At 43.4% G+C, this 72,089-nt stretch overlaps 1 protein-coding gene across 4 annotated transcripts; it reads left to right on the forward strand.

Moving 5' to 3' along the window:
• The first annotated feature begins 428 nt into the window (after positions 1–428).
• LOC148649640 (KH domain-containing, RNA-binding, signal transduction-associated protein 1-like) lies at positions 429–20,225 on the forward strand. Of its 4 annotated transcripts, none has more exons than XR_015925889.1 (11): positions 429–859; positions 6,011–6,135; positions 10,015–10,131; positions 10,595–10,741; positions 11,812–11,954; positions 12,569–12,776; positions 13,146–13,210; positions 13,753–13,811; positions 14,421–14,604; positions 16,798–16,869; positions 18,023–20,225. XR_015925889.1 is itself a non-coding variant. In XM_088602587.1 (9 exons), the coding sequence occupies exons 1-9, from the start codon at positions 766–768 to the stop codon at positions 14,516–14,518; spliced, it is 1,056 nt and encodes a 351-aa protein (XP_088458713.1). In that variant the 5' UTR covers positions 429–765; the 3' UTR covers positions 14,519–15,723. The 4 variants fall into 4 exon arrangements, 2 of the variants coding, with proteins under 2 accessions (XP_088458713.1, XP_088458715.1); XR_015925890.1 differs by having other exon boundaries at positions 16,802–16,869; XM_088602587.1 differs by lacking the exons at positions 16,798–16,869; positions 18,023–20,225 and having other exon boundaries at positions 14,421–15,723.
• The last annotated feature ends 51,864 nt before the right edge of the window (positions 20,226–72,089 follow it).

Below are 72,089 nucleotides of genomic sequence, written 5' to 3' on the forward strand. Positions count from 1 at the left end.
TTTTAGACATTTCTGTGGTTAAATAGGAGATCCTAGAAATATCCCTCAGAGTTAAAAAAAGAAAAAAAAATCTGCAGGTTTGTTTAGCAACATTTTATCGACGAAGTTGTTAACCTGTAATGCCTTCGTATTCCCCTTTGTTACTATCAGAGCAAAAACGACAGAAGCACACCACCCAGATTTCGAACAAAGTACTTTAATATCGTTAAAAATAAAAAAAAATCTACACATGTCGCGTTACCTCGGTTTTACGTAAATATAGAGAGAGGGGCACGGCGTGATCTCCAACCAACAGCGAAGGGGGGGAAAAAAAACCCCAACCACAACATTTTTATCGACGCCAAATTCATTTAAGAACAGCGGGCCGGCTGCGCCTTTAAAAATTACAGCGGTCGGAGGTTGTTTTTTTTTCAAAGGGGGAGGGAGAGCCCGACCATTTTGAATGAATTTAGTGAGCTCACTTCCTCTCGGCTTGCTATTTTCCCCCTCAGTCGCAGGATTTTTTTTTTGTGTGTTCTCAATCGCTTTCCATTCGTAGGGAGCTAAGAAGGAGAGAAAGAGAGGGAGGGAGCCATTACGAGGTTGCTAACCGACACGACCGGGAGGCTCGGCACACACTTGGGCCCGATCTCAGCCAGACCTGCAGAAGATTACGAGGCCGCTAGGAGCTTTTCCCCCCCGCTGCTGCAAACGCATTTTTTAATCCTATTTTTATTCCTCCTCCTCCCCAAGACTGTAAACGCAGCAGACACAATAGTAAACAAAATGGAGAACGAAAGCAAATATCTCCCCGAGTTGCTGGCGGAGAAGGACAGTCTGGATTCCTCCTTCACTCACGCCATGAAACTGGTGTCCACAGGTAAATCGAGCCGCTCTGAAAACTTTTCGTTGTTGTTGTTGGTTTTTTTGTGTGTTAAGGAATAAACGAGGCGCCGAGCTGCCAAAAGCCGACGAGAAGGGGGGCTTTTCTTCTTCTCCTGCTGCTGCTTGTGACGGTATCGCAGTGAAAATGAAAAGCGTAAATGTTTCTGAAGTTGGCGGGGGGAAGAGCGCACGTCGTGGGGAAGAGTGTCTGTGAGACAAAGGGTTTCGCTCACCCCCCTCGCACACGGCCGGGTACTTGTTGGGTTTTTAATAAAAAAAAAAACCGACACAACGTTTTTTTTTTATGGTGTTTAACATAGTCGGGCGGTGTTGGTGTTCTTTGATTTTCGTTTTTAAATTTTAACTTAAAGCCGGTAACCCGATCGGGTCGGCATTCGTCTCGGGTGTCTGCCGGCGGCGTGGTGACGACGAGCCCCGGGCCGGCCGGCCGGCCGAGCAGCTCCCCGGTGAAGCCGCCGTCGTAAAATGTAAAAAAAAAAAAAGTCGTTTTTGACTCGTTTCTCGGGGGGGGAGGGGGTGAAAGGAGAGGAGAGCGTGTTTTCCCACGGCGTGGCTTTGTGGAGTGTGAACAGGGCACTGTCGGGGAGGGAGGGGGGCATCAAGTTGCAGGAAAGGATGGCGCCCTGCCTGTGCTCCTCGGGTATTGAAAGTGTGCGTCTCGGTGCCGACGGTACCTGCATCTCGGTCCCTTTTGTTTTCCGATCTTGATGCGGTTTTATTTTTCTTCTTCTTCTTCTTGTGTGTGTGCGTTTCTCTCTCGCCACGCCTGTCCGCCGGTTAAATTGCAATTCACGAAAAGTTGGGATGCTGCTTTTGTATTTATGGGAAGTTTTAGCTGGGGGGGATGAATGTGCGTTTCTGCAGGGGGGGGACAACCGCCCCCCCCACCCCCGAGTACTTATTTTTCATCAGCAGAAGAAAGATATTTTAGAAGCGACCTCGGGTTTTTTTTTTTATTAGTTGAGCTGCAAATCGGGACGTAGGTTTTTAAACTGTAGCGCAGCTTTAAGCACGATCTGCATATGATGAGCGAATTGATAAATGGCGAAGCTCCCTTTTCTTTAAAAAGAAAAAGTTACAGAATGGGGAAAAACAGATTTTTCCATTGCCGGACCGCCTTGATTGCAGAAGCGTTAATTGTTCCCTTTGTGGGGAGATGAAATCAAGCTTTAGCTGTAGTGCCGTTTACACGATTGAGCGTTTTTGCATGTACGGAACCGGCGCATTTCAGTCGCTGGGCTCTGGGTTTACCTCAAATGCTTTTTTTTTTTGGTCGACGGGTTTTAAGGAGTTTATCAACCCCGTGCCGAGACATTAAACCTCGCACGGTAAATATTTCTCATGACACGTTTGGAAACTTCAGAAAGAAATGTTATCAGCCTCGGGATTTAGGGTCCAACGATATGTTCTTTTACAGCCTAATTCCAGGTTGCATCTTTCCTAACGGGGAAGATGGTTCCCCGATGCCTTATTTCTGGATATTTGTTTGTGTGTGTGTGTGTAACCGCAGCACCCTCAGTGTTTCAAATAAATGACTTTAAAACGACCGAGCCTCACTTGGCCTCGGTGGGGAGAAACCACACAAGTCAGTCTCTCGGAGGAAGAGGCGCTTTAGATAACGCGGTGCTTCCAAAAAAAAAAAGCTCTTTTCAGGTCCCTCTGTCGGGGTGCGAGGCTCTCTGCAGGGGAAACTTCATTCCTTGGCACGTTTCGAGTTTAGTCTTCTGCCAACATCTCAGCTCGGGACTATTCGCTTGCCCGCTGTTATATTTTGGACCCCGCCACCGTCAAGTCCTCTGTTAGTTTTTTTTTAAAGTGGATGGCGAGACCCCCGGTGGGCATGGATGTCTTCAGGGGGGTTGTGACAGTCCAGAGGGTTGAAAAAGACTGAAAGAGTTTTTTTTTTCGCTCCAAGCTGGGGGTGGAGGAAAACCGTTAACGTGGCAAAATTGTATTTTGGAACAGGACGCGATCAGACGTTGCTCTTGTTGGGAAGGAAGTTGAGAATAGCCCAGTCCATCGCCAGACGGGAGATGTTAAGCGAGTTGGGGGGGGGGGGGGGTCTCTCACGCCCGCTTGCCCGCTCCTTGAAACCAGCATTGAGCCTCTCGTCAAATGCCCATCCACAGTTTTTGCTCATTTAAAAAAAAGAAACGAAACTTTCAGGGTCTGAAACCGTGCGAAGACGTGGAATACTATTTTCTGGTTCCCTGGCAGTGGAAACTTGAATGTTTTCCAGCTTTTTAAACGGTGTGCCTGTTTCATATTAAGACGAACATAGTTTCTGCAATAAAAGTGTCACAAGTGGTTGTAAATGCTCCGTGTCCCCGTGCTTGCCTGTGAGCTCCTGCAGTTGCTGGTTTGTGTTGAGCACTGTGAAATTTTTACACCCCCCTTTCAATTCTCACTTCGTCCGCCACTGCTGGTGGCTTGAAATAAGATTATTGAAATGTCTGTTTGCATCAGCGTGTTAATTGGACCAGCGGCACGATGGCTTAAACGTTTCAGTCTTGTTCTGTTGGCGATGCCGCGGCTGACATAGTCTTGCATCTAGCTTGGCTTCAGCCTGCGCTGTCTGGAAATAATCACTCCAGAACATTGCATTACACCTGTTTTTTTTTTTTAGCCAGCTGTTCATGGAGAGAAACCTGCGGTATATTTTCATGGCATTTCTTCTAATTGGCATGAACGTATTTCTGAATGTAGACACTTCTAGCGTTCCTCTATTAAAGGCGGGGACGTGTGACCTGCAGCTTCTGGTTTACTGTCTGCAGTGGTTCTCTCCGGAGATCTGGATTTTTAATTATAGCATCCGAAAAGAAGAAGAGGCTGCGTGTTTCTTCACACCAGCTGGCTGCACGGCTCTGTAAGGTCTTGCTGATGGGGAACAGAACCCAGAGCCTGCCTGCCTGCCTTTCCGAGTCTCCTGCCCCTATCGGTCTCGACCAGTTCCCCATAGGAGACCTGCAGCCATCTCTTCCTGCCGGCTGCAATATGGCAGACTGCCCTCCTGACTCCCGCACTCCTCTGTGAGAAGGTGTCTTGTAAGAGCGAGGGGGTTGGGGAGGCACGTCTGTCACCCTCCCAGCTTCATTTCTTGAGGTGCTGGTGTTTTTTTCTGGGTCACCTTCAGTCAACAGCTGCTCCAGACTTGGGGTTGAGGGTTCTGAGTGGTGATGGCGTGCCTCACAGGGGCGGCTGATCTCTTCTCTCCCGGCCCTGGAGAAGTTAGAGGGATGCCCAGAGCCGGCAGGAGTGCACTTCCTGCGGTCTGTGAGGATTGAAGAGCATGGTGACTTGTTCCTGGAGGGGCTGGTGGTGTGTCCCTTGTAGCTTTCCTGTTTTCTTACTGAGCTCAGGTGCTGGTTGTGGCTTTTTTACAATGAAGGAAGCTAATTAGTCGTAGACTGAGATGCGCAGTTGCACTGTGGGATTTGTGTATGTGATGTTGCCTCCAGTGGGATAACATTCAGATTAGGCTGGCGGTTGATTTCTACCTATTGATATTCATTCAGTAATGAAAATGGCCTTGGATCTGGCAGGGTGGTGGATCGTACTGTAGAAAGCCTTCGGTTTACCGGACAAAGAGGTGCTAGTTCAGCCTTTGCAATATCTCTGACTCCAGCAGGAGTTTTGGTCCTTTCGCGATGTGGGAAAGTTCGGTCAGCGGCTGTGATGAACAGCAGTGTGCAGGACCGGATGGGCAAAGTATGTGGAATTTGTTGATATTCATGACGACAGCTGTTTGTTTGGAATGCTTGCCGCTGATGGGTGGGCAGTTCTGGTACTGTATTACTGTAAAGTGAGCAGTAGAACGGTATTGGTGGCAAATTCTAGAAGCTCGTGTTATTAATTGGATTGCCGGCTTGTGGTTGTGACCGAGCCTAATGAAAGGTTTTGTGTTGTCCGGGGCCTGTGAGCACAGACCTGTGTGCCTTCCAGTATCGTGTGTCGGGTGGCTGGGCTGCCTGGGTGTTGCAGAGCTGGATGCTGTTTAACTAGAATGTTTGCAAAATGCATCAAGCATTTTTGATGGGTGCTATTTAAAGGTGCTTCAACAGGAGTCTTGTGCTTCCAATTAAACCTGAAAATCTGTGATAAGAGATTCTAATGCAGCAACATTGCAAATTCCCGCAGTGTGTTTGAAAGGTTTTCACATTTTCTTTGGTGTGAGATGTTTATATCGCTGTAAATGTATTAAAGGGGAGACTCTTCTATTTCACTTGAGCTGGTTTTGAAAGGGGAAGATTCTGCAGTGACAATGCTCTAGCTTGCTCTAAATCAACTAGATTTATAAGTGTAAAAGAGTCCATACATCCTTGTTATAAACAAAGCATTTGTTGCCAAAATTAAATTTTAATCCAGGTCTATAACTCCTGGACTCTGCATTGGAATGCAGGCAAAGTTCATCATTCCTCAAACCAAATCAGAAGCTACAGACGTCACATTTAAACTGGATTTGCGTTGTCCAAAAAAGAGACATTCTGTTAATTTTGCGTAGTGTAACTCCTAATTGTATCAACCCAACTCTTGATTGTGTTTTGTTTAGAGATCAATGCAACATATTAAGTGGTGGAGTGCACAGTCTGTTCATACGCTTTAGATATAAAGACATTGAATAGTGTCCTACAGAAGAGGGAAGGTGACTTGGTCTTAGTCCTTCATTGCATACAGCCCTTTGAATTAATCTTGAAGACGAAATTCCCCTTTGTTCCCCTGCTGCCAGCCTCTTTCCTCAGTATGATGTATGGTTGCCTGAGTTGTTTGAGCTCAACGCCAGATGCAGTTAAGGTTGGCATTTGCTATCCAGTGAAGTGACTTATAGCTACTGTTGACAGTTCATGCAGGCATGTAGTGTGCCCCGGTTAGTCTGCTCTAGTTCTACAGTTTTGTTGCAATATCATCTATGCCTGGAAAATGTTTCATAGTGTCTCACAGAAGGAAGCTTGAAAGCTAAGCTGAAGCACAAGCTTGGAACTGTGGAGCGTCGCATCGGCACGGAAAAAAGCTTAGCATCATAGGAGCTTCTGGATCTTTGCTGTATCGGTTGTAAAAAGTTTGCGGGAACTTCCTAAGTCTTTGTCATCGTTTTTTAACGGTCATCGTTATTTTTCCCTGCTTTCAGAAATTGAAAGGATTCAGAAAGGCGAACCGAAGAAAGAAGACGAAGACGCTTATCTGGACCTGTTCTCGCACAAGAACGTCAAACTGAAGGAAAGAGTCCTCATCCCAGTCAAACAGTATCCAAAGGTCAGTGTACGTAGCTCATAGCGTTGTCTGACGAGGAGCCCATGCTATGGATGTGCATTGAAAACTGGCTTAGAATAAAGGAGGTCCAGCGTGGAATACTGGTTAAGAAAGGACAAAACCATTAACCTTTTAGATTTGTGATTTCTTGATAGGTTCAAGGACTGTTCTATTCAGTCCTCAGCCACCCCATATATTTTTTTTAATGACGAAAGACCAATTTTTTGGCTCTATGATAAGGCATAATTCAAGCTTTTCACTTCAGTTTTCAAGTTGGACAACTCATTCATTTTTTCCCCAACAATCCTGCTCCTGGTGGTCTCACTTGTTTTCCTTATTGAAACACGTCAGACCTTTTCAGCTCCTGTTTTACAACGTATGACTGTTCTGGAGCTATTAACTCTCTCCTGGCTTTGTTCTCTTTTAATTTCGTGGAGCTTATTCCAGGCACACACACAGTTGGCATTCAGCATCTTCCTGCTTTTGATTGAGGACCCCTCCCACGCTACCTTGCACTCTTTGCAGGAGACATAAAATAGCAATCTCGGGCGTCTACTGAAGTGCCTGATTAACTAGATTGTTCTTTGTTGCCTTTGCCTCAGATCTATATTTAAATCATGAAGAATTGCTCCAGTGAAATGCCCAGGGTTAGACTGGTACGGATGGAAGAAAGATTAGGGGTGTACACTGAAATCTGTAGGTCCTTGCAGCTTTCCTCCTCCAATATTGCCTCCCTTGGAGTGCAGTTTAATCACGCAATCGATCGACACAGTTGACAGTGGACGTCATCCTGAAACGTATAGCATGGACCCTTGGAACGCCAGGGGTGCTGGAATTTGTGGAAGTGCAAGACCTGTCTGTATTAAATCCCAGCAGCTTATAGCCCTTTATTTCTTTGCCTGCGTCTTGCAGTCATGGTGATTAACTGCTGTCTAAAAATCAAATTGCAGTGGATGTGGCTGGGTGTTGATGGATTCGCTGTGGAGGGGGATGGGGTTTACCTACCTTAGCCTAATTTTTCTGCTGACAAATTAGTGTTAACGCTCCAGGACTCCCGACAGTTAAATTCTGTTTAAGCGTTGGCTCAGATGGATTTTAAATTAAAACGAACTACATATTTTGAAGCAATAATAAATTATTCAGCTCACTTGAATTAGTTTAGAGCTTCCTGTTTGCTGCTGGTAACCCACAAACTAGCTGAGGATGTTTTCTGCCTTTGAGGAGCCAGACAAGTTGCGATTAAAGGGCGCGGGATTCTGTTTAATGCGATCTGTAAACGCTCTAAATGTTTAAGCGTTGTGTGAATTTTAAAAACAGTGTATGTAAAGGATGTTTTATATTCTCTGCAAACTGATTTGATTCTATGTTCAGGGTCATGTTAAGTTAATGACTTGGACTGTCGATTATTGTTTGTAGAAGAAAGCTGGGGGTATTTTGTAAAAACATCCAAAATAAAGCGTGCATCACTTGTGCTTTGCATCTGGAATCTAAAATGATTGTTTTATATAGGCTTCGTTACCTGCATGTTGGCAGCATAGCTATGCTGGTGTCTTAAATAAATCAGGTGTGGATCAGCAATGCATTGTGCGGTATGCAAGCACAATTTCCTCTGTGTACAGATTACTGTAGGTCCCTTTCTCCTCTGGGTTTGTCACCAGGAGATTCTTTAGCTTTCTGTGAATCATCAAACAAGTGGTGGTGTGAAGTTATCGCATTATATGTAGGGGTGAGGAAGAGAGCATGAATTGTAAACCACTGTACACGAGCCGGGTAATGCACATTAACCACAGCCCTGGTTCAGTTAAATAGCTTTCGTCTCTGAAGAGCAGCGTGTTTGAGAACATACTGTAGGTCTGAAACAAGAGGAAGCCACCTGGCCCATCGCCCTCGTATTGTGCTAGTGCCTCGCTGTCCCAAGGGTTTCAGCCTTCTGGCTCTTAAAAGGAGCTTGGGTGTCGGTTCAACACCATGGGTGGGCTGCTTGTTCCTGACTCCCACAGCCCTTTGCGTAAAGAAATGCCGCCCCCCCCCCCCCATTTTCTTTTATCCTTTGGTTCTGGACCACATCTGAAACATTAACCAAGGGACAGTGGTGTGGCGCTGTGGTTCAGGATGTGTGCCAGCTGAAACACTGCTCGCGTACCCTTTGAGCGAAGTCCTTGTCCCGAATTGTTCCTGGGGGAGTACTAAATGATTCCTGGGTAAATGATTGGAAGTTTCAAATGCTTCGGATAAATGCATCAGCCAAATATAAATATGCGAATGGGTTTTCAGTACTTTTGAGGCTTTGAATACTTCGACAAAAATCTTGCAGTGTTTTGTTCAAGACTAAAGTTTTTTAGCCTGATAATTTTTTTAAGCCCAGGAATGTGCCCGATTGTTGTGGACTAATTCCACAGTAGCGATATGCTTTCTTGCACTGTGGTGATCAAACCCTATTCTCACTAGTAACTGGTTCATTGTCCAATTTTGGCATAATATGCCTAGCATTGTTTTTTTTATTGCTTTCACATATTATCTAGAAGCTGAGTTAACACACTTTAATCTTTTTCATAATTTCAAGTTCAGGGTTTAGTGTCTCATATTCATGCTATATATGTATGTATAATATCTCCCAGGAGTCTGCCCAGTCTCGAAATGTCATCTCCTTTTTTTGGCCTCATTTATGAGCTTGACTTGTTTCCGAATGAGACCAAGATCTGGCTCATTGATAGGAAGGATGGTAGAGTAGTCCTAATGGAGATCACAGTTCTTCTCCACCATTGACTTCACCCAGCTTTGAGCATTCATCCCTTCTGTCTGTCCTCTGTCTTGTCTGTACACAAGCATCACTTTGTACTGGGAATATACCATATCTTCTGCATCATCTGTACGCATTACTGCTTTCGGATGAACAACTTGACTTGACTTTTTAAAATCTCTGCTAACTATCTTCTAGAATGCTATTGCCATACAGATGATCCTATAGTGAGAAATATGTATTATTCCCAGAACGTTACAATGAAAACCTGTTGGTGTATAATTTGCTTGGTTCTTTCTTGTGAAGTGATTTTACTTGAAAGGTTTTCCCATCAGTGGATGCAAGCCCTTTCTTGAGTGACTGTTGGAGGAGTCTTGATGATAACCTGGGACAGCAGATTCTCAGGCCTTTGAGTTTTTACAAGTGCTTCCACGCCCTGTAACACTTCTGCCTCTTGTAACCCAATATTGTTTAACATCGAATGCTCTTATCGCAGCCCGAGGCGTGTTGTGGATTTCGTCTTTGGAAATGCCACAGTGAAATATTCGTTTAATACAACAGCCATTTCCCCATCATCTAAAGAGTCCTTGTTATCCCCAAGACACTTCATCTTTTATTGTTCTTCTGCTCTTACAATGTTGAGGGGAAAAAAAAGATGTGAATCTCCATTGCCATATTCAATTTTAGCCTTTCTAATCCTTTTTACCTGTGCTTTCCAATTGATAAATCCCTTTTAACTAGTTATTTTATAAAGTGCTTATTAAGTGTACACCCTTGTATTATGTTCCACATTCAAATATGGTGCACTGTTACTGTGCTTCTTCATGACTCTCCTTGAATAGTGGCATCACTAAAACGCCAGCCTGCCTGCTTGACTGTGTTAAGCCTTATCCTTTTGTTCTGTAAGTTGCCCGTCATGATTTAATATTTCCTGAGGTACAAGAGCCCTTTTCTAATTGCTGACTAGAAAGTTGTAGGGGCTGCACGTTTTCATACAACAAAGCCGCTACGTCTTCTCTCCCCCATCACTTTCTTAGCCATCTTTTCTGTTTTGCGAAGGGAGCACTTTAAATCATCTTCAATGGAATTGTCAGGACTGCTTTCACGCCATCTTACATGGGTTTTGTCCTTCTGTTTCTCAGTTTAACTTTGTCGGGAAGATTCTGGGACCCCAAGGAAACACGATCAAACGGCTACAGGAAGAGACGGGAGCGAAGATCTCTGTCCTGGGAAAAGGCTCCATGAGGGATAAAGTGAAGGTATGGATGTGCAGCTCTGGTCGCCTCGCAGGAACGCCAGGCAGGCCTTTTCAAGAAATGCAGATCTGCGTTTGCAAGCATATGTTCAGGCTGGACACGCTGCTTGCCAGCAGGCTTATAAATATGCAGGAGCTTTTTTTAAATTGCACAAAAGAAATGAGGCTCCTTTTGGTTTCTTATGGATTCTGGTGCTGTCTGTGTGCTTTACAGGTTTAACATTATTCCTTTCCCTGCAGCAGTCGACCATCTTGTGCAGGATATCAGTCCGTTGATAAAGCTCCATGTTAAAAAAAAAAAAAAGCGGACTTCGCAATAGAGGGTTAAGGATATTCCGTTTGCAAATTGATTCTTCCCGCTTCGCCCGCAAACCGTTTGGAGGCCGGCGGTTTGTGGCGTGTCGGCTCTGTTCGGGGGCCTCTTCAGAGGCGTGGGGGTCTGAAGGCTGTGGGTTTCGGTGTTGCAGGAGGAGGAGCTGCGGAAGGGAGGGGAGCCCAAGTACGCCCACCTGTCCATGGAGCTGCACGTCTTCATCGAAGTGTTCGCCCCCGTGCCCGAGGCCTACCTCCGCATGGCGCACGCCATGGAGGAAGTCAAGAAGTTCCTCATTCCTGTGAGTGTTGCCTTTTGCTCCCCGGGTTTGTGGCGCTCTCCGGCCGGCCCCGTTGCTGAGCCGCGCCGGCTCGGGGAAGGGGGTCCGGTCAGGGTGGCCCCGCGGGGTCTTCCGATTCAGAGAGGCGGTGGGGGGAGGGTTGGTGTGATGGGGGGAGCTGCCGAGTGGAGAGCGTTGTAATGCCTTCATTATCCCATTGAGATTTCCGCTGTAAAATCGCTCTCCTCTCTATTCCTCATTTCTGCATTTGGGTGTCTTATGAGCCGTATTATTAAATTAAAGCAGGGTTTCTGGAAAGGAAAAAAGTTAACCATCTGTAATGGGCTGCCGATCTGATTTTTACAGTTTTTTTTTACTAGGGATTAGTCATGTCAATATCCAATCTCATCTTGAGCTTTTGGTCAGAACCTTCTTTTTTTTTTGCCTTCCCTGTCATTTGTAACTGAGCACAGGCTTGGTACCGAGTGGGACAAACCGTGCCATGTAAGTGCATCGCGATTAATGGCTGGACAGACATCAAAGTTTTTTTTTTTTAATATCCTCACTCCATTCAAGAGAGAACAAGTAAATCCTTCATCTTTTAAGTGTTCGTGTTGCTTAAGAAAACGCAGCATTTTATGTCTGAAGTGCATCGTAAAGTGCACTGCATGGAGATCAATTTTCTCCAGCTGCTCGAATATTCCATTACATTTATCTGAGCACCTCCACAGGGGAATATTAAAAGATGCACATAGCGGGGAGTGAGCTCTGTAGCCGCGGAGCCGAGAGGAGTGTTTCAGAGGAGGCAGATGGTTTATTCCTGTTAGAGCTCAGGTTAGGGGAAATTGAGTTTGATCTTCAAGGAACGGTTTTTGCAGTGTGATCACTGCCGATTTGAGGAAAACATTGCGAGGAGGTTTTGTACTTGGGGGGAGGGGGTGTAGGCTGCAGTATTTTTGACTATTCAAAACATCACGTAAGTGCTACGTAGTGGCAGGCTCTTAAAGATACCAGACTGTTAACTTTTGTATGTGCCTTGGAGCTGTGCTTAGCTCGTGCATGACCAGTACCAGTTCCTTTTTGTTTCCAAGCAGGACATGATGGATGACATTTGTCAGGAGCAGTTCATGGAGATGTCCTACCTGAATGGAGGACAGGAGCCGGGGGTCCGGGGCAGAGGAGGCCCCCCTGTCAGGGGGCGTGGCGCGCCCCCCCCTCCCACTCCAGCCGCCAGGTAACTGTGACTGTGGTGCCGTGAGGATCTTTGGTAATGGGGCTACTTTGATCTGGATGTGCTCCGCTTCTCTGCTTTCCTGGGATCCTTGATCCAGAGAAACTTGCACAATCTGTGATAAAATAACGTAAATAGAAAAGAATTATGCAGAGCCAGTCCAAACAAACATACAACCGACAAGGAAAGCAGGTAGATTTGTGCAGTGTCTGTCCAGACCAAAGTGAAAATGCCCTTTGACTTTGTGGGGCAGCGCAAGGCAGATTGTGAAGGAATACTGCAATGTTTTGTTTTTTTGTCGGGACGGAACCGGAAAACTATCCCATTTTTCATCTTGAATCTTTTGCTCAAAGCAGTGTGCGCCTCTGTACCCTTTTGTACAGCAGGGCCCTGTGCTAGTGCGTTCTGCGCGAGGTGTCTCGTCAGGGGCACAACTGCTCTGCCTGGGCCCCGATTCGAACCCTTAGCCTTCCAAGCCCCCCCGCGCTGCTCCCGTGTCGTTCTTTTAAGAAAAATGTTGACAGCCCAACACAAGAGGGCGTTCCGGCCGGTCGCCTTGAGCTGCACCTTGACTGAGCCCTTCTGCTTTCGGGAAACTAACGGCCTGCGTTTCCTAGGGGTCGGGGGATCCCACCGCGCGGAGCGGCGCCCCGCGGGGGCCCGGCGAGAGGAGCCACTGTGAGGGGCGCGCCAGCAGGGCGAGGGGTGCCCCCGGCGCAGCCTGTCCGAGGGGGCGCCCCTGCTGCCCGCAGCAGGCCGCCTGCCCCGGGCGTGCAGAGAATGCCCCTGCCCCACCCACCTGCCCCGGAGCCCTATGAAGAATACGTGAGTGAACGGTTACCCTTTCTCAGTGTTTCACCCTGACCGGGGTGTTGGAGTCGCATTATAGGCCTGGTTAACTAGCTCTGTAACTTGTTAGTCTTTTTTGCCTCAGGAGAGAGCACATCTAGTTTTGTCTATATTGTAATAGGGCTTGCAGATGAGGTACAAGAATTTATTACAAGTTAATTTTCCTGCATCCTGTCTTCTCTCCCAATGGGGGTAGTTGATCCAGCAGTGTTGGTTTTTAAATGCAAATTTTTTATGAAACTTGAGTCAATGGCTATGATATCTTGGATTCTAAATAATTTTGAAGTCATAGATCATGGTTGAGTAGAGGGACTTACTGTTTTTAATTTTTTCTCCTCTTCTCAGGCCTATGAAGACAGCTACGCTGAGCCCACTTATGAAGCTTATGATTATTACAGTCAACCCCAGGCGTAAGTTTGACATTCTCTGGTTGCGGGTTTAGCTGGTGATGTTTCCTTTGCTGGAGGGTTTCTCAAATGCTTACTTAAAAAATATTATACATTTGAGTGCTTTTGAAGGAACCCAAAGCACAGATAGAAGTGAGACTAGAAAAGCACAAGAGATTGTTGTAAATTAAACATGAAATACCAGGTCTGTAGCTTATTGTGCAGTTGATAGTTCTACAAAGCCTGAAGTTTTCAAAGTGCTAGCAATGCTAGATACTGCTTTCAAAGGTACTTGTGTGGAGTTCTGGACAGGCGATTCAGTTTGTCCATGGTGTTTTGATGTTGAAGAGCAAACTGTGAAGCTGGTGTTGGTGCAGTAACATCTAAGCTCAGTCGCCATGTTCAGCCAGCATTTCAGTTTGACTCTTTCCTGCCTTGTGTTCATGATGTGTGGACATTGTTTAAACTGAAACCCTTTAGTGTTGCATTAAGCTTGCATAGGGCAGCAGTGCAGTTCCTGAGAGGCCAGTGCTCTTGAGTAACATCTGTCTGTTTCGGGTTTGCAGAGACACAGAATACTACGATTATGGCCACGGGGAGGCCCAGGACACATACGAGCCTTACGGTAAGGCCATAGTCTTCTTGTCTGTAACAATGGGGAATGTTCTCCCTCATTTCAAACGCAGCGGGTCCATTCAGCTGTCTCGTTTTGTCACTGAAGTGTAACCGAAGATCCTTTCTGATCAGCCAGTCCCTGAGGTCAGTCTCTCAGCCGGACACTGCAGTGGTCAGTCAATATTAAGCTCCAGAAGTGATGTGTGGCTTCCCTCTTTCACGAATGGTGCACATCTTCACAGACGGAGAATTTCTACTCCAGCCCTGTTGAAGCTGGCTGAAGCTGAGCGAGTTAAATACCGATTGCTGAACAAGACCTTTTGAAGCTTTCCCTGTTTGTATCATATGGTGCCTTTTTTTTAAATGTTTTTGGGGTCTCTTCCCCAAGGCACTGTCAGGGATTATTGGGGAATGTCTGAGTAAACCGCTGGCAGGAAGACCAGGACAGACATTCTGAATCTTGGCGTTGCCCTTTTTTGTCTTACCTCTGCCAGGAGAGGCTGAAAAGGCTCTTGTAGTCATGGGACTTGGTCAGACTGCTAACAGTCCCGCGAACCCCGGATGGGTTTTGAGACCTTGGTGGTAATGGCTCATTAATTTTTTTTCCGTCTCTTTCCAGGTCAGGATGACTGGAATGGAACAAGAGCGGCGCCCAAGCTGCCTTCCGCAAGAACTGTTAAAGGGCCCTACAGGGATCACCCCTATGGGAGATACTGAAGGGGCCAGATCAAGTTTGAATAAGCACATTGCTCACTGACATCTGTCTCCTGTGGCCTCTGTCGCTTTAAAGAACCAGACAAAAAGTAATTGTCCGTTCGTTTTCTACTCTGTGGACTTTGTTTGAAAACCTGCTTCTGTACGCATTGAGACATCTGAACCGATCCTAGCCGAGTTAGGCAACACAGCTAAACTTTGTTTACAAGCTTTTTGATTTTTTTTTTCTTCTTCTTCTTCTTCTTCCCCTTGCTTATTCGCATTGACAGTTCTGTTAACTTTTTTTAATGTTTGGTTATAAAATAAGATTTTATCCAGTTTCAAAATGTGTGGGGGGTAAACATCCTTGAACGACTGTATAATTTAACATCTTGTTAGCTCTGAAGATCTCACTTAATTTTTGTGTTACTTGCTTTAAAAATACTGATTCCGTGATTAAGTGGCAGTTGCAGATTCCCGCTTAGGCTACATTTCAAAATTCTGTTTTAATTAAACATTTACAAAACTTAAAACCTTTAAACTAATTTACTTGGATAAAATTGTAATAATAGGCAACATGAATTAACCCCCACAGAAATTTAGGCACCTTTTTTTTATTTTCATGAGGTACTGTCCTAAAGATTAACTTAATTTTTAAATAGTCTCTTAAAAAGTTGTACATTTAGAAAGTTTAGGTTTGATAATATTTTGGATTTTACTTTAAAGAGTTTTGAAATATAGCCCCACTAGACACTGTTGAGATAAACTATCCTTAACGATCCTTATTTTAAAAAAAGGTCAACTTGTAATTTTTAGAAGAAAACGGGCTGTGGATGGGTGTGATCATTGCTGTTCATCTATTCTCTTGCCCAGAATTCAAATTGAATTGCCACTGTACTGGTCTCCATATTTTAAAATATAGGATCAGAAATTCGTCTGAAAAGTTTACTCTAAATTCCCCACAAGTCAAGGGGTCTGCTAAGGATTGTGCCAGATCTCCACAGGGTCTAATAATCCTTATAAAAAGGGATACTGCAGCTAAACCCGAAACTATGTACATACTATAAACTTCAAATAACTGTATATTGCCATTTAAATCTGTACCTTCACCGTAAAATGCATAATGCTCTATTTGTGTAAGCTTGCCTAAATAGGTAACTAAATATCTGTCCAAAAAATGTTTTGCAGCAGTTTGTCAATAAAGCCTAGTCTTTTTTTATCAAACTAAACTTGTTACCTTTGTTCTGTTTTATCATAAAATAATGAAATACCTTTTTAAATAACTTAAACTATTATCAGAGATAAAGGTTCCTTAAGACCTTCAAACAACATTTTAAATTTTAAATGAATGCATGTAGTATGAAGAATTAAAAAAAGAAAAAATGTAAAGGTGTCTTGATATTACACGGAAAAAGAACACAACTTATTTGTTCTCTCCTCTTTTTTTATATTAAAATGGATCTAGAGGTAAGACCTTCTATGTCCCCTTTAAAATAAACCTGTTAGCTGCCATTTAACCGAGGTAATGTGGTCAGAAAACAAGGCATTGAGAATGCACTAATGCCTGGGTTTGTCTTAAAAAAAAAAAATCCAACTTTAAATGAAACTGTATCTTCACGTAATGCAAATTGTCATTTGTAGTCTCTGAAATAACTGAACTTCCACAATCATTCAAGTTAAGCTTGCAGGGCACTTATGTCATGCTTGACGCAAAGAAACGTGGCTGGTTTTATTAAAGAAAATTATCGCAGCACTCTGAAAGGATGAGTAAACCTAAAGTGCATCACAGAAGGTAAAACTAACCCTAAATCTGTAATTTAATAGTATTTTTATATATATATAAACTGCTAGTAACTGCGTATAAGCTGTTAAAAGACTGTTCGATTATAAAAAGATCAAAAGTGAAAAACGCAGAACTTAAAATTTATGCAGTAATAAAAGTTGTTTTCAAAAATAAATTAACTATGTACTAACATTTAATATACCCCAGTATAGATAGTAATGCAACTCTTGCTAAAAAATAGCTTTAAATACAAAATCTAGATCATGATCTATGTAGACCAGTTAATCTGCTGCTACTTTTTTTTGTTTTGCATAAATTTAGCATAAATCTTCAATGTTGCCTAATGTAATTTTAAATGTATTTCAAATGTAAGTCCTAAAAGTCTGTAAAGCTTGAGTTGCATGACTTTTTTTGCTGTGTAATGTAAGCCTTGCATGAAAATGTTCTTTTTTTCCAATTTTGGAAAAACTTGAATATGCCTGTGAAGACTTTAAATGGTTTCTTTTTTTTTTTTTTACAGGGAGTTAAAAAAAATAATTATCACACAAAACTAGAAGAACTGCTTAGAATCTGGAGTACAGCCTTCACTCAGGTAGGTGGTTGACTAATAAAAGATTTCTATATGGAGCTCACTAGTAGTTGAACAAATTAACTGGGATTTGGAAAGCACAGTCAGTATTGCCTGTGCCAACACAATGGGCTGAAGTCTTCTTGTTAAATTTACTCTTACTCTGTATTGCCTTTGGCTCAGAGCAACAAAGTGGAAGCAATTATTTTGGCAAAAAATGAAATGCAGTGACTGTGTACTGTACAGGCTGGAGCTCCATCACTGGTGGGGGGGGGGGGCGTCTTAACAATATAGATGGTTCAGGGTGCCTGTCCAGTCCAGTGATGGAACAGCAGGTACTGCTTGTGTTAGAGGCTTGAGTTGCTTGTGCTGGTTGCTGAAATTTTAATTGGTGCAAGTTCAAAATCGCAGTCTGGCTGTGTGAAAGCACAGTGGAACGTGACAAATGGACTGCAGGGGGAAAAAAAGCTCAGCTGAGTGACCGAGACAACAGGCAAGCGAAATAGATCGAGTTGACATTTACAAAACGGGAGGAAATTAATCTGCGTCTTAACCACAGTCAGTCCCTAATGAAAGTCTGCAGAGTTTTCAGAGAGCCTTAGCTCGGTTCATCTGTCAGTGATGGGCATTTTATAATTTAATGCGCTTTGTTAACCTCATCAGAGGAGCGGTTTTCACTTGTATTTGGGATTTTGGGTTTAATCAACTTTCCAAGAAAGGCGGGGGTGTCATTCGCTCCTGCCATTGGTGGAATATCAGCATTGAGGGGTTTGGTCTGTGGGACCAGAGTAGAGCTCCGCTAGTACAGAATCTGCTTGCTAAGAGTCTCTGCCGCATTGGCTGGAACCTAATGGTACCAAAAATCCCCAGAACTGTGGAATCAAGTTCATATGGCACATGGTGAAGCTTCCTATTTCTGTATGAGGATTGCATTAACTTCAACATGATGGGAATTGGGCACTTGTCATGGTCTCGTGAAAACTATTGGATGGAAAGGCATGTGAGCATACAGGGAAATTTCACCCCATAATGGTGCCATACTGCTTGTCCACCACGCAGTACTGGAGTGGAGTAGAAGAGCATGTTACTAGTCCTGTCCCATTACGTTAACAACTTCTGCTTCTTGGGTTTGTTTCAATGCTGACATGACTGACGTGATCCAACAATGTTCCCACAGGGACGCTCAGCACAAACCCTAAAACGAAGAGGACGCCCTTAAGCCTCTCGAAGTCTGAGAAGCGATGCGCCTTCCTTAAGGAAGAACCCAGCCTTTGCACGGGCCAGAGAGCTGTGCCTCTGACGACTACAGCGGAGAGCCAGAAAGACATGCATTTGTAAAAACTCCTCGCATACCTTCAGAGCATGATGGCAAGGTTGGGGGGGGAATGGACAGCATTGTACCTTCCCCCACGGCACAGGGCATTCTGCTAACTGGCCGGTCCAGGGTGTGTGAGTGGGCTTGGAAGACTGAGTGGCTGACTGCTTGATGCCACTCACAAGGTGACGATGGTGAACAGTTGAATACTTGCCTGTCATTGTGTGGCCCAAAACTTTTGAGCTAATTCTGAAGCGGGTTTTTAAAAAGGCTCCTGTGTCCTTACTGGCACAAGGGTGTTGGATCTGTGCCACGCACGGCCAGACAGCCATCAAGGCTGGCCAGCTCCCCCGGACTGTGACGGAGGGCGTTGCCAGTGGCTCTGAGCCCTTCTGGTTCGAGGTACCTGCAGGCAGTATCGCTGGCCTTACTGTCTTGACTCAAGCAGGGGAAACGATCTCACTTTGGAACGCTTTCGTTCCTCTGCTGTGTATTTAATAGCCTTCATCAGGATAAAGTTCTTTTTGCCAGCCAAGCACTTTTTCCCTGTTTCTTCTGCAGGAGGGTATACTTAAGATTAATTTCCCTGCCAGCCCGGTCCATTTTTGTGTTTCCCTGTTTTTTGTTGCGTGGAAATTAATTGCTGCGATTTTGCTTTGTTTTGAATCGTGGGAAGGCCCTTGAATGAATAAATACTGCTCATCTGGAGCACACTGTCACACCTTTTTAGCACAAAGCATTTGTAAAAAGGCTGCAGTTCTGTACCACGTGTGCACGCTAGTATACAGCAGTGCCATACAGACTAGTGAGCTACCATGTTTTTGACAGTCTATTTTTCAGTTGAGTCCCTTTATACTCCTTATTTTACAATCAAGTTAAGCAGGTTACCTTTCGGATGGGAAGCGAGAGAAACTGCGTAGTATGATGAGAAGTTTCCTGTAAGGGTTTGTCAGCTTTTCTCCAAAAAAATAATTCGGAGAACAAATGTACTTCCTGCCAATTATACTGACAGAATCCATTTGTATTGAGAGGTGGTACTGATTGCATTGTCTGAAAATGGGACCCTGCAGTATTATATTAACTGCAAATGGCTTATTGGTACAGATTTAATAAGCATTAGCTTCCATTGAAGCTCCATTAAACATTTGGAAAATGAGGCTGCAATCCATGGTAAGTGGAAATGTAATGTAAAATCCCAAAAGCAGAAAATGGAAAATTCCATTAATTTTGCACTCCTGCAAAAAAAAGAGTTTCCTGCACCATGATTAATATAATGCAGAGCTGCAGTGTGAGGCATTCTGCTTTAATACACTAAAAGCCAAATCCGTTTAAATGTTATTTATAGCATTTGAAAGCAATTTTGGTGCACTGAACTTCTAACCCAATTGGTAAATGCATGCTGTATGTGAGAAATGTCATTTTGCTCAATCAATGCCGTTGCCTTCAAGTTGTACGGATATTGTGTGGATTTCTATCCTGCTGATATCCGTTTCATATACATAGAAAGGGCTGCCGTTCTGTCAGTAAGAGACAAAGCACTTCCCTCCTGTTCCTGAGGTTAACTCTTGTGCAATCTGTCTGCCATCTGTACCCTGATCCTCCCAGGCTCATCAAATCCCAAGTGGATCATCCTGTTCCATGCAGTCATGACTGGAAGGCTTTCATGGTGCTTATTATGTAGGGTGCAAAAAACAAAACAAAAACAATAACCCAGATTAGATCCCACCAGCTGTTGGTGCAGAATTCGGCTGCGTGTCTTCCAGGCAGTGTCTCTTGAGTGCTGCCTTCCGGTCTCTCGTTTCTGCGAGGTTCTGCCTTGGCTTCCCCGGGAACAGTGCCTGGCCTTGAAGGTGCATTTGATTAAGGTTATTGGGACCAGCAGGGTTTGCATGGACCTGTCAGAGCTGCTGTAAGGGCTCTATAAACTTCAATATACAGCCGCTCTGGAAAAGTGTCCTGAAAGACTGCAACATCCATGTGGACTGTTTCATTTATATAAGTCATTTTCAATGTGTTTGTGATAAAAGAATTTATAATAAAATTTAATAAAGGTGTAATGAATGCCTGCGGTTTGTGTTCTTTCTGATGCCGTTGCGGAGTGTGTCGTGTTTTTTTTGTTCCCTGCGATGTGCTGTTGAGCCAGCTTGGAAAGTGAGGATGCAGTAATGCAGGCTGTTGAGAAGGAGGACTTTCCAGAAGCGAGCGAGGCATTGAGAAAAGTTCTCTGATTTTCACACATGTTGCACCCCTGCCTTTTGCCCTGCGTTCCAATACATTTGGATCTTTCTCAATCAGGGTTATGCACAAGCACTTCACACATGCAGAGCTTCAGAAGGCACACAAATTAACACATTAATGTGGACAGGATATAAATGGATTGGAGTGTTTGGAACTGCTGTGCTTTGAAGCAATAAAATGCAGAGTGTTAGGAGTTGAAATGGTGTTTTTCGATATAGGGCATCAGCAATTTCTCTGGAGAAGGTTTTGCTTTCCAAAGGCATCTGAAGCCAGATACTCTAATTTGTGATATGGAGGACTAGCCGATTCCAGCAGTTCAATATAACTTGAGAAATCGGAAGGCGTTTTCTCAATTGTAAGTTGGGGATATGTGGAAGAAACAGCTGCCTTTGCCGGAAGCTGATAATTTGGTTTGCACCTTTTCTTCCTTGATGCATTGGAAGCAACAATGAGACATTTTCTACCCCAGCAAATGTGTAATTTTTTCTATCGAGAGCACCCATTGATTTTGAAGGGAACTAAGCGCTGAGTGCTGATTCATACTTGTAGACACTTCAGACTTGCAGGATTGTTTCTCCTGAAAGAATGCCTGACGTTTAGGGTAGAATATACTGTATGACATTTTGTTGTGCATGAGAATGTTCATTTTGGTTTCTTAAGTATTTTGTTTACAGGGCTTTTGCCATTTTGTTATTCGTTATTTCATACCAAAATGCATCATGACTTAACAAAGTCAACATCTCTGTAACATCTCCTTTCAGCTACAAGTGAGCAAATAAAAAAACTGCACATTAGCATCCAGGACTGCTGAAAATGATGCTCGGTGGGCAGGCAAAGGAAAAAAATTCAATGGCAACAATGGCAATGGCAACTAAATGGAAACCATGGTGATCCAAAAGCAACCTTTCAAATCCAGAATCTCAACCTCTGCTTGTAAGTGCATCACTGTTTAATAGCTGCCTGATTTTTTTTCTGGGAAATGTGGTTTTCTTTTCTTTGAAATTGATATTCCACATGTGAGTGATTTTTTTTCTTACTCTTGCAGAGAAAAATGAATATCGACCTGATGCCTCCAACCTAAATTGGTCTTCTTTGAATATATAAAAAATTAGAGAGAAATAGACCCAAGTTCAAGTTACCAAGGTGAAACTGAATATTTTCCAAGATAATCTTGTTGGCAAACTTTCCTTTCCGTTGGGGACTGTTTTTCCATTATGGAGAAGATTACATTTGATTTCATGGATGAGAATGGATGAGGGAGCTATAATTGGACTAGAATTCATGAACAAGTTAAAAATTGTGGTAGACTTTTCTCAGCACAGGGTTCACCTCTGGTCAGTTTTTTTAATCATCCTTTGCAAGAGCTGTTGAATCCCTGTGCAAAAAAGAACATTGTATGTGCAATATTGCAAGGTTGTGTTTTTATATAATTAGGGCCATGTTCGTGAAATTCTTTGCATATTTCTCTGAAGGCAATGAAACCGGCATAAATCTTTCAGGATGCTATGCTGAGACACGGACATGTGAGGTATTGTCAGTGCTCAGGGCCTTAGAGCTGTTTCTCCAGTCGTACCCTACTTCTTGAGAGCAGGTGTTCTGCATAACGGTTTAGAGGACTCTGTACAGTGCTGTCCATCGTTCTCTTAGCAATACGTCCTTCAGTCGACTCCGAAAGGGACCTACAGCAAGTAAGAGCTGAAATCACAACAGAAAGAAATCACAAATGAGACAGCTGCAGCTTTTAACCTTCGTGACGTGGACCGATATGCAGGGTGTCATCATGCTACATCGTTACCCACTATTACTCATCTGCATGCTTGGTCATCTTTGTCCATCTCTCCAGCCGTTGTCAGAAAGCTGTTTGTTCCAGGTGAGGGGCGCTGCACAGTGGAGCCCCTCCTGGAAGCACAGGGCTTGGTGCACCACACCCTGGAGATAGCCACCGCAGGGCATTGACCCAGACACACAGGGACACACCAATTAACTGCCATGCAAGGCGAACTTGGGAGAACGTGCAAACTCCACACAGACAGACACCCTAGGCAAGCATCGGACCCAAGACCCAAGAGCTGCGAGCTAATAGTTTTAAGCACTGGTGTGCCATGCTGACTAGAAACAGTTCAAGTGTTGACTACAGAATAAAAACCATGGAGAGACTTTTGGGTTTTTAAATTGATATTAATTTTGATTTAAAAACCCCAAATATTTTTCAAAACCTTGCGGATAACTCCGCATAAGAAGCAGCTTATTTTTGTTATCCTCTGATGTCGGCATGAGTTGGGCTTGCAGAAGCCTGCAATTTTGCTAAAATGTAATCTTTGAGGAAGGATAATCTTAAAATACCTTCCTCACACGAATAAACCTGATGAGCAGGATGAGAGTGCCCTGCCCGCGCTTGTGTAAGGGGACCGAGGAGTGCGGATTGTCCTGCACATGGCAGGCCAGCGGATAAAGGAAATGAACTGGAAGTCATCAGCTGATGGAAGGAGGATTATTTTCTCAAGAAGTCTGTTCTCCACGCTGAGCTGCTCTTTAACCTGCATCCTGCTTTCTCCTAAAAGACCCACCACAACTTGACGATAAACACCGCTGGGAGAAACAGACCAACTCTACAGTTAGAGTCCCTTGCATTTATACAGTGCCTTTCATCCCAAAGGATCTCAAAGTGCTTTACATACAGGAGGGGACCCACTTCATCCAGCACTGAAGGGCAGCCCCCACTCCAAGACAGTCCAGGTGGAGAAACTGCTTCAGCAACTGGATTGAGGTGAGGAATATAGGTAGGCCAGCTACTGCGAGTACTCTTACCAACAGTGCCATGGGACCCTTATGACCAAATAAGACTTTAGTGTGGTTGCACAGTGTCTCCATTCATCATACTGGAACATTTGTTTGGAACATCTGCTCCAGAGGTAAATGCGCCACCATGAAAACAAGCTATAAAAGGGTGACATTTCAGTCACACTACCAGATTTCTATCACTGATAGCAGATTGATTTGCTGCAGGATTTTTCTTACAGGTAATTAACAAACCAACTGTGCTGAAAAAAGGACATCAAACTGATATTTACTGGACTAAACAGCACTCAAAAACCTTTACTGAGCCACTGTCCGATAACACAGGTGAATCTGTGGTAGAGACCAAATCAGATACATTAGTGTTACAGCATCTTCATCTTGTACCCTGATGTATCTCTGATCAGATTTAACCAGATTTGAAATACAGTAGTAAAGCTGTCTGGTTTTGGAGATTTGACTTGAGGTATACCAAGTAAATGAAACCAAAGCAAGTTTTTCCTTTAAACGAGTTTCATGTTGCTGATTTCTGTACAGTGGCTGAGACTCCTGGAATGGCTCATGTTACTAAACATGCTTGTTTCTCCCCTCACACAAAAATCTAAGCCTTTTAGGTCTGTCATTATGTTCCCAAATGACTTTTTTTCCTGACCTCTTTTGTGAACAAGTTGCTCTGCGATAATTGATATGAATCAATTTTCGTGTTAAGTGGGAGCTGTTGGGAGAGTGGTGCTTCACTGGTTCTCTTCTGTACAGCCAGCCCTGCTGTGTCAACACCGCAGTGCGTGGGGTTGTGCTCAAAACGGATTTATTGCTCTTAAGTTTCCTCCTTGTCTTACTCTACTGGAGAAAAAAACATGCTGTAGGGCAACCAGTGCAGTGATATTTTAACATGGTGGCGAATAACGCTTTATTTTTTAAATGTACCTTTGCTTTCTTAAGGACAGAAGAAGAGTTACAAACAAGAGGCCACTCAGTGCACACAGATCATTTAGTAGTTAGTAGCTAATTGATCCAAGGATCCCATGCAGCAGATTCCTGAAAGAAACCAGGGTTGTGGGTTCAACAGCATACTCTTCCATCCTCCCACATCCCTTTGTGCATACTCACTTGATTGGAGAACTTCATCCAGCCATTCCTTGGAAGAAACCAGGATATCAGCTTCAACAACATAGCTGGGGAGCTTGTTCAAGACTCCTGTACTGTAATCCCACAATTGGCTATTTATTAAATATTCCTTTTAACTATTATTTATTCCTCCCGTGAACATGATCCTCAGACAAAGCCAAGATGGCGATCGAAGGTTGGCTCTAGAGCTGAGGAAGGGGGTGTGTCCCCTGTTTGACTAACCCGCCCCCGCATTTATCCTGAATACATGGGAAGTCAAATCACCTGTAAAGATAGCTTGTGTTCTTCCAGCCAAGATCAGAAGCTGAGTGGGCTGGAAGACAGCAATGAGCACTCCACAAGTGGCTGCTGTTACTCTGCTGGACAAGTGGGAGTTTCTCACCTGTGCACAAGGTCTACATATTCCTACATGAGGATTTCCTTTCATCCTTGATAGAAGTTTTGGTTTATCTAGACCACCCTCATTAAAGAATTCTGAAGTAGAGTTGGAATGTCTGCACGTGTGTATGAAAGCTGGGATTTAAATTCCCATTTCCAACGAAAGCTTAAAAAAAAACAATTACAGTAAGCAAACACCAGTAGCTTTGGATAGGAAATTAGCCTCACCTTGAACCAGTTTAACTGGAAGGCATCCTGAATTATCAGGTGCTTTTGTGTTTGCAACTCAAATGGCCAGGTCTACGCCTGAAAGCAAAATGTCCTTGCCCTGACTTTGTGCAGAGCTGGATCATTCACAGCTGGTCTCTTCCTCCCTTTGAAGTTGAGCAGACAGAGTCGCAGTCAGAGCTCGCAGCTGTCAGAGTTGTCTGTTTCTGGACGCCTCCTCTTGTCACTTATCATTAAGCCCGTCCTGTGGAAGTGTGGCAGTGTAGGGAGAGTGAAGTTCTGTTGTTGTTTTTCTTCATGCCAACCACTTACCGGCTCTGAAGCAGATTGGCAATTCCCAGGTTGGCTTTTTTATCTGCTTTTTCTGAGAGGAGCACCAGCTTGAGGGCAGTTTTGCTGGGGCACAAGCTGCCACACTGTAGCAAGGCTTTGACCACTCTCGGTTGTGCCCGGGGGATGCTGTTCTTGACAACCTCACTCCGGCTGAGACCCCCACAGAGCTGCGCCTCTTGCTGGTCGATTGTGACCGTCCGAATGGGAGAAGCTTGATGCCTTCAGCTTCAAGTGAGAAATGTGCTTCTCATACAGTGCATTGAAATGCATTCCCATTATATCATCTCAGCTCAAGCTACATAGAAACATAATCACCCAGAATACCTCTCACCCCTGTTTCTCACGATTGAAGTATTTTTTTATCAAACAAAAGATTTTTGACATAGATGTTGTTCAGCCTATATTTAAAAGTGAAAAGTAACATGCATAGAACAAACCTTTTTTACCATGGTAATCACTTACACTGAGTAACTGCAGTTTAATACCGTACACGGGTTATACTTAATTTGTTGGCTTTGAGTGCATGAAGATGGAAAGAAATGCATACAAATTCTACGTCTCAGCGGCCCTGGAAGGGCTTTGTTACTTTTATTTCCAGTCAGTATGAGGTTGAGTTTGGTTTATCGTCACCAGCAGCCCATCCTCATGAAATGATGGCTCCTGAACTCTGATTGAAACCAGACCGAGGAGTTGACTACAAAATCACAAAGATGCTGTCGATTCCTTTCCAGCTATGCCAGCTGTTGCAATTCGCTTGTTTTCCTGTCAGTCCTTGCGAAACACGGACCTCCGCCCCTGTGGATAGGCTCACTGCTCCTTGCTCTCTGCATGGCAAAAAGACACAGCAGAAACGTTCGACCAGAACAGGAGCTTTTGGTCTGAGCATGGTTCGACAGCCGTGGTCAGGTTAGGCTTCAGTTTTCCCATTCGCTGAAGGCATAACTTACAAGGGATGACACAATCAGCTAGCGCTCAGGAACCTAGCTGCTGAAGTCTCACAATTATTTCTGCAAGAGCAAATCGCGACTGCAGCTTAAGAGGCCATGCCAGTTGTCAGATGAGAAAATGTGCCTTTATGATTTAACCATCGCACAGACGGCACCTCCACTCTGTCCGGACTGCAGTAGGCCTTGAGCTGGCTTTGCATTCTGCACTAATATAACAAATACACAACCAGTTCTGTGTGGCTATTTTCTGTGATGAAAGTGTCATGCATAATGCATTGGCATTACTTTGCTTTTAGTGATTATTGCTGCATTTAAGTGCTAAGAGGTAGACTAACATATTAAATGAACCACAATTTCCCACACTGTTAAACGGGATAGTGCAGCACTTTATAGTCAAACACTATCTACTAAATATACACAGATTTATCATTTTCTACAGCTCTTGTTTTCTAGTATTCTGCAGACACTTTTAATGTAATGCAATTGTTTGTGGACTATAACATTGACTGTATGCCTGATCTTAGATGCTCTGGTATCTTTATTTTAATCACTAAAGTCTGATCACTTCAAAAACAAGTGCCCCTGTCCTTACAGCAAAGGTGCTGTGTGATTCAGTCTCGTTAGCTATTTTTATTATTCAATGACGTGGCTTTTTTGCCTGAGCTGAGCAGCGGTAAGGGGCTTACAACCAGTGCTTAGAGTTCCCATTGTTCTGCTCAGCTGCTCTTTCAATTAAGCCAATTACATGACGAAGGTCAGGTCTTTCTCCTGCTTCAGTATACCAAGATCAGTCCTCTTTACGTGCAGGATTTGGTTTGTCATTAACTGGCTGGAGATCAATAGGTGGTACGCAAACAAAATTAACTATTCCTTTCCACTGTCAATGGCAATAACAGCTCACAGGTAAAGACTGAAATCTTGCATAATGCCATTCACAATTCAGAACTGAAGGCTAACAGGTTACCCCCCTGGAATTACTCTTGCTCTTGCTGTTGCAGCTTATCTATTTGACTCTTATTTGAACCCAGGCCTCCAGCCCTGAATTACAGTTTTATTTTGCTCTACGTTACTCAGACACAGTGCTCATATCTCATATGACATTATGAAGAGATTGTCCAGCTAGGGGCTGGTTATGAACTGCTCACCTGATGCCTTCTAATACGACTTGACATGAATGATCTCACAAGAAGCATGATTGCTGTGCACAGGGCTCTGGTGCATTGCTAAAGGCAACAGCAAACCTGGCTAATGTGTTAATTCAGAGAGCTTCAGGCATTTAAGGACAGTGGCTGGAGGATAAAAACAACACGTACAAAACAGAAACACAATTCAGGCTTCAAGGAACTACTGAAACCCTACGCATACCTGACGCCAAGCTGCATTCACTGTCTTTGAGTGTACAGCATCTCTGGGCATAGCTATAAATTTGTGGAATCTGTGTTGCAACATCCTGTAGCATGTAATTGCTGCCAGGATTGGACTGACCCTCTATTAGGGATATACTATAGTATTTGATAGAGGAATTATATACAGAGATATTTAACACACAAATAACATACTTTCTGCACACTGTTATCTTTTAAAGCTAGAAATCACAACACACCAAGCCAGAAAACGTATGGTACAATGGCAGCAGGAGAAGGACGATAAAAACCTGGTGTTTTTGCTAAGAATCCCTTCAGGCCACAAAGAGTTAAAAACACAGCATGCGTGGCACATAGCAGAAATCTAACAGAAATCTGTTATTTTCTAGAATATCTTATTGGTGGGTGAAAATGGAAGTGTTAATTGCATTCAATCCTTGGCCTGTTGTACACTCAACAACACATTTTTAATGAGAGTTGTGTTCATTTTCTTTCTCTCCATAATCTGAACAGATTGTCCCTTAACGTATTTAAAAAGTGATTAAAGAACTTACTAAGATAGAGGTGGCCATTAGGACCGTCTGGCAGTCCGTCCACCTTTTCCCGCTTGTCTGTTAAAAAGCCAGTGTATCGGCTTCAACAGCATGGGTGGGTGGCTTGCGCCAGACTCCCACAACATCTGCTTTAAACTTCATCTACCAGGTGTTTGCCCAGTAATGAATTTTATCTTACTCTTTTCAAATAGATTTTTTTTTAAAATCCTTCGCTGCTTCTACAGTGATTTGTAGTCTTCCTAATTTCCCATCGGCAGCAGACTTGACAAGCTCACAATCTATTTCTGAGCTTATCTGAAAAGATATAATTAAGAAGGGCAGTGGTCCTAATACCATGTACTGCAGTACTCCACTAATCACATCACCTCGTGTTTGAGCACTCTCCCCTCATCTTTCCTCTCTGTTTTCTTTTCACTTGCCAATTCTCAGTCCATCCACCAGTGTTTCTCTGAATGCCCACTGCCTGCGATCTGGGAATCTGCAGGAAGGGGCGAGAGATTTCACCCTGCAGACGTCTGGACATTCTGCTCAGCTTCGTCCTTCACTCCCACGGAGAGGGCGACCTCCTTCATCACGCAGTCCTGCACAGGTGAAGGCCGTTTGTCCCTCCTGCCGTCTCCAGTCCCAGGCTCGGCTTTGCCCTGGGCTTTCCACTTCACGTTTCTTCCTCCCCAAGTCACCACCGGTTCATTTTCATTTCAGTTTGATCTCTTGAATCTGTCCAGTGGGGGGAGAGAAGGAAAACATGCTGGATATTGGGAGGCTCATCAAAGTCATCCTTGTGTTGTTTGACTATGAAGGTGCCTGAGTTGAGGAGCTCAGTGGAACACTTACAAGTACAATACCCTGGAAGTCTAACAGTGTCAAGATCCATTGTTCTCTATTGAGGCCGTCAGTGTGGGTACTTAATAAGCTTTTCTGTGTGTCATTAATATTGGACACGACGTTGCTTTGCTTTTGTTCGTGGGATTAACCGTTTTTTGGTGTGTGTGTGAGCTGCGGGCGCTCTACAGCTGTACTTTAGTGCCCTTAATCCTCCCATAATCCTGCTGCTGTTCACTAGCAGGTGTTCCAATTAGAACAAAGGTTGGGAGGAGGCAAGGATGATGTAACGGTCAGCTCCCGGAATATAGCCTGAGAGAATTTAAGATGAATTTCTGAACACCCATCCTCATTGTGTTCCTTGTTTAAGAGGATGTTTCTGGCGAACACCAGAATGAGCCTTTCGGAGGCAGGGACATGCATTATGAGCAGGATAATTCATACATGTGTGTGAAGAATGTATGGTGCTTTCCGGACAAACACACAAAAATGAGCAATTCCATTATTTTCCTCTCTTGTATTTTCTAAGGGATTTAGCATTTTGTAGGGATTTGGCAATACATAAACCCCACTAAGGACCCCCAAGGCTTGTTCCGGTTGCACAGAGCAGCATAATGGCTTTCCACCTCAGCAGCTGCTAAATAGACTCTGTTACACTGAATGGGCAATGTTTCCTCAAGGATTCTGTGAAGGAACACATTCTCTGGAGCCGGAAATGATCTTAAAAATGCCCTGTGGCTGGGTTTGTTCTAAGGAGACGCAAACAGAATACCCCGTTGCCTTATTACAGGCCGACACCTCTTTCACAAGTTTAAAAATGAAAATTAACAGAGCCCCCTGTTCAGTTTATAAAGGCTGACAGAGGCGCAGTCTCCAACCCACTGATTCATGACTTTTCATGACGATTCAGGTTTCCACTTGCCAGGGAGGTTTACTCAATGAAAACCCACCAATGAGTGATCTTTTTTGGTGTCATAATGCTTTTTTTAGCCGTGAAACAGCTGTGCACTGTTCCTGGTAAATCCGGTTACTACAGTTACGCAGTCTGTGCTGTCTAGCTGCTCTGATTCATTAGTGGCAATCCTCAAGGAGACAAGGGGAAGTGCTAACCAATTTTCCTACATGTGGGACAAGACATCCCTTCACCTGAGATGTGCCCATTCATTTGCAGTTTATTCAAGATGTACAATGATGGATAGACCAAGGAAAGAACTGCTAAAAGGATAAGATAAGACCACTTTATTGTTCATATACAATTTCTTGCAGTAGGAATTTGTCTTTTTCGCACACCCCAGCTTGCTCTCCATGAGACACTCAGACAGGGAGAGAAGCCTGGGGTCAGAGCGCAGGGTCAGCCATTGTACAGCACCCCTAGAGCTCCTGGAGCCCCTTGGGGTTAAGGGCCTTGCTCAGGGGCCCAAGGGAGTAGGATACCTCTACTGGATCCTTTGTCACAGTTCCACCTCTCCACTTGTAAGGATAAGAAAACGTCATTAAACAGCACACAGCCAGAAAGTGAGGAGTCAGGAATTTGGACTAGGACAGTTGCGATTTCTAGATTTTTATTTTCTGTCATGATTATAGCTGGACATTGCACATATAGGGATCATCACCTGGTGTGTGTGTGTGTGGGGGGGAGGTTAAGCAACAGCACCCCAGTCAAACCCCATTGGAGGCCTAGTGGAAGAGAAGGGAGGGGTGACATGATACCCATAGAAAGCAATAATTATGTGTTTCCCTCCATTCCACTGACAATAAAAATATGGAAAAACAGAGCAGTAGTGCGATTTGGAATCTTGGAACTCTGCTCTTTTTTTAATTACAGTTCATGCTAAATCCCATATGTTCAATATTAGCTTGTAATAATGTGGAGAAGTCGTAAGGGAAGCTCACCCCAGTAGCAATTTTGTGTGTGGTTATGCCAGTGGGTATGAGGATTCTGCAGACTAGAAATAGAAAGGGAAAGGAGAAACTGAGTGGGACTTGTAGCTCGCTGGCTGCAGTGATTTGAAGGAATCCTTGGGATGGGTAATTGGAACGCACGCTTTCCAGAAAGTGTCCCTGCAGTGCTTCTAAGTGTGTGCCTTCTGAAATGGGGGCACTGTGCTTTGAGTCCCAAATATGTTGTGTTTATCTAATGATCTGCACATGATAGAATAATGACAGGTGGGGATTCATTGTAGAATTTGATGTGTGTGCTCTGGAAGACAGATTTGACACTGTTTGTATTTACAGAGAGAGTATGTGACATTCCGAGTAGCTGCAAGGCGAGGATAACCATTGCAAAAATAACCATCGGAATATTTATGGAAATGTTTAGTTCTAATACATATGCAAGAGCCTCTGTCCCAAACACGGCATTTATCATAACTGAGAGAGATGGCCCAAAGTCTAAAAGCTACCTGTAAATGCACTGGTGCAGAGCATTACAGGAAAAAGCAATTCTGTGTGCTCCTGTTTCTAAGAAAAACAGTCCTTTCTATAGCAAATAAAAACTCATTTCAAACCTGCGGTGACCTGCCTTGTGACTTCTTGCATCCCCACAAATCGTGAGACCAGGCTTAGGAATGTCTTTCACTGACAGGTAAGGAACATGCTCTTTTCCTTATTACACTTATTAATCTAGTCCAAAGCAGAGTTCTCTAAGGTATTCATAAAGCCAACCAAATGAAACCATTTCAGCCATTAAAAACAAAACATAGGTCGCAAGTGGAAACTATACCTTGAGAAACGCACGTTGAGAGCAGGCAGTACCTCGTCACACTAAAGGCTGTGGGAGTCAGAACAACATACCCAACCACGCTGCCGATAGCAAAGCCCTGCCTTGATTAATCACATGACATCAATCAGACGAACTGGAGAGGCCAAACGACCTCTCATTTCAAACCTTTCCGATAGTTTTATGCTTATAGTAATGGAGAAATAAACGCGTCCAAGAAACACCTCAGAACGTTTTTGTCTCTTGAATGCCTCTCCTTAGAGGTTTATTTGTACATGACAAGTTTTTATTTGGAGTTAAATGTGTAGCAGAGAAGAAGTAATAAACCATGCATTAAGCTAAAAGAGCTGTCCTCAAAGACCATATATCTGCTTTAAGAGGCATTTTAAACTTTTTAGCCTTTTTGTGAGAATAGCTTAAATAACTCTAGAGTGGTGTTTCTTTTGTGAGAGGATCTTGGCTCCTCTCCAACTCACACCGCCTTTTCTATATTCATTACTATAATTGAGTCAAGAGACGACAGAGGTTATACTAATAAATTCCCAGCAATGCACAGAACTGACAGAAACAGATGTGTTTTTTAACCTCAAACGTTAAGTCTTAGGTGAAAAATCTAGGGGTAATCCTTAATTGTGAATTATGCTTTGAATTCAACATTGTATATATTAGTTAAATGTGTGTATATCACCTGTAAAATATTAATATTATAGGTAAAATATTAATATTCCTTCCTATGTCGGTTGCCAAGATAAAAAGTACATGCCTTAATTAAATCTAAACTAAATTACAATTACTTGTAATAAGTGTGGAATGCAGCTGCTTGAATTCTAACAAAACTCACAAAAAAGACATATATCACTCCTGTGCTGGCTTAGCTGCATTGGATGCCAGTGCATTACAGGATGGATTTTAACACTCTTCTGTTATTATTCAAAGTTCTGAATTTCCTGCTACAACATGATTTACTAGGATGCTGACTTTATACCAGCCAAAATATTTGGTACATAAGATCTCCTGACTGAAGACAGAAAGCTTTGTGTTTCAGAGGTGAACAACAGAAGAAAAGGAGAAGATGTGTTGTTACACCGTGGAACTCTGACCTGTATTTACACCTCCACTGGTGTAAATATTATCAGGTATTATCAAGTTGTTTTCTTTTTACCTATATCTTTTCTGTAAATCTTATATTGCTGTTGTTTTATTTCATTCTGTAAAAGAGATTTGAATTGCATTAAATGAATTGAATAAATAATTAATGAGGATGATTATTGTTAATTCTAATACTGATAATGCAATGCTGTTGCCTCACCCTGACACATTTTATTCATGGTGAACCGAGTTCAAAGCAGTCTCTGCATCAGGCGACATTTTCGGAAATGTGCTTTGGAATGGAAAATGTTGGGATTGGCCGTCCTCCAGATTAAAGTCACACAGTGTCAGCGGTGGGTCAAAGGATTTGCCCTCTTGCTATAGAGGGCATCATGAACCTGGAGGCCTTGCCTTCTGTGGCAGCTGTGCTGCCGGAAACTACCCAGCCATGGTGCTGAAGCTGACTCCCTGAGACCTTTCAAGAATGACTGCAAAACATTTGTGGATCAATAGGCTGCTAACAGCCTAACAAGCAAGACAGGCTCTCATCTGTAACTCTTTCTCTTGTGTTCGGACATGCTGATCTCTGCACTGAAGAGATGGAACCGTTCCCTAATAAGATTTACCTTGGTATACCATTGTAAAGCAGAGGGAAAGCATGGTAAAAGGTTAGAGAGGTTCTAAATAACTGCAAGCCATAATTTAGAACTAACAATACAAATTGAATGACTGGTTTAATCATCTTAAAAGAACTACAAAAAACTGCAAAATACAGGACACTCTTCAGGTCTTCTTTTATAAAAATAATAATTTGTTTTACAACAGCAACAGTGTTGAGATTAAAAAGTAGCTCAGAGACAGGGGTTCCTGTATGACAAAGGAACACATACAGCAGTATAATCTAGTATCTTTATAGACATGATGCCCCTGCTGAAAGTGCATTGCAGTGCTGTGGAGAAGGATTATCATAAATTGCTATCACTGCCTGGCACAGCCATGGGGGAGAGCATGGTGAATTTACTGTGCAAATGTACCGTGGTAAGCTCTCAAAGGCGCTGAAACGCAGAAACCTTGTAATTAAAACCATAATAGATGATGGTTCTGTTTGCAGAAGACAGGCGGGCCAAAAAAAAAAAAACCTAATGAGAATTTGGCATGCAGCAGACACATGCAAAAAAAAGTATCCTCTCCAGCAGTAAGTGGATTACCACATTTATCCCACCCATATTAGCCAGGCTTTACAAGAGGCTGATCTTACACACTGGCTGGAGTGCAACATATCCACGGTGCAACATGTAGTTGCCTTAATAAAGCATTCATCGAGGACCATAGAATCCATTTCAGCCCTGCACACAGATTAAGTGCAGAAACATGTGAAGAACGGTGTGGGTGGCTGGCAGGGAACAAGCCGTGCACCTTTGAGCAACAGCAGAAGGGAGATAGTCTATGGAAGAGGGAGATATTATTAGAAAAGAACACGGTTTTCATCTCTAACTGCACAGGGGTTCTTTCTCGCTTTTAGCCTTGCAGAACTTCCCCCTTCTCAAACTAAATGGATGCAATCTCAAAATCACGCTTTTCTGCTTCTCCAACCTTTGAAACCCTGCTCCGGGGTAGGGGGGCTGGTGTGTGAGGGGGGGTTTAAAAGCTCTCATTAGCTGCTTCCCCAAACCTTGAGGGATTTAATTTACTGACGATGTCTCAGCAGTACAAAGAAGGCGTTTAGAAAGCGCCTTAAAAAGTGTAATCAGAAGGAAATCACAAGAATACTAGATCAGAATGTGTTTCATCTGTGACAGAGTGGTAGGAAAGCCTGGAAAGTTTTCCTTGGCTTCAGCAGATGAAATGTTCATTTATCAGAGGCCACATATACAGAAGAATAAAAAGGAACACTGCTGGCTGCTTCTTTATTGCTTCATCCAGGATTCTCAGCTCACCATGAATCCTGTTTCCACATTATGATTTCTCAGCAGCCTAAATGCACTTTCTGAATTGCCTGAGCTGCCTTCTTGAGCCACAAGTCTTACTGGTGTTTGCAGAAGGATGAAATGCAAGGGTGCAGCTGTCCCAGTAGCCACATTTCTAGGGCAAGGAGCTCTGGATTGTCTCAAAGACTAAAACAGCGCTGTGCAGTCCTTGTCCTGGAAGGCCAGTGCGTATGTAGGCTTTCAATTAGTCTGTTTTGGCAGTTTTGCACTGCATTTCAGTTGCTGCTGCTTCAAAAAGACCAAGAAAACCGGCAGACACTGGTCCTCCAGGACCAGGAATGGGCAGCCTTGCTCTCCAGCCCAGCTGGATTGAATCTGGGCCATGTCATGAGCTAACTTGTGTGGCAGTGGCGCACAATTAGCTGGCAGACTCTGTTGCTAGGTGCCTGCAAGTTGGAAGAGAGGTCATTAAGAGATGTGCTGCTCCTCCAGTCAGAGCTGACTCTCCTATTAGGCGCTGTGGAGCTGATAGCGTATCAGTGGGCACATGGCTGTGCAGAGGGGCGTGTCTCATTCTCTCCCGAGTAATGCAAGAATTCCACCTGTAAAGTCCAGTCATGCTCAACTGGGCAAGTATAAATAGGGCTGGTGATTCCAAATTGTTTAAAATATTCTAGGATGAAAGGGGACAAGAGTTTTTCCATCAAAGCTATTTCACCCCTAAGGAAAGGCAAGATTTCTCTTTCCTGCTTTTAAAAGGCAGGATCCTTCCCCATGAGAGCCTGCAGTGTGTATGTAGAAACCTGTGAAGAAAAATGGAACCAGTATTGCAAACTTAATTAAAATAATGGAATTACATCTTAATAGTTATCTTTTACCTTGTGCTCTTCTTGTTAGGTTCTTGCCTGAAGGAAAGGAAAAAGCGTAGCAGCACAGAAAGGAAGTAAATTAATTTAGAACAATCTCAATTGAGTGAGTTGGTTTGTCGCCTAGGCTCATCTAAAAATTATATAGATATAATTATAATTATTCTTAAAAGAATCTGTTTGATGAGAAAGATGTTCTAAATGATTTTCAATGCATTCCTTTATGGAGACTGGAGCTCCCTGCAATGCTCAATCCGCTTTCTAAATGAGAAAAGTGCCAAACCACACAGGTCTGACAGGAGAAATGTGTTTGGCAGTACTGCATATTCCTTGATACAGTATGTGTTCACCAAAAGCTCAGTTAACGTCTAGGGCTGCTCAGATTTGAATGTGAGAAAACTGTCAAAGAAGGTATTTTTAAATTATTGCAGTTTAGCTTTGTAAATAACAAGGAGTCAAAGAAAATCTGAGAGAAAACAACTCCAAAAACTGGACTGCATGAATCAATCAGTGTGTCCCTTATGGCCTCTTAATTAATTGTGCTTTGGTCGAATCGTGCAGGAATCATGGCCTTGGCTGTTGCGTGTTGGGAGGCGCAAGCAGTGTAAATGGTTGGTGATAAATGCAGAAAGTTACGGTGTTGTGGGTTTGGTAGCTGCCATGGCTGTTAGACGTCATACTGTTCATTACTGTTCTGTTAGACGTCAAGTGCAATAGTGCAGTACCTATTGCAGCAGATTGTCGGTCTCCTGTAAGAAACCCTTCATAATCAGCAATGGCGAATTCCCACAGAACGACCTTGGAGTAGAGCATGAATGATGCATTTTCCCTTGCTTTCCTCGGCCTGCCTCCCAGTGCCAAACACATGAAATGCGAGCAACTGTTTAGATCAAAATCCGTCTTGTTACACTCCGTGGAGTCAGCGCCACGGAATGATACCAAAACAAAGTAGGAAAAATAAAAAAATTCCCCCAACAATGTCACGGTGTGCGAGGCAATTACGGCTATGTGAGAATGAAAACTCGTGTCTTTCCTGCACGGCTTTGGGCTCTGTGGAGTCACACTTGGTAGGTGGTTGTGTTTGCTTCTCTTTGGGTGTGAAAACAAAACAAAACTGATTTACAACACAAGCCTGTGTCAGGAGCTGGAAAGGTAGGTTGCTAATCCGCCTGCTTATCAAATTTACTGCGGCTTCTGGATTTCTAGAGCGTCATCAGTCCTCACACTACAAATGGAATTTCGGGCCGTGGTTCCAGTTTTGGCTCTTGGTTGAGGGTCAGTGTGTGAGAATGAGGGGTATCTGGATACCGTGTGGAGTGCTGGAGGGGTCCTGTAGTGCAGACATGACTCGTTCTATATTCTATTGCATGATTTCCCATGTGGCAGCGTGCTGAGCACTTCTGGGTGTGACTGGGATTCAGTTACAGTGACCCCTGAGGCTTGCTTGCTTTGTGGCCATCTGCCACAGCTGCGTCCCGCCCTGCTCGGAAACTTTAGGTCCACCTCCGACCCTGGGATCTTTGCACCACACGAAGGCTGGGTTAACGAGTCAAGGAAGAAGTTCTAAATTAAGAGTCTTAAATTATTTTTTCTAAAAAACACATACCGGTACCCCGTCAGACCCCAGCAGTTGCAAATACATCTGGAGAGGCAGCAATGAGGCTCTGGTTCTATGGCAGACTTGCTGGTATCCGACTGGGTGGCAGATATACTGGGGTATTTAACTCCTACCATGGGGAGTTTTACCATGAAAGCTGACCTCGCTGACCCAGTTGACAGATGTCTCATACAAGCACGCTTTCTTCTGGCCTCTGGCCCTGTCTCTTACTGAAAGGATTTTGGGAGGGTTCACCAGCCCTTGTCCTGGGGTCTCCAGGAATTGAACAGTACACCTGTGTTTCTTATTAAATACAGGACAGACTGAACCACGGCCTGGATGCATGTGTCCTCTGCTTCTTTCAGTCTCATGTTTCCACCTCGTTGCCCGGAAGATCAGCGGAATCGAACGGGTGATGTGTTTAGGTGGTCAATCGGCAAAGACAGTCTGCAGGGACATCGGATATCTGCACGCAGAAACTAAAAATGAGTGTCTACGTTTTTTGTAACAGAGGAGTTCTCTCATTACAGCCTCAGAACTAGGAAAGCTCCACAGTGTGTAATTCACTTATTTACTGAAGGCTCCAACGCTGGGCTGTTTGGGGATACAGCTGTTCTACTCAATAAGCAGCACAGATGGCAATACTTCAGGGAGGACCTGAGACTCTTAAAGAGGTGTCTTGTGGGGGAGGGGAGTGTGTAGCACTGATGACTTCATCTTGCCGCGGCTCTGTCCCAGCAAGAGTAGAAGGACTGCTCTGGGGGCGTCAGGGTTTCGGTCTGCATCTTCTTTCCTCGGTGGCTCCGCAGGTGGCGATAGGGACTCTGGGGAGAACAGTGACTGATCTTTATCCTGTTCCTTTGAGGCCATGCCTAAAAAAAAGCATGCTTTTAAAAAATGAGCTGGATCGATCCGTCAAACAAGAAAAGGCCAGTTTTCGTGACTGGCCCGAAGGTCTCCCGTGGCACAGCGCCATATTTGTGTGATCTCATTCTGGCCCTGTGAGAGAACACAGGGTTCACGATGCTCTGAGTGACAAGCTCAGTCTGAGGCACTTTCGACCGAGTGGGAAAAAAGAATGATTTCTTTTGACAGCTGATATTGTCTGTTAAAGACACCAAATAAAAAAGGAAATGATTTGCGTGCGAGTATGAAATTGTTACAGCAACTTTGTTAGTGGGATCCAAGGTCTGTGAAACTGCCAAATGCTTTTTCCATTCATATGCTGCACTGGAATGAAAAAGGCGATGATCTCAGGTCCTTTACATCCAGGACCTGAGCAGATAGGTGCACTTTACATCTCAATTTGTTGTTCTGTTACCAGGACTGTACTTTTACTACAAGGACATGGTAGGAACTACTCACTTCTATGGATTAATCACACATTTATTAACAATTGCCAATTTATTCTTTTATGTACTCTTACTGCCTTATTCTTGCTTGTTTGAGTGTTAGTGCCTTGTTTATTATGGTTGAAGTGTCACTTGCAGCCCTTAAAGTTTTACTCTACTATTTATGGAAGTGTAGACCCCAAGTCACAAGACAGCAGAACAGCTATGCTCCTGTTTACATGACCTGGGTACAGCTATATAGTATATAGTATATATATGCTGTATATTTTTGTCTGAAGGAACTCAGGAACGGTACTTTCCCCACTCACATCTGAGAATTCTGCTTTTCATTACTGTTCTGTCTCCAGCTTCTGAAATTTCCCGCAGAGAACAAGTCCTGTTTCCCTCCTCTGCGGATGCTCAGCGTTGATTGTTTATTTTACTGGTGAGGGACGAAGGTGGGGGGCACCGCTGGAGGCCAAGGTCTCTGTGACTTCCAGGAAACCAGCGACACGTCAGAATTCCTCCCTGCCTTTATCCTACTGTGGCTCCGGACCCCGGTAGACTGACAGCTATCAGGCCTCCCTCTTCCTATTTATTCAAACGGTGTCGCCTTCCTCCTCCGCAGATGGGTTGACCTTATTTGCTTTGCTAAACGCCAGCAGGATTCTGCGAAAGGCCCACAAAACCAAATATCATCCTTGCTTGCTTAACGCTTTTGGAGCCTTAGAAAATACCAGATCTCAAATATCAAAGCTATTACCTCACAATAGAGGGGAGATTACCTGCTTTCAGCAATTATTGTCAAACACCTCCAGACAAATGTCACCGGCTGGAGGTAGGCTAGTTGTGGAGTGTGTTCATTATCACTTTTTGCCTCTGTTGTCCATCTGCCATGGAAGGTAACAGTTAATTGGGGGGAATAGTGAGACAGACTAAGCAGAGAGTTAGTGGGGGGGTAAAGTCATTACTGGAAAATGAATGGATCCTTACATGATTATAACAGTTTGATGAAAGTTTCCAGACTTATTCCATGCTTGTAAGTTAATATGCATTATCTTTGCTTTGTTGTTAGGGGTGCCCTCATCATGACGTTGCTGAGCCTGACTACCCTCTCCCCTGTTTTTACAGTGGTGTGCAAACTGTGCACATCGATATGGGCACTGGCAGAGCTGCTTGAAACTCAAACCTACGTCCAGAAAAATAGGTAAAGCTGAGTTCCAGCACCCTGTAGGGGCTTGAGCTCCTTTTTTTGCTCGTCTCCATTCTGAAGATGCTGAGCCCACAGCTCAGCACAGCATCCTTTCCAAGGTGTGTGTGTGTGTGAGACAGAGTGTGATAGTGCGCTGACTCTGATTAAAAGATGCTTGGTGTGTTGAGCAGGCTGGCAGGGTCACTATGAGGTGAGAGCTGTTAGCAGGCTGACTCTGATGGCTTCGGAGAGGGGAGCCACAGATCTCAGAGCAACTTGGTCTGATCCTCATGTAGAAAAAAGGGCGAGCTGGTACAAAGCAGTCAAAAACAAGAGGCTGGCCTACTGGCAGCCTTTTGAGTGCAAATCAGCGACAGCTCTTGATTCTTGCTATCTCTCACTCTCTCCCACTGTCTCTCTTTATCGCCTTCTCTGCCTCCCCCCCACCCACCCCCCCCAACCTCAGCCGGTGAAAATGAGTTGCCACTGCGTGGCCTCATTCTGTCAAGAGAACAGTGAGAAACTGCAAATTGACACGGGGTTGAGAAAAAAAAAAGAAGAGAGAAAAGTTTCAACAGACACACATCTTGTAATGACAGGTCTATGGAGACAGTGGCTGTAGGAGCATGGCTCCGGGAACGCTGTTCGGGAACGTGCAAAATCCCACTTTGGGGCCACTTTGGAGTGGAAGCCTGTGTCGTTGGTAAATGAAGCCCGACACTGTGACCGACTCCCTGAGGAAGGTGGCTGGGATTGTGGCGTGCGATGGGGGGGCTGGGGTGGTTCACCCACGAATGGATTCTAAATATAGAGCGGTGCACACACTCCCTTCAAGTCAGATCCCGCAGAGGAACAGGTGGTTTGGATCGAGCACAGAGGGGCCTGTGTCTCGCCCAGTACGCATGACCTAAGCCCTGTGTGTCCTGAGGAGGCAGGGGAGCTCGCCTGACAACGATACCCAGTGATATCACTACACCGGGCCACCTGCTGCGGGTTTCCCTGTGGGAAGACGCTGCGAATGTTGTCCAGCTCGTCTGTTGGCAACACAGTACAGATCCCCGCATGGGCTTGCAGCCCAGAATGTGGTCTGTGACCGAGGGGGACCTGCTGCCTCTGTGACCTCTGCTAGAGCAGTCCAACCGGCCCCTACGGTACCGGTCCGGCCCAGCCTTCATTCATGTGCTGGGCGGTTTCATCTCCAGCAGTTTCTAGTCAGGACCACCGAGAGCCTCCGGAAGGTGACCTTTCCTTTTTTAGGGAACGAGGGTTGTCAAGACAACGTCACATTTCCTCGAGCTTCAGCGCAGCTCTTGGCTTGCATGTCGACCTGTAACGATGTGTGTCTTTTCTTAAGCAAGGGAAGTGATCTTCTGCACGACCCCAATCCACAGTTGTTGAGCAGTAACGCAAACAAAACCCCATCGTCTCTGTCATTAGGTTAAATAAATGTGCATTCCTGGGCGGCACAGAGGAGCATTGGCGAGCATTGCTGCCTCACGGCAGTGGAGCCTCGGGTTCAACTCTGGACCTGGGGTGCTGTCTGTGTGGAGTTTGTATGTTCTCCCTGTGTTTGTTTGGGTTTCTTCGGGGTGCTTCAGTTTCCTCTGTCGGTCAAAAACATACTAGTAGGTTAATTGGCTTCTGGGAAAACTGGCCCTTGTGCGAGTGTGTGTCTGTGTGCGCCCTGCAATGGACTGTGTCCTGTCTAAGATGTGTCCTACCTTGCGTGTGTCCCTTGCTGGGAAAGGCTCCAGCTCCACCGCGACCCTGTACTGGAGAAAGCAGTTAGAAAATGGATGGGTTTGCGTTATCACTGCTGCGAGAGCTTCACCTCTTGAGATATTTTCAGAAAAAGATCGTCCCTTTTGTTCTCTTACCTTGAAATGTGCAACATTGCGGTGAAAACAGTCTGTGTTTGAAAATAACTGTGAGATACAGCAAGAGCTGGAAGTCTCTACAGCTTAGTAAAGCAATCCTCCAGCTTGCTAAAGTGAATGCCTCAATTTGTAATTTGTTAAAACACATTTTTAACCCGAGTGCATAAAATACATAAATACTGTACTGTATACGTACACATGTAGATGCCTATATAGATATTTCTGCAAACCCATAAATTGTAATGGAACAAAGATTTATATACCGACATCATGCAGTCAAAAGTACACATAATTGTTTGTTTTAAGCCACCAACTTTTCTTCACTCTCTTATATCTGACATTTACTGAGCCACAGATTGCTGTAACAGTAAAACTTTCCACTTGTGTTAATTGTGTACAGTTGCACGGGTCAGCTGGCTTATCTGGCACTAGGAGAGATGCAGAGTTCACAGCTAGGACACCCTTCCCTGCAGAGTGGGAACAAACACCAGGCGTCTGCCTTCTGCTGCTCCCCTCTAATTCGATAAGGGAGCGTTTTTAATTGTTAGTGCCTCTTCCTGCTCATCATGGCGCCATTTGGAGAATTCTGAGGAATAGAGATAATCACATAGCTCCATCTTATCAAGACACTGGCGATTTATTAAACTAATTAAGCCAATTAAAGGGAAACGCTAAACAACTTGTTCCAGCAAATGGAATTTACAAACTAATGATTGCGGGAGAGGACTGGTGCCAAAACTGGACTCCAGCCTAATCTGCCAGCTGTAGACTCTCTGACAGGCAGTTGCTGGCTTTTTTTCTTTACTAGAGTCTTTTAGGGATCATGTTGGATCATCTCTACAGCTGCGCCAGACTTCCAAATTGTCCTGACTAATCAACTTTGGAATTGTTGTCTCAGTCGTCTCAGATATCTCAAGAGCTTAACTACCTCACCTGTCTCATTCCGACAGGAACCCAGGGCTGTACCTTGGTGCACAGGAAGCAGAAAAAAGTGGAGTTTGTAGGCTAAAATACTGACATGCTTTGTGACACAAATTCACTCATTTGACATCTATGTCATGATTACTAGTCCGCTAATAAATGGGTCAGGCTGGATTTTGCTTTGCTTTCATATACTGTTTGGGCAAAAATAGATAAAAAACATCCATCGAAGGCTGCTGTTCTGTTGCAGCCTAATTTGTTCACAATTACAGGAACTTGCACAGTTCCCATTATAACTGTCAACCAATGGAATAAAAGCAAAACACGATTATTAATAATAATATGAATTGCTTTGTGGGGCTATAATGGAACAGTAATTGCTTTGTTGATCTATAAGAACTCAGCAGGCCTAGATGAATTAGTTTTTGTCAACATTACAATAGCTTCCATTGTGCATCATGAAGACATCAATTTTCTTTATCTGACTTTCGATCCAAGTCCAGGGGGGATGATTTAACAGATGGTGACTGATATCATGTCATGGTTGGAAGTCAGACTATAGTGTACTTGTTCTGAAGGATATTACTTGGACCTTTTAAAACTTTTATTGCTTATAATGTTAATCTTATCTTGCTGTTGTTGCACAGTCCTGAAGATATTAAAATAAAATATTTACCCATTTACAGTATCTCCTAAACCTTATAAGGTTGATGAACATAGTTTCTTACAGTTCTTTGTTTTTTTGTTTTTTTTTTTAATCTTTGGGGTGCTGGGAATTTAAGGAGTTGATCCATTGGTCCTTTGAAGATATTCTCTGTGATGTCTGAAAAGATTGGCCAATCTCTCTTGTCAACGGTCATCTGGTTGTGGTCAAGCTAGGTACTTGGGCCTTTTTCAAAACAGATCCAGGCATTTATTAAAAACAAGTTTTTAAGATGTCTATCTGGATTGAAGGACAGGACCTACCTGTGCAGGGAGACATGATTGAAACATGGCGACACGGAAAGAATTTGTGATTGTTTCCCGAGCAGGGGAATTGAAAGGATTCAGATCTTTGGCACATGGAAGCTGTGATTACTGGGGTGCTAACCTACAGCCTGCACATACAGCCTGAAAACAAGCAGACAGGGAACACTGAATTCTACAAATGCATCAGAATGTGGAATGTGATCTGGAGTTAGTTCTCAACAATGAGCTTGTAATGTTCATTGAGGAACTCTAAACCATGCTAAACAGCCTCCAAGACCTTTGCTTGACATTTTTTCTAGTTTTCTAGCCCCGTTGAGTGATGTGCTCCATTATTTCTCCATTACAGAGAACTTCACTTGTGCCACTAGCTTAGAAGGATATCATGTGTAAGGAATGGAATTTTGAAATGGAGGTGTAAGAGAAGAGGAAATGAGAGTGTATCTAAAGAGAATAAGAGTTTGTTTCACAATTTAAAAATGAAGAAAGATTTGTGACAAATGACAAGAGCAACTCATTTCTCCACTTCTTCGATCAGAGGTGTCCAAACCTGGCACTGCAGAGTCACAGCCCAGCAAATTTATAGGCCCTCTTCACTAAACAGTTTTGACAAGTGTCGATCAATTACAGCAGCTAGTTAAGCAGGTCATTTGCTTAATGGAGCGATTCAGACAATCTAGGAGTGAAAATCACAAACAACCCTTCCTGCATCCTCTGAGGAGCAGACCAGTCCACCTTGGAGCTCTGCAGAGCAGATTATTTGCTAAATAGATTAATATATTGTGTCTTAAATGAATCTTTAGAAAAAAGGACAATTAAGCATAACCCATTAGACCCTGCAGGACTGTGGGATCCTAGCACCAGGATAGACCTAATATTTTCAGATTTTAATCTAGGCTGCATTTCCCATCAAAAATGTGCAGAAAAAGGCTTTCACATACTGATAATGGATCGCTGTTGTGTGTATATTAAAACCGCCTAACTCAGTTTTTGTTTGTGTTTTTTTTCCCTTGTAAAAACCTGTGCTACCGAGCATACTTATCCTCGCTCTGTTTATTATTATTTGGCTGCACTCCCACTCAGAATGCAGAGAGAAATAACAAACATCGATAGGGCCACATTCTGGAGCAGCGGCCGCTTTTCACAGAAGGATCTTCGCCGTCAAGACAAGAACAAGCTCGCCCACGCCAAAGCACGGGGTCGCGGAGCTGGTCGGCTGGCCGATACCAACACCGCCGCCGTATTCCAGCGGCACGTTAAACAAGCCCACGGATGTGAAGCACCGGAAGATGAAATACAACACTGAGGACTTCAACGGGTAACCTCAAATGTTTACCTGCGGTAACGCAATCAGCCTTATAATGTTGATCGTGTTAGCAGATGCATGCTTGAGGATAATTCTCTAAAGCTGGGGCTGGGAGTGGCAGCTGTCAATATACAGGGAGTTGCCCATACAGAAACGTCAAGGGTAGCTCTTCAGAGTGAATTCATGCTGGCTTCTTTATTTGTCTTTCGCACGGCCAGTTGCGTCTGTTTGCTGATTCACATTCGCAGGCAGAAGTCTTTGCTGACTACGGACCGCTGGCCTTAAAGATGGGCGGCTCAGGTGGTTGATTGTAATAGATGCCTGGCTCCTCACGGAAGCAGCCAGCTCAGGTATGAAATACAGAGCCGGTCCCTCTTCAGGGCCCCGTGATCTACAGGAGCGGAGTGGGGACGCAGGGGTCTTGCCAAGGCTGCGCGCCAGCGAGTGCCGAGTGGCGCTGAACTGCCACCATACGCCAAAGTGTCCTTTACCCGAAAGACATAACTAACAGCAACCCCCCCCCGCGGAGTCACGGCGAGACGCTCGGCCTCGCACGGAGACAGCCACGGCATCGGGACCGAAGCAGCCTTGTCCCGGGATTGTTCTGAATGTTAACCGGCTTCTGGTGTGAGCGTGCGAGGGTCTGTGTTTGTGTGTCAGCCCTGCAATGGGCTGACGTCCCATCCATTTTTTGTGCCCATTGTTTGCTGGGATATGCTCCAGCTCCCCTGCAGCCCTATACTGTATTAGATAATGTGAGTAAAAAATGAATGGATGGATAGTGGTTGATCTTAGATTAGCGAGCTGCCTTTCCAGTTATGACTCTGAATAGCTTTTCCATAAATGGCTGCTTAGCTGATCACTTAAGCAACTTCTGGATCAGCAATTGATGGAGTGATTAATTGGAGGATGGAATATATTACTATAATAGGTTATTAAAGTGATGGCAAATGCACTGTAAAGTGCAGTAAAAAAAAAACTAAAAAAATCATACAAATACAGATTTACCGCGGTACAGTAAATCTGTGGGAAGCAGGGGGGCACTCAAGCCAGGTAAGAGAGACTCTGTGGCTCCTGAGTACAAACCGAAGGCAAAGAAGTGGAGTTGACTGGTCTTTCGGCTGTCAAGAGAGTCAACACAGACGCATTGAATTTGACCTGCAGAGATATGTGAATATGTTTTCAATGTCTGTATTTTCAAAAGTTTTATTATTGTTGTTTTGTTGTTCATATTGTTTGTGCGGTTACTGCCCAAGAGGTCTCTTGCTTAAAATACCCAGCTCCTAGACCTCCGCGATTCATCTTCCCAGGCCATCGTGGCGATTTTGAATGACACTCTGATCATTGCTGCCACATTGCACTTCACGAAATCATATCAATCTCTGTAAATGAGATCATGCCGTTGTCCTTGCTCCAAGCTGCAGATTTATGCTGTTCTAACAAGGCCCAGCTATGAAGGAAATGGAGTAGTTCTGATGCAAGGCTATTAAATTAAATCCTTTACATCTTGAATTACTTTAAGAAGGGATATTCTGTAGCCAGTGCACTATGTCATTGATTAATGTTCCTAAAAGGTCAGGGAGGGAGCAGCAGTAGATGACAGTAGATCTCTGATGGTACTGTGGTGAGTTCAGCGGACTCCTAGCTCTGGGGTCCTGGGTTCTTGTCTGGGCAGAGGCTCCTTCTATGCGGAGTCTGCATGTTCACCATGGCTACTTCGGTTAATTCCGTGTGCTCTGGTTTTGCTTGCAGCTCGCGAAGACATGAAAGTTAGGTTTGATTGGCAACACTAACGCGTGCCCCCCTGGAGGGCACCGGTGTGCAACTCCAGTCCTGGGGGGCCGCTGTGTCTCCAGGTTTTCATTCCACCTCTGCTCTTGATGACATGGCTGTGCAGATCATCAGCTGAAATTGGACCGGATTATCACTGTTCCCAGGTCTGCAGCTGTTAATCAGTGAAAGAGACCTAGAAAAACTGCTGCGTTCTGGCCCTCGAGGACTGGAGCTGTGCTCCCCAGGGGTTCGGTCCTGTTCCCATCAGCGGACTGGAGGTGGTTTGAAAGCCAGTATCCTGGTCCCGTGTGGCCCATTATTACAAATATAATCCATCCTTCCTAAAAGAAGGAGGTGTCAGGCAGTAGTTCATGCCCGCCCAGCCCCTGTAATGCAGCACAATTTACCCATTCACAGTTTCTCAGTTCCCCCTTTATTTTCACTGTTTATTTACACACAAATGTCACGGATAAATGAGGAAGAAGTCTTTAATAAACAGAAGCCGCTGGCTGGACAACTGTCAGGAAAAGGCATACTCTGAAATCAAACAAAAATAGACCTCTGTGAGTGGGGAATGATTTCCCTCTCTCAGAAACTGTGCCCAGAAAAAGAGTGCACACACATTTAAATGCCGTTTTCAAGCTATCCCAAGATTTTGTCGAGACTGCAGGGTAATCAAGGTGAGTATAAAGGAGGTTTGTGTATCCTCCGCATCTGCTGTCCACATGTTCCTGAATTTTTATTTCTGTTGGTGGAGTGCTTCAGTTTGTGTATTAAATCATAGAAACACACGCACTCCATTGTTCCAGACAACCTGAATTTTGTTCCTTTATCAAGGAGAAGTGGAAAGCGCTGATCATTCATACGGCGGTTAACAACTCTGTGGGCCACATTCAAACACCGCTCAGTGCAACACTGTCACTGAACGACACGACTGAAATCAAACCAGACCGTCCTCTCCTACACACAGGCGTACACATGTGTGGAGAGATCATGTCTGCAGAGTGCATACACTAGGCAGCGTGCCACTCTGTATGATGTACATCATAATTTTCTGTTATAGAGGATTAGGAGAATGCGGAGAGGTCAAATACAGCATCCATCAAAGACGGGGGTAAACTGATTCAGTCCGCCGCCGGCAGAGAAATAATTTTATTACCAGGAGGCTGATTTTAATTTCAGATGGTGTGAAATAACTGCAAACATAGCCTTTGACCCGCTTAAGTGGGAGTTGTACATCTTGATTTGTCACAACACGGCTCAGCCGCTGGTAAATCCGGATGCGGAGGGACTGCAGGAATTAAAATCTGTGAGACGTCAGTGCGCAAGAAGCTGGGGGCCCGAAGTCAGGAGGAAGCGGGTGGAGGAGGGGGGGGGACACGACAAACAACGGCACAAGATTGACCTTGAAAGTCTCTTTGCTGCGGGAAACGGCTGGGTCGTTTGCTTTTTGTCTTCTGACGCTTTGATCCCTCATACTTCATGTCACATTAAACTTCAAGAGCACAGAATTGGTTTAAGGTGACTGTGGGTCTTGTTGGGTAATTCCAGTGCTTCCAGTACACAGCTGGCCTGTAGACCAGGAGTGCACCACTCCAGCCCTGGGGGTCTGCAGCGTCTGAGAATCTGCTCACGCTCTCTTTCCGCAGGCCTCAGCCAGTTCTTCAGGTGCTGCAGGCTGAAAGAGACCCATGGGAGCTGCTGAGTCCAGAAGCGCGGCGATGTCTCCCGGAGAGGGATGCGTGGGATAGAGGAGGCAGCAAGACGAATGTATGGGAATGTGGGAGCGGTCGTGTGGGGATGTTAAGATCCTCCGGCCATGTGTGGCCTCTGCGAGCAGCAGGAAGGACACAGTGAACACGGCTGGGGCCTGTATTCCACAAAACCATTCCATTCCCATTCCTCAGGATCAGGAGCGCCTTCCCCTGCGGCTGCGATGAAAATAAAGACGGGGCAAGTTTCCAACAGGACTGGGATCTGGAGCTGGCTCCAGCTGGGGAATCCTGATATACACCACCTTCTCCCTTCTTTTCTTCATCCTGCAAAAAGAAGTAAACTAAAAAGCATGTTCTGACTTCCAAATGCTTTTAGTATGACTTTATCCCTGTCTCATTATCATTTAATAACGTTTTCATCTGAATCTAAAATGTGTTGTATCACTGGGTCAGCACTGAAGATGAATAGTACAATAGTTTTGATCGGGTTAGTTTCTCTGGGTTCTCTATTCGAAAGAGCATTTTCAATTTATATACATTGAAATGACTGCATCTTTTTTTTAAAGAGAATATGCTTTCATCTTAGATTTATGACCTCATGCAAAGAAATAGTTTCTGATGGGTTATGATGACTAATTCTATTTAACAACATTTTGAGCCGAGTCCTGACTCCAAACATTCTGTACTGTAGTACGAGGCTGAAACCAGGAAAGTGGTCTGTATTCCTGGCCCCAGAACATAAGGACATCCATTATGCTGGTAGTCTCATGTGGTGTGCAAGCCAAGAAACTGAGGCGCTCGTATTGAAATGTCAATGTTTGATTTAAGCTTCAGACAAGGCTGTGTGAAATGCAGATCACATCATCACCCATTACTCCTTCCTGATGCTCTCTGCTTACTGGGTCTGCTTGTTAACAGAAATCCATGTCTTTTGAGATAGGGAACTGCTGTCTTATCAGTGACATGTGTTTGAAAAATGTCCCATACAGTTCTGAATGCAGGGTCTGATGTTGATAACATCAGGGTCTATTGGTCAGTTAATACACATGCCAAGCAAACCTTGGCACAGTACAGGCTTGGTGTGTTACACGTCAAAACATTCCTGCCTGATCTGAGGTGATGACTGGAGATTCACTGGCCTTTCGGCTGGTTTTTTTTTTTTTTGGGGGGTGGCTGTTTTATCCAGTTGTTCAGTGTTATGTTCTTGTTTTTATTTATTTTTACTTAAAAATTGAGATGCCCGGGGCTCTATCCATTTATACTGAGATTGTTACTATCAGACACTCATGAGAAAAAAAAAAACAGGCCTGGAGAGGAATACTGGAGCTTAAAGTGTCTTTGGGGATCAAAATCAGAATTATAGCACCACACACAGAAACGAGAATCCTTCCAGCCTAAGAATGAATAATAAACATGTTGTGAATGTTTTCCCTGTAATGCTGGTGAGAATTTATCTGATTAGGCTGTTTTACCCTGAACGTGTTCTGGGTGAAAAAAAGAAAACAAATATTTTATACAGTGTACACATTTACAGAACACAAGAGTTTTTAATTGTTTCTTTCTGATATCGTAAAAGATGTATACTATTTCCAGTGCACTATGACTTTTGTACCTCTCTTCCCTTCATCATCATCATGTTTTTATGGTCATTTTTTGTCTCCTGTGATCTAGCCCAATGCCTGCTTCACCCAACCACGCTCTGTTCCTCTTCAGAGATGAGGCCACAGACATCAGGTTCCCCCTCAGAATGACACCTTATCTTCCAACCACACCAATTGGCTGATTTTTTTTTTAATTTCGGCTCATTACATGAATTGACGGAAAGATCCACTAGAAACGCGTTATGCGTTTGTGTAGAACGGTTTTGGTATTTCAACGTGCCGCAATGAAGCGTTGTTTCAGGCCGCTTTGTGGAACGTCGATCTGCAATCAGTGAAACTGCCTCACATAAATGCCCCCCCAGTGAGGACCCACCCCCCTCCATGCACATGTCAGTATTAGAGAGAACGCGCCTGCCCCGTCCACCACTTTCCTCCTCTGGCCATGAGCCTCTCCTGGACCCACGCACGTCACGCCCCTTCCTCTCCCCCGGGGTGCTCGGACTGGGGTCTCGCTGCTCCAGCTGTGCTGCAAGGCGGCGGGGGAGAATCTCGTTGAAGTCATTCAGGTGGGTAGCTGCGTCAGCATGCGTAGTCTGCAACGGAACAAGTGATAGGTTTATTCCAGGCTGAAAAGAGAAAACACAACGTTTCGGCTGTGAAGCGTTTCCTCTCGTTGACGGAACTGCAGAGGAAACTTGAGCGTTGCGCCGACGCCAGCGGTGACTCTTTAATGGGTGCTGCGCGGTTCTCGCCGTGAGGGAGGGGGGGAGGTGGCCGGCTGGAGCTACTGACCAAGGGCCTGGACATCAGTGCTGCGGTCTGAGGAGGAGAGAAGAACAGCTGCCCCTGCCATGCGTGGCGCCAGGCCTCCGTGGACACCGGTCTCCGCGGGCACTCCGCAGCCCCAGACGGCCACGTCTGTAAAAACACGTGTAAAATCCTGCGTTCGGTTTAAGGTTGCGGGCATTTGGGTGATGAAAAAACAGAGCCTGACGGTTATCAGACTTTATCGGGACAGGAGAAGAAAACAGGAGATGCACGACCTGGGCGCGTTCTCTTATCTCCTCTCCACGTCCACACACCACAATAGTTATGGTTTGGTCAGAGGTCAAATCAAGTTTTTCTCATACTGCACAAAATACCGCAGTAAAAACACGCATGCCTAATAACAAAAAATACAAAATGCTGCCTTGCAAAATTATTAACTTCAATATGTCTCATGTACTTAAAAAAACGATAAATTTACCGTAAACCAGACTGCAGGCAGTTAAAGATTAATATGCACTAAACCCGAAAAAACACAAAATGCTGTTTTGGCACCCTCTTATACAGAATAGTAAGAGTACAGTGAATTACCCTACTATCTCCTTTTGTGTTGGAAAATGATATTCACTTTATTCAGATTAAATAAATACATAGGGTCTATATGTGGAAATGGTACAGAATTATATAATGCAATATATTTTTGCACACAAGTAATACATATGATGTGATATTTGTATTCGTTAGGAGGTTATACTTAGTTGTGCATTAATTTTCCTCTGAAAGCTTTAATATGCAGGATGAAATTTACAGACTCTGCCACTACACTTCTCCAGTTCCCTCAGCACAAACCAGCCTGGCCTCTTCCTGCCAGGGTCTGGCATCTGTGCTCTGGTTACAGCATTTCAGGAGCTGGCTTCAATCTATAAAAGTCACACTGGAGGGCTGGCTCTGGATTGGTCCCTTCCTGGCCTCACGCCTGTGTCTGGCAGTAAAGATTGAGGAACGTTGTCCAAATTCCTTGTGCTTTGACCCACGGCGTCCAGTCTGTCCTTACAGCTGATATTCTGTCAAGCGTGGTGGGACCTACCCAAGACCTCAAGCAATGAGATCAGGCTTTTTAGTAGTAGTAACATTAAGCAGACTAGCAATAGTGAATTTTGCATGTGGATGAAACGGTATAATTTACACTGGGCAGTCTGAAAATAAGCGGCTTTGTGTCTTTTGAACTTCCATGGTATCATGAACCTTGTACCAAGTGGGGAAATACTGTATATATGAAAACTACTCCATATGAAAACTAATACTATACATTTCTTTCCACAAACGAGGCTGTGCTCAAATCCACTTTTTTTTCTTGCCACATCATTCCTGAGTGCTCTGTGGGTACGCCCCCTAGCAGAGATTGCCGTGATTTAGATGTCTGAGTGGGGACCATTTGGAAAACAAGACGAGGACTAAAATTACAGGGAGCGTGCGGTCAGCCCAAGAGTGAGTAATTGTAATTCTCGCCTTTTCAGTGCCTATGAGTCAATGGCATTGATGCCGGGTCTGTTCTGAAGCCCATTTCCACAGTCTCCACTTGTTCATTTCTCCCCGGCCCTAAGAGGCGTCTCTAGGCTTCATACGGCAATTTCACACGCTGATTTCCACCTTGGCGTGGTTATAAACGCTGCAAAATCAAGCATTTATTTGAGTGTCCCAAAGGAAAAGGCAGTTCTTCTGTGTGTTGAGCTTCCAAAAAGGTATTTCATGTGTAGGTGCAGAGTACAGTCACTGCACTAGGGTTTGGAAATCCCGTATAGGCAGCTAGAGACGTTTTAGCTGAAGTAAGAAGGAAAAGGGCCAATCTGTGGCTCACTGAGGGTGAATGATCGGCTTTCATGCTAGTTCATATCTAGAACTCGTTTTCATTATATATATATTTTCACCTCCTGGTGCTGTGCTGGATACATCGCCTTCTTCATTTGTCAAAGGCACATGGCTCATTTAGCTGCCTGGCCATTCAGGGACGCAGCTTGCTAAATTATGCAAATAATAGCTTTCCGCGGGTGCCTGTTCACAGACAGAAAGGAGGAAGGGTGCCAAGGCATACGGTTTCCTTGGAGCACCGGAGACAAGGACCTGCTCTGATAAATCATCCTGACGGCCATCTGCGAGGTGAGACCGCTTGCCAAAAGAGACGAGCAGCGCCTCGCCATGAGACGAGCCGTCTTCTGTCCCTCACTTATCTCCTCCTGAGCAGGGAACACCTGACAGGAGGCTACTGAGCAGCCCTGCGCTCTTCGCCATTCAAATTGCAAGAGTCATTTCGGATTTCGGGCGATGCGATGTGATAGCACAACAGAGAACAGCTTGCAAAATGCATTATGATAAACCCCTTGCATTGCTGGTGAAGGATCAAGTTGGAGACATCTCCACGAAACAGAACAGAAATCAGACGACTAAAATTCATAAATGATTTATTTAAACATGACACTTACAAAAAAAGGACGATACAGGGGTGGTTGGGCCACTTAACCTTTGTTTTTTTAACTGCACTTACAGTACACTCTTTACAGAAGTCCTGCTTCAGGAATTCATTGATTGATGGGCCTCCAACAAGACTGTTTGTGGGTTTCACAAGGTTACTAGATTCGATTCATTGCTCTCAATAATTTAAACCTAAAGATGTTCTGCTGGAATTGTAAAGTGACTCAGTCTGGTCTGCAATAGTGTTAATAGTATGGTAGTGCACTGAAGTATGCTGAAGAGATATGGATACAGTGTGTTTCAGTAGGATGTCATTCTCTCATCTGACTGTTATCTGCAGTAAATTGATATTTCTTAGATTGTTTTTGTTTGTGTGTAAAGAAAGTACGAGTGAATGTGAGTGTGTGGATGAATTTTAAATAAAACTCACCAAAGCAATGGCCTTCATGCTCCCAGTCCCACAAGAGGTCCTGTCAATGGTTTTGTACAGATCGTGAAGATCATAGTCAATTGTGATTATTAGATGGAGGCAGATTGTTTCTGTAAATCAGGCATCAGCCTTTCTCTGTAGATGATCATAGGTTTTGACCATGCCAGTAAAAAATGAAATGATTGCCATGACAAACTAAGACAATTATTTGTACAATTAACTGACATTTTGCATTTTCTGATCTTAAGCGGTTGCTTGTCTTAAGGAACCAGTAAGACATGATACACTGACACCGTCAAGGATGGGAGCAGAGAGCCATTTGAGCAAATGTATTCCTGTTTTATAACAGATTTTTACAGCAAATATGCTAATTAATCCAAGAATCTGTGTATGTCAGCACTCTGCTATCCCAAATTCATAAAGATGGCTGCTCATTTCTTTTCAATGCCAAGTCTTTGCAACACAGAAATATCGAGAGCTGATTTTTGTTTCCTCTTAACTTTAGAAGTTGAGAAAAACGAGACGAAAAACACATTTCTAAGCGTTCACAACATTTCAAAGTTGGGTTCATGCCGACTTCTAACAGAACCGGTGGCAGGAAGTGGGTTTTGGGGACGTGCTGCAAAGACGGGTGATTAATAAACCGCTCCTGCGCAGAGTGGAGGAGCAGGCCTCGATCTGCCCCTTCAGGTTTTTCCAGCTGTACTGCGGCTCTTGTGAGTGACGTTCCCTTGTGCAGCTGACCATTAGCAGACCTCTGCTAGCTGACCCGCCGCACAGCTGAACGCTCTCTGTCCCTGCGGCCACTCTAATGAATCACTCACCTCTCTGCGTACCACCTGCGGTGTTGTTGCCACCAGACACAAACGGGCAGCAGTCTCCTCGCTCCCACCTGCGAGGAGAGACCCTCGGTTCCGCCAGTTAATTAGCTGACGGAGGCTGGAAAGGTCTCTGCACTCCAGGGTTTAGCAGGCTTTCCGTGCTGCGAATGTGGGTCTGGATTAATATTACACCGTTTAATGTGACATTTATTATCTCCCTTCCGCACCGTTCACAGGGTCGCCCATAGCATAGACATCACTGTTGTAAAGCTCTCATTTTTCAGAACATGTTCAATTCTGAATAGGTGCCAATAGAGATCCATATTATGTATATATAAATATCTACAGTATGAAATATATCAGAGCCACTGGTTTGTCTCCCAGTTATGGATTATCCCTGCCTTCACCCCCAGGTGCAAAACACCATAAACGTGTGCAAATCCTGTGGAACATTTATCATGGAAAACTTTCAGAAGGGATTACGCTCAAATATTCAGTGTCCTTTGTTTTTCAGCACTGTAATCTGGGAGTCTTTCCCCAACGTACAGCTGTGCAGCGTCAGAATGAGATGCAACAATGATACTTGAAAATGTCTCTCAAAATAGATGCAAAACAGCGTAAATCAGGTAAAGAAAAGTCGCCACGACAGATCCCACACGGAGTGCACCTGTGCCGGCAGTTTTTAATTTTGAAAACTCCTCGGGTGTGGAGGCCCTGTGACTTTGTGATTTGTCAAAGCACGTGTCTGTTCAAGTGGACCCTCGTTTAACCAAGCCTCTTTGTGATTTCGTACCCGTGTGCTGGCCTGGTGTGTCGCTGTCTTGTTTTTGACAAGTGTCCTCTTGGGAACCCATGACAGATGTCCTCTGGAAGGACTGATAAGCCCCCAGCACTCTGGGAATTGGACATTAGACACAGCTGCCAGGACCCGCAGGCTACCTCTGCCTCTGTCTGAAACGCCAGTGACCACTACAGAAATATCGTGGAACCTGTTTGTATCTGGAGAAAAGAGGAAAGAAAATCTGAAGGGGGTTTTGGTTCAATATGGCTGGACAGAAATCATTCAATACGTTTTTGAGGGGATTCCTTTAAAAAATGGTTTAAAACCAAGAACCTTTTTCTTTGCTCTCCTCAGGTCTTCTAACAATCATAGATACAAACAGATGGTAGACAGGACAGAGATACAGAATTATAATCCCCCCCACCACCCCATTAGTGAAAGTGTCACTTTTTCTGTGGGAGTACAAAAATCCATACTTTGGTATAATTTGGATACAAGGTGGATAACTGGGATGTGAGTGTGGAAGGAGTTCATGGAACATCTGCCTGAAACGAAGGTATGCCTAAGAGTCCAGAGGCAGAAGAAAACTTCAGATTGTATCACAGACCTTTTCCTTTCTTGTTCCGAGAAAAAAAAATCTTTAGGTGAATGAGCAAGTAATGATGTACAATGCTGTCATTTTGCTTTGTTGCTAAGGCACAGCGCAATTAAAAGATTTCACTCCTGGAGAAAAAAAAAAAAGCTAGCCTTTCCTTTAATTGATCTGATGGCACAATTCAGGACTTATTAACCAGTTGTGATTTTAATCAGCAGCACGGCGCAGGCAATTCAGTTTCCCATTATTTTGTTGACTGTTTTCAATTAAAACACAGCAGGATTCATATTCAAGCTTCCCGTCACTGCTGATTACTTTGAAAACATTTGTAAAATACAGATTATTCCCCATCATGCTAGTTTTATGGGTATGTGGTTTCTGTGCTGTGTGGAAGGTCTTTCACTGCTTTCAGTTAATCTGCAGCAAAGAGATTGTTAATGATTGTTAGAAATAGCTGTTACATGCTTATCTACAGTGTATGAAAAACCTAATACAGAATATCATATAGATACATGATAACTCAGTAACATGTAAATCTGAATGGGGTTGAAAATTCCTCAATGACTTACTGTACTGTTCTTGGTGGCTTTGTATGGATTGTGTTATATTGCACCTATTTTATTATGCGGGAAATTTTAAGTTAGTCAAAGGTTAGCAATTCTGCTTTCACTGTGTACTTCCCAATGGGCCTAACCATCAATAAAATATTTGTTTTTTCATTTTCTTATATTAAATTAAATCAAGTCACGGATCTATTAGGATCTGATATATGATTGATCGTCTTGGTTGATTCTATTTTGTTCTGTTGCCTTAATATTGGTGAAACTCTTAGAAAGCCAGGTTTGTGCCTGCCTTTGCTTACGAGACGGAGAATTTCATTAATTTATTTTTTCCGGAAAGAAAGAAGGCCTGTGAATAGATGGATTCTGATTTTTTTTTACGGCTTTTAAATAATTGATTCTGCCCCAGTTCCCTGTAGTACTATGATATAGAGCTCAAATACAACAGAACCATTTTCTGACAAGTAGCTTAGCTGGAATCTGTCTTTCAAAAGACATGGAATTTGCAGGAAAAAAATAACAACAGCTGGGCTGTAGCCATGTCTTCGGAGCTGACATTACCTAAGAGGTGCTTTGTGTTTTGGTATGAATACTTAAGCAGTGCCACAAACTAAAAAATGAACATGTTTTCCAGGAAGAATACAAACATTTGAAACACTGAATGGAATTCTGGGGTCCTCTTACCTCCCATAAATGATATATGCAGTGTAGTCTATTTGTTAACTCTGTTTATAACCACCTTTACTGAATACAGTACTTTTAAAGAAAAGCCATGTGATTTAGTAATCTTATAAAGCAAGAAACGCTGAGTTCGACTATAGACAGTTTCCTTCTGTAACTGATGGGTCAAAGTAAGCATTTTGTTTCATTGAACACGTAAAGTGTGAAAAAGCCTGGCCTTTCTTTCTCAGGCAGTTGGTTTTAACGTCGTATATTTTTAACAGAAAAATGTCATGTTGGTAACTGTAAGTGCTGGGGTTGTTTAATTAAACTCTTCTGTTTTTATAACTGCAATGTCATGGCAGCAGATTTTTGGAAGTGGCTGATGGGCCTGGGGCTTTGTGGTTCTGGGAGAGTCCTGGACACCAGGGCGAAACGGATTTAAAGCAGGACGGCGCAGCTGTGTGTCTGAACCTTCTCGAACCCCTGACCCTCTACACAGGCACAGCACAGTTTGCTGTTGGAAATGACTGTGTGCTGCTGAACTTGGTCTGATTGTCCCCTCTTGTCTCTAAAACACTTTGGAGAAAAATGCCTGCTGAATGATTATCTGTTATTAGGGCCGATTTTTAGATCTAAGGGGAATTAATGTGGACGAAATTGATACAAATGCTAGATTGGAATGCCAGATATCAACTCTACACTTTGTGCTCCTTAGAATTTCGGTGGATATGACTGCAATTCATGTAATTTTTTTCTGTTAGTCAGTCAGAGGCTTTGTTTCAATAGTGTCTAAATTTCTTTAAACATGCTTATAAATAAAAATTCAGGTGGGGAGCTGCGTCAGCATGCGTAGGCTGCAAAGGAACAAGTAATAGGTTTATTCCATGCTGAAAAAAAGAAGAGAGAAAACAACGTTTCGGCCGTGGAGCCTTCTTCAGGTGTGAAAGGAGGCTGGAGGCTTCACGGCCGAAACGTTGTTTTCTCTCTTCTTTTTTTCAGCATGGAATAAACCTATTACTTGTTCCTTTATAAATAAAAATGTTTTATTAGCATTTTCGTAGCATTAGTATTATGAAGAATCAGCAACAGTAAAAGTAGTAGTATTAGTATCAGTAGCAGTAGTAAAAACATGCCTTAATAAATCCACAACTTAAGATCACGATTCCTCTGGAAAAATGAAAAAAGGACTTGATGAAATTTTTGGTAATTACTGAGGGTACTATACACCAGCACGTTGCAAATTTACATTGAGATCTGTAAGATCCCGAAGGAAAGAAACATCCCATTCTAAACAGAAAAGTGTAATATTAGAGAATAAAACTAATGAGCATTCCTGTGAAACTCAACTGTATTAAAAAAATGTGAATAATAGAGTTTATATAAGATAATGACATTCCCATCAAATATCTTAAATTGGTATTGGAGAAATACCAATGTATGTCTTTAATACCACTGTATTGTAGTACAACAAATGAGTAAAAAGTAGATGTGCATTCTGCCTTATTAAATTTCCATTCAGCTTTAGGAAACCCAATAATGGCAACGTTTGTTTATGGACAACTGTGAGCAACCGATGTGAACAATGAAAGGGTACTGTGTGTGTGCCTGTGTCAGTGTGTAAGATGTATGGGCGGCAGACAGATCATGCAAACAGCCTGCTTTGTAGAAAACTGATATATGGAGAGGAAGGTCTTTTGCATTTCAGGTCACAGATCCAAAACGCCATTCTGTCACTGCAGAAAATGTTTAATGCCTCTAATAATTTAAATTCCTGTGCTCCGACTAGGAAAGTGCATTAGCTCGCCATTTCCCGTCGAAACCTACTTTTTATAATTCAGCACACACGCTTCGCTGGCCTTTGAAATTCCAAGACTTTAGTGATAGACTACATTTTTTAGGTACGTTTTCCAATGTCTATGTTCAAACACGCCTTTCGCGTTCCAAGAGAGATTGCTACAGAGTCCATTAAAAGCCTCTAAAAATATTTTAATTGAAATGATGTCATCATTTCAGTTCTTTGCCTCCTCCTGTCAAAACAATAACGGTTTCCAGGCTTTTCCCAATGGTTCATCCAATGTAAAATTAATTGACTCAGGCGACGGTCTGCTCCAATACTCGAAAGTTGTAGGTGCTTCTAGAAAGGAGAGAAATCTTTGTGAAAAACCAAAAAAAGATCGCATGAATAGTTTCCCTTTTTCTTAAATGTATTCAGTGTTTTAGAGCTTGGTCGCATTTGCCAATCCGGTGGAAAGAAAATCGGAAGCATTTGAATGACATATGCCTCATTTTTGTTGAAATGGAAGTTGTTAACTTAAGGTCGGGGCAGTGCACAGCTGTCACGCTGCTGTTCTAAACCGTAATTATTCCTGGCGTCATTTCTCGTTAGCTGTATACCGTATATATCATGCCCACTCCTCTTTTTTCCGCATTTAGCCTAGTGTACCCCATCTCCCCCTCGTTAACTCCTCGCTCGGCTTGGGAGTCCCAGCCTCCTTGTCCGACAGCCAGGGGGCTGACTTTAAAACAGGTTGGTTCAGCCAAATGTCACCATACCTAAAATATTAAGCGACCCCCAAACGTACAGTACTGTACCTTCCTCTCTCGGGTGTCGTTATTCCCCGCAACGAGTTAAAAAACAACCCCGTGAAAGAGAGACAGGGCAGAAGGGAAGCAATCGTTTCCTCCCTCACAGAAGAGCAGCCGCCTCCCGGACAAGGCTCTGCCAAGCTTAACGAGCCGACAGTCTGGCTACGCGTTATTCAATTAAAGCAAGGTCTGAACATTTTATTCGGGGGTTTGCTAAACTTTTAAGACGTATCCTGCAGCCCTGCCCTCTCCGTTCAGTGCGAGCTGTGAGAAATGTGTAATTCTCTCTCCCTAGCTCATAACAGAAAGTATAGCCCTGAGAATGAATTCCTTTTGGACAAAGACAGTCAACGTTCAACAGACCTTTCCGTACAGTCCTTTAGAGAGGAAAAGAAAATAATGGCGGAATAACGATTGCAGTATTTTTGAATTTGTGAATTGTAGTCTCTCTGAATAGGCCCAGATTGAGTGTGGGTATCTACAGTGTCATTAAATTTGGCTTGAAATCTTTATGGGGATTAAAATATTAATAGATTTTTCAAATGATGCACTCCAGCATGCCTATAACTTATCTCCCATTCCTCAATGAATATTGATGGAAACAGGCATAGGAATTGTGCAAAGGAGGTCACAATAAGACAATTAAAAGTCCTAGAAGATGACTGATTTTATGAGACCTGCATGACCTTGAGAGTCCCAGGACATCTGACTTCTCAAATGGACTCACACTGTGGGTCAGTTTACAACATGTATTGGGTAGCTTTTCATTAATGTTCTCTTTCAGATTACTGGTAATCAATGGTGATAGTCTCTCGTCTCTTGTCAATTAGCCAAGCCATCATATGTTCAAAAAGTGACCAAAATGTATCCTTGTGAATTCAGCTGCATTTACGTACCTACTGTACATCCAAAACTCCCAACAGAATAGAAATCATCTCTACCTACTCTCTCAATTTTAAAATAATGATGCAGTGCATCTAGAGTTAGAGTCTTAAACTTAAGCTTCAGTTAATGTTATAGCTGCATTTTTACTGACATCAAACATGTAGTGTTGAAGTTCTGTTCATACAGTATGTGGTCTGAGTCACGTGTTGAGGTTAGAGTTTACATCATGATTCCCATGGCCTGAGCCAACACCAACCTGAAAGAAAAACTATCAAATTAAATGCCAAATTAGATAGACTGGGGTGCCAACTGTATGGAGCTTGTTTTGTATTTAGGTGGGTTTCCTCTGGGTACTCTGGTTTCCTACCACAGTCCAAAGACATACTGGTAAGTTTGTGTTTGTGTCTGTGTCTGTGTATGCGATGTCTGCGATGGGCTGGTGTCCCATCCAATGTGTACCTCACCTTGTGCCCATTACTTTCTAGGAAAAGCTTCAGCTTTCCTGCAGCCCTGTATTGGATCGAGTGGTTAGAAATTGGATGAATGGATGGCAGTGATAGGTATCAGTTACCATGTTTGAACATTTAGGTGATAAATGAAAATAAGGAAATTATTTCTTCATGCAATCATTTGGCAGACTATAGATGTATCTTAAAATTGTGCCTGTTACCCTTTCAGCTCTAACATTTACTGCACACATTTGTATGAGGATGACATAAGACTTGTTGTGGCCTCTAAGGAGTTGCATTAACGTGAGAGGCTATTAGCTTAATTCTGAACATGAGGCATCCTCATGTCATATAATGTGATGATTGACATCAACATATTGGAAGCTAATGATCTGTCAGAAATAAATAACTCATTGTGATTCTCCTGACCAAAATTGGCCTTTTGTTTTATACATTAAAAAGGGTTTAATGGTATGGTAGATGCATTGAAAACAAATGTCTTGCTCAGCCATAATTAAGCATTTACTGGACTTTGAGATATAACTGTTGAACAAATTCACACTCCAGACAGAATCGGCTCCTCGTCTCAAAGCTAAACAAGAAACCCAGAGCCCAGCTGGACCAGGGATTGTGCTTTTGTACAGCATCACTCGGTGCTTGTTTTGAAAACATGTATGCCTTGTGCCTGCCTAGATAATTACCATTTTTCCTGGAGCACTGCATAGTTCCTTCTGAGAAAAGTGTAATTTTCTTAAAATGGCTTTTGTTCTCCAAAACGCTAGCTGTATTCTTAACAATAATGAAGGGCTTTCTAAGCAGCAGTGGAGGCTCAAGAGTTATTGTTCCTGTTAGGTCACCAGTAGGTTTTGAAGTTGCAGTGTTTTCACACAGAGGAAATCAGTTTGGAGAGGGAAAAAATGGAAGTACACTCCTTAAACCTGCCAAAGCACAAAGTGGAATATCCCGAGGAACCACAAGGAAATCACCTAATGGAAGATTATTAGAATGATTAAAAACTGTTTATCTTGGGCAGAGAAGCAAAGAATAAGTAAATATAATATATATCCTAAGAACACATGAACAGAGTTTGGAGTTGGTACTGTGGTTAAGTTGTCCCAGAAGCGGTAGCCTCAAAGTAATCAGGTTAGTACAGAGCAAACCTTTAAGTATCAGTACAGTATATCAGGATATAGGTACAAAATATTTTTTTCATTATGTTATTGGTATTAAACAAGTTTAGAATACAAACGTCTAGAACTGAAGCATCGCTGTTTCAGTTGTCAGAATTACCATTGTGTGGTTTCAGTGAGTGTTTTCTGCAAGGGTGCAATTGAAATGAAGTGATTTCTTTTGGTCTCTTAAGTTATAGGTTTTCCATTCAGAGACTCAGTGTTGGGGGAGACAAAAGAGGAATATTTTGTGGTTGCTCGTATGGATTTATTGCATCACAGAAAATTAAGACAAGCATAATTGTTTAATCATGTGCTTATGTCAGCAGCTCTCGTATCTTTCCTCGCAGTGGATTACGGGCACTGATTTCCTTGGCTTTGGGGACAAAATAAGTTGTTGATGAGAAAGAAGCAGAAGAATCAATTTCCAAAAAGATAAAACTGAAATACCAAAGCCCCTGGCTGTCCTTTCCCCAGATCTTGCAGGAATTCTAGGAATTAGTTTTGTACAAAGTCCAATAACAGCCTCCTGGTGCTCGCCTAGGAAATCAGCTGCATTGTTATGACTTTTATTTGAAGTTGCCTCGTTTGCACAGCTGCTGCCCCAGTCTCCTGGAAGGAGGCTGATAATTTGCATGTGTGCATATTAAACATGTGGCGAGGTGGGAGGGACTGCAGCGGAGCAGATGTGGATTTCCATATGCACTGGGAGGTGTGGAGACTGGGAGCTTTCTGTCCTGTTACAGTTACGGTGTAGAATGGCTAGAAATCTCACACTTTAATCCTTGGTGGCTTAAATCCAAGACGTCATCACGATACGAACGTGTGCAAGAATTGCCACATAATAATAATAATAAGGCACAATTTGAAGGTACGTCTATAGTCTGCCAAATGATTGCATGAAGAAAGTTTCCCCTTTTCATTTGGGAGGCCAACATCAGCAGAGTTCAAAAGCATTACCACTAGAGAGGATTTTGCACAGGTGAGCAAAGCCCCTTTTAAATGAAAGGACGGGCAAAAACCCATGAGTATTTAGCATGAACTCAACAGGAAATTACATATTATAATTACGCAGAGATTTTACTGAATATTATATGATGCCATACATCACAGAGACAGGAGCTGCATATGATGATTTATGTAGAAACAGTGCCTATGTATTCTTGCATAACTAATGTATGTGGAGCATGCTGTGCACCTGGTTAAGGAGTGAACCTGGCTTAGCTATACCCTCTCAGCTCTCTGAAGCTGAGAGGCTCCCCTCTGGATGCACACGCTTAGAAGCAAGATATTCCCTTTTAGGCTAATAGATAAGCTCCTGGGCTTTAACTGTGTGTCAGCTTGGCGCTAATAAAATTACCAAAACACCTAGTCACGCTGTTGCCTTGCTTATTGAATAAAAACCCTGCAAGCTCTCAGGGCTTTGCAGACTTGCTTTTCAGGTACAATCAGCATCATTTTAATAGGGATCACAATGAATTACACTGGGACAGAGCCTGCTACCACCCAGAGCCTTGATTGCTTGTACAACGTAAACTCTTTGAGGTATGCTGGGTTCCTCAGTTGGACTGATTCCTATACATCTGACTGCACAAGGTTTTGTTCTCAATTGTTTTCCACCCCAAATGGCACAATTTGTAAAAGCTAAAAAGGAACTTTTTTTCCACACGGGTTTCAAAACAAACAAACTCCAAAAAGCATCTCAGTTATCTAGCATCAGCTGAATAGCTTCCATACTATGCTCATCATCACTTCACAATCACCTTCCATTACAGAAAGCTAGTAGTAATTTTATTTGAAGATAAATTAAAAACAGACCTTTCCCCAACCTTTCACAGAGTACTCATGAAGACAAAGCATTTCAATCCCCTCCTGTGCTATTGACAAGGAGCTTACTGTTTAAATGAATGCATTGTTTAAACCCCCAGGGCATGCACTTTGTATTGGTTAGTACAAAGACTGCACTTCTTGTGCTACAACAACTTTAAAATCCCATGAAACAGGAATCAAGGGCCTCACAAGCAATAAAAAGATGTGCAATATGCCATTTCTAAAAACGTGTATTATGTGTTTCTGTACTGTGCATATTTACAAATAAGAATTTTGTTCTCAGAATTAACCTACCATAATTATATTTACATAATACTAAAGGCGAACATAATTGCAAGACCTCTTGAGCTCCCACAAAGAAGTATGGAAAGCAATTACACTTGCTGAAAAATAAAACGTAATTACTCATCTGCAGTCAAAGAAAAATTGCCCGGTATATGTACAGTAGTGCAGTTGTGCCTTCGTGTCCAAACAGACCTAGCTGCACAGAATAAAGTCCCGTTTCATTTTTGGCCCTGGTAAGAAGTTTTTTCAATTCCTGAAAGCAAATCAAGGCACCAGCAATGTGATTTTTGGCAGGGGGTGCACTCCCTTTGCAGTCCGCTGTAGGCTCCACTTCTAATTTTCTTATGGACGGACAGAATTAATTAAGGATGACACATTCACCCTCCTCCACTCAGGGAGACTACTGCTGTAAGAGGGGGGAAACAAAAGCCCAAAGAGATGAAATGTGGCAGGAATGTCTGACATATTAGCAAGGTATATGCAGGCCATTTCTCTGTGAAGACAGGGAGAAAACAACCTGAGAGAATTTACCGCAAGCAATTAAGGGCTCTCCGGGCTTGTCTGCCTTTTGAAAGGTTTGCAGTTAGCTGTACAGCTGCTTACGCCTGCTTTGATCCAGAAACTGTTGGTTTTCTGTATGTTTGGTGTATCGATTGTGATTTTTTTTTTTGAAAAAGCATAAATAATTCATAAAAAGCTAAAGGTCGGAGCTTTAACTAGGTGGTGGTTGCTGCTGCTGAGAACAGGCTGACATCCTCTTCTTTTCCTATCTGCTGATCTGATTCCTGTGCCCAGGCTGAGGTCTTCCCAGGAGAAGGTTTTTTCCAGTGCCGAACAGGTCTTGTAAGCTGAAAAGTTCTCAAAAGCATCACACTGCTCCATTGACACACAGAACTCGGCTGAACGCATGTGACATCGTTTTGATCATTCCTGCGACACTGCGATGCACTCAAGTGGGCTTCACTGTGTCACAAGCCCTAAGTACCATCCTCAGTGAGAGAGATGATTGGAAAAAGCAGCCATATCACCCTGCAACTCACAACTGGCAACCCACTGAAGCTAAGTAGGTGTGAGCCTGGTCAGTACCTGGATGGGAGACCTCCTGGGAAAAACTAAGGTTGCTGCTGGAAGAGGTGTTAGTGGGGCCAGCAGGGGGCGCTCAGCCTGTGGTCCATGTGGGTCCTAATGCCCCAGTATAGAGATGGGGACACTATACTGTAAACAGGCGCCGTCCTTCGGATGAGACGTAAAACCGAGGTCCTGACTCTCTGTGGTCATTAAAAATCCCAGGGCGCTTCTCGAAAAGAGTAGGGGTGTCCTGGCCAAATTTCCAATTGGCCCTTACCAATCATGGCCTCCTAATAATCCCCTTCTATGAATTGGCAACATTACTCTGCTCTCCTCCCCACTGATAGCTGATGTGTGGTGAGCGTTCTGGCGCACTATGGCTGCCGTCGCATCATCCAGGTGGATGCTGCACATTGGTGGTGGTGGAGTGGAGTCCCCATTACCTGTAAAGCGCTTTGAGTGGAGTGTCCAGAAAAGCGCTATATAAGTGTAAGCAATTATTAATTATTATTATTATTATTATTATGTTGTTTGACGTGTTGAATTAGAATTTCACGTTTAATGAGAAACAAGAAAGAGAAAAGAATTTGCAGTACTTCCTAAGAGAGCAACATCTTCGTGCTCTGGGTATGCTGTGGGCTGGATTAATTGATTAATTAATTGCAACCAGCAGTTTCTAATCTGGCAAGTTCCAGCCAAACACAATTCATCAATGCTGAGCCATGATCTGGTACAGCTCAAGTCAGTCACGACACCTCATCAAGATTGATTGGGATGTCCAGGTGCAATGGTAGGGTCATAACATGATATTTACCAAATGTGAATGACCTTTCAATGACCCAGCAAACAGAAAAACATTGAGGCAGTGCCACTTTTGGGTAAACATCATGTACTCTGTGGTGCTTATATTGTCACTGCTAATTTTGTTTGCACGTATTTCATTGAAAAAAACATGTTCGTATGCAGCTGTAAAGTGCTGCAGACATCTTGATCATGTTTCCATGTTATATATCTCTTTTACTGTCCTTTGATTTTCTGACTCTCAGACGGGTGTCACTATCAAAAGCACATCACCACACTGTAAAATGCCTGCCAACCAAGGACACAAGCCTAATGGAGCTGGATCTGCACAAGAAATAAACAGGAGAATTATGGGAGCACAAACATGAGTTATAGCAGGCGGCAATGCCAGTAGCTTGTTGTGCCAGTGTAGGGATATCTCCTCTTTCCCTCACTGACTCTAAAATCTCCTAACAAGACTTTGAAATAGATGAGTCTGCTGCATGGCAGAAGAGGACATCAGTTGCATCTCAATGAGGAGCAGAGCAGTACAGAGACAGCATCAAGAAAGGGAAAAAAATGCAGAGTCCTATGACACAAAATGATCCTTTGAAATTAGAATTATCTACCTGACTTTTGATACAAATTGGAATGGTTTCTTGTGGATCTGTTACTAGAAAAGCCACACTGAGAGGCTGACTTTACTGATATTCCTGGCTGAATGAAACCTGGTTTTTGCCTCTTTTGCATCCTGGAATCCTTATTTTCTCTCTGTAATCCCATTGTTGTTTGCTAATGACTTTGAGAACATCAGTCTTTGTTTCATGAAGCTTTAACAGTGTTCCAAAGTATGTTCAGGAGCAAAACAAAAAGCCCTCAGTCTGTTCCAGAGGGACCATAATTGTGAGCATACTCCTGTCGGTGAAGTCAACAGAGTAAACTTTCTGGCATCCCTATTAGACCTGCCATGAGGTGCCACTAAGAAGAGTGTTAAAACACCTGGATGGGACACTTTTCATCTCAATGTGAGTGACCAAACAGTACAAAAATACAAGTAGTTCAGACTGGCCTTTTCTTAAAGTAGAGTACGTTTGTTTTTCCAGTGGTGCACGGATTCACCAGTGCTTTTTTCTTGTTGTCTTGTTAATTATGCTCCAGTTTGTTTAGCTTTTTCTGTGTGTTCCAAACTCCACAAACATCAGTGTGTTCCTTTTCTCTCAGTACAATGCGAGTAGTACACAGCAAGTCTCCAGTACAGGAACAAGGATTTCAGTGCAAACTGCAACAGCCTGCTCGTTAGTTTGCTCTAAAGGCCCTTTCTCTATAAGAAAGCCTTGCTTTGTCTGGTAGCTTTAACAGCCATCATATCTGACTGCACAGCAGATTAGTTGCCTTTGGTGCTCATGTCTCACAGTGCATGGAAGCTGTTTGGGGTGAATAATTATTTCTTGCTGCTGCTTGGAAGGAAGAGTGAAATTTGTACTCCACATTTATCATCTCCTAATAAAAAACAGCATGCCCACACTGCAGCTCTTTTAGTTGTTACTCATAGCACAAGGAGTGTCATTGGCCTGCACATTAAATGGTATAAATCTAATGCAATTAAAATAACTTAGTTGATCTTATAGTGCATGGAGTGATATGAGCTACTGCTTGTGTCAAATTCTCATTCATGGGGGAAATTAGGTTTTTCAGGACATTTTTCCTAAGGTTTGTATTGAAAAATTAAACAAATTATGGCTGTGCAATATTTATAACAGAACTACTGTTGAATGACCAAGGATGGTTCTGTATTTGTTATAGTTTTTACAAGTGACACAAATACATTGTGGTACAAATAATCACTAAATAAAAAGAAGGTCAGGGATTAGTTGCATGAATGTGGTTTACATTACAAAATTTAAGCACAGGAGCAGATAAATATTTCTGTGTTTCCTGTGTCTTCTATCTTGTGCAATTTATGACTCTCAGGCAGTTGCCTAATTCATAACAGAGACAGCTACAGACAGAGGGCCCCAGCACAAGATTGCGTTTAAAAATGGCTTCTAAGCTGTCTTGATCACTACAAGCAATGAGACATACTCTTAAAGGACTGCAGCAACTTGATGAATTGAACATGCACAGCATATTAAAATGTGAATGCTATCCTGCCATTAAACTCCAGGATTAGAGTAACCCATTTGAGTAACAAATTGTCGCATGACGTCGGGAAACCTTATTGACAAATTCATGTTATCACCACAGCTGGTTCAGAAGCAATTAAGTGTGTGTGGAATGCAGACGGACACCTCAGTTTTACTAGTGCATCACAGAATTGCATTGCGGCATGTGTTTATTTTAAACACGCGTTGTTTTGATAGAAAAAAATGGTGCTTCAAGTTTAAATCCCCTCCCAAGCGAGGGAATCAAACATTCATGAGCTGAAGACATCAGCCAGCTTGCAAAGTTTGGGGGGCTTAATTTCAATTACTGGTACACAAGGAAGAAACTGCTGGCCTCCAATGAGCAATTAAATGGCCTTTATTCTTTTATATACAGCCTCATTTACACCATAGTGAAACGATTCTTCATCAGTGCAATGACTCCCCAGAGGACAATTAATCACTCTCTAATGAGAAAAATCATACCACAGCCTAAAGAACCCTGTTCCTGAGCACCACAGCCCATTTTGTGGTATATTACTCTGTTGATTTAAAATCTGGAATATGTCAACATTCCCCCAGATTTAATTCTGACAAAACACACTATTCACCTCAGCTCCAAATATGAATATTTCCTCCTGGAGTTACATGCTGTGGCTATACTTTTTATTAGTTTTTTTTTTATTTTTGCCAGCTTTCAGGTTGCCTGTGACTAATCCTTGTAAGTTGTACAAGCTCTAACCTGTCTCTTCTCCTTCTGTCTGTATCTCATTCTCTGCACCTTCAGCTAATTGTCTTTGTGAAATAAAATTAGCCTCCTATTCACAGCTTTCCCCATGAAACTGCCACAGAGCCAATTCTTTTTGCATCCGTAAAATGAACTACGCTGACTGACGCCATAAATACACAATTTATAACTGTCCAATTTCCAGTCAATAACTATGGTGCAAAGGGCAGCGACTCTGGTCCTGGGGAGTTTTATAGGCAGTTCGAAGTAGTCAATACTACAGACCTCGAAGTTGCATACTGCAAAGCAAATAATTGGTCCAATTATGTCGCTCAGCGCTCACTGACTGGAATGCAGTGTGTGGCCAAGGCTGCAGACAGCTGCTGTACACTAGGAGATGTCTTTTTTTTTTCAGCACGGGCTCTGCTTTTGGGCACGTGGGGTTGCAGGGACACATTGGGTGTACAGTATGAATGCGCAGATAATCCCTTAATGGGTCTGTCCGTGATCTGATTTCAGATTTGAGAGATTGGTGGGTTTTTGAGGACGCAGTCACTTTGCACCAAAAGGTATCGCGTGCTCTGTCTGTTGTAAAAATACTTTATCTTTAATAGGTCCTACAAGAAAGATGAAGCTGTATTGACTTTTATGTATGCAACAAGGGCTAATTAATAGGAAACTTTTTCTTGTATTATTGTTTTTCCCTATGCAGTATCCACTTAAATAATGGGCTAGAATGTTGCTATAAGTCCTGCCTGTCACAGGGGAGAGAATACTACGTTAGTCTTGTGAGCCAGCCATGTTGTTATAGATCTGTTACTCCAGGGATTGTGAGAGTGCCCTCTAGTGGGGGAGGAGTGGAAGTGCGAATGATGACACCAGCACGACAGTCAAACCCTTTTGAGGACTAGCAAGCTGTGTGGCCCCTGGGGGTGCTGGGTTTAAACACTTGTGCTGCTCCCTTCGTGCGTACAGGACGACACGTAGAGATGCAGCCCTTCACACTCTCAAATACCACCCCTGTCAAACTAGAGGTCAAAGCTGTTCTATTGAAAGGATACCAATTTTGTGAAAGGAAGTGCGCGGGATTTTTAAAAACTGTCTCTAAATCTTCCCTAGAAAGAAAGTGAAGGGCTGCGCTAGGGCTCATCTGGATTTCGTATTCGGACAGAGATTCAGCTCCTCCACCAAACTCGCAAACAACAAATGAGACTCCTCTCTCTTCCGAGAGTGAGCTTTTCAGGCTTCACCCACTATGGTTCTGTTGACCCCTCCGCTACTGAAAAAAGTACAGACACCCCTCCTTGGTTTTCTGTAACAATGTCTTTGAAGACACCTTTTATTAACAAGCCTCAACCTCTAACAGCCTATCATCTTTCCTCTGGTGAAGTTAGCAATTAAGAGAAAGTTCAAGGCCAGTTCTTTCTTTTTTTTTACTTCTGCTAAAGAAATCTTTTTGCACAGCAATAATTCAGGCTCTGTGATCATGTTACTGGTGAAAGGTTGAGTGCAGGAATACAGGGTTGCGTTGGAGGTTAAGGAATTAATCAGAATTTCTTTGATTTCTAGTCCAAGTGACTTCTCAGAGCAGCTGTTTACAATGAAGGTGTTTTAAAACGTGAAATTTGGTAAGTAAAATGTTAGCGGGTGTTAAGCTAAAACCAGTGGTAGCCTATTTATGCTTATATGTTTTTCGTTAAGTGCAACTAGTTTTGCTTATTAGAGAGGGGAAATCACTAACACTAAAGATGGGCTGTTTCTTTTCATTGTAATAAACAATATCCCCACATTTAAATTAGATTTTGTCTAAATTATAAAAATTGATTTGTAAGTGCACTTGTTTATAATTCATTTTCAACAGATGTATTTCAAATTTCGGGAGACCTGATTCGCACACAGATCAGGCTATGTCTTGGTCTCGGGTTACCATTGAATTTGCATTACTGTAAGTTGTCTGAAAATGTCACTGGTTTGGCTGCATCACCACAGCAGCTTGAAGACAGAAAATCAACCATTAATGTGCACTGAGACTAAGAGGCGTTTTATTCTCGAAGTGGGTCACAAGGGTGCAGAGAGACACTTACTGGCTGCTCTGTGGAGAGTTACAGGTCGTTAGTTTCTGGCGATATGTCCAGGGGCTTCCCTGTGAATAAAGAAGTCAGGAAATTGGTTTGAACAAGAATCTCCTGTATCTTTTATTAGATTGACTGTACTGTTTATTTTAATCAATTTGAGATTGGAAGTTGTTAACCAGCTCTGACCCTTGGTGCACCAGTAGGGGAGGAGTGAATGCCGAGAAACATGCATTTGTTTTCAGAGCTACAGTATCTGTCATTTTCCACACTGAAGACCCCACACATTACCAGCAGCAGACTAGCATTGACTCTAGAACTGACACAGCACTCAAGCATGCAGGCATTTAATAAGGCCAAAGGCTTGCTGTTTGATGACAAGCTGAGGTCTCCCAGTCCTCTTAGTGTTTGGCCAGTTGTGCCCTTCTGATTAGGTAACTCCAGTCACATCTGGTGAAGAATATAGCTTGGAATCAACCTGCTAATACAATTCACTATACAGTCTAATCAGTGCGTCACAAAAAGGCATGGTTTAGACCAATCAGTAGCCTGCAAATGATTTTTGTTTTGGTTATATCCCTTATCGGAGAAAATAATTCAAGGACATTTACAGCAGTCTGCACATTGCAGGGAAAGGTGTATCGTTGAAAAGGTAGACTGCAGTAGCTTTGTGATCGGTAGGTGTGCGAAGGCCTTGTGCCACAATGAGGTGGAAGACCGGAAAAACTAATTACAGCGCTAATTGGAGAAAACAGAGGACAGGCTCCCATTCGTGAGCTGTTTTGCTGACAGATGGGAGTGGGAGATGAATTATGCAGAGCAGAGGGAAGATTTTCGATTGAGCAACGTTGAGCTCAGGGTGACGAATGACTGGGAGATGGCCGAGAAAGTGACCCCAGCTCCAAATCGGGGCAAATCTGAAGCAGATTTGAATCTGCTGTCTCAACTGTTCAGAACAAAAAAGTGGATTGAAAAATCTGTTAAGCTCTGATCACGGGCTGCCTGATGGAGGCATTTTAAAATGCAGTGCACTTCCTTGTGCACGTAGCACATGGTACGTAGCACTGTGTTGATCTACTGCCCTGTGTTCTGCTGTACCCTCCTGAGATTCCAGCAAACCTAGTCACAGGGCATTGCTTGTAATGAGCCCAAAAACCTGCACATCTGCAAAAAAATAAAGGAAT

This window comes from Lepisosteus platostomus, chromosome 13 (genome assembly GCF_059453375.1).
Source record: "Lepisosteus platostomus isolate fLepPlt1 chromosome 13, fLepPlt1.hap1, whole genome shotgun sequence".
NCBI classification, from domain to species: domain Eukaryota; kingdom Metazoa; phylum Chordata; class Actinopteri; order Semionotiformes; family Lepisosteidae; genus Lepisosteus; species Lepisosteus platostomus.

Bases quoted from the DNA above. Each gene is read 5' to 3' on its own strand.
- LOC148649640 (XM_088602587.1), top strand. From the start codon at position 766: ATGGAGAACGAAAGCAAATATCTCCCCGAGTTGCTGGCGGAGAAGGAC. The intron at 6,136-10,014 runs GTCAGTGTACGT...TCTGTTTCTCAG, and splicing joins CAGTCAAACAGTATCCAAAG to TTTAACTTTGTCGGGAAGAT. The intron at 13,211-13,752 runs GTAAGTTTGACA...TCGGGTTTGCAG, and splicing joins TATTACAGTCAACCCCAGGC to AGACACAGAATACTACGATT.